Source organism: Ranitomeya variabilis, chromosome 3 (genome assembly GCF_051348905.1).
Source record: "Ranitomeya variabilis isolate aRanVar5 chromosome 3, aRanVar5.hap1, whole genome shotgun sequence".
Classification (NCBI taxonomy): domain Eukaryota; kingdom Metazoa; phylum Chordata; class Amphibia; order Anura; family Dendrobatidae; genus Ranitomeya; species Ranitomeya variabilis.
The window spans coordinates 24,286,341-24,358,429 of record NC_135234.1 but is presented as its reverse complement, the minus strand read 5'-3'; the positions used below and the strand labels follow the sequence as shown (position 1 = coordinate 24,358,429).

Below are 72,089 nucleotides of genomic sequence, written 5' to 3'. Positions count from 1 at the left end.
TAGTTTGTAAAATGGGGTCACGTATGATGGTTTCTGCTGTTCTGGCACCTCAGGGGCTCTGCCAATGTCACATGGCACCCTCAAACCAGTCCAGCAAAATCTGAACTCCAATATGGCGCCTCTTCCCTTCTGAGCTTTGCACTGTGCCTCAAAAGTAGTTTTCCCCCACATATGGGGTATCAGTATTTCAGGGGAAATTGCACAACAAATTGTATTGAAAATTCAAAATGTGGAACCAAAATAAAACCTTTTGGGGGAAAATGTTATTTTCACGGTTCAACGTTATAAACTTTTGTGAAGCACCTGGGGGTTCAAGGTGTTCACCACACACCTAAATACATTCTTTGAGGGGGTCTAGTTTCCAAAAAGGTGTCACTTGTGGAGGATTTTCACTGTTTAGGCACAGCAGAGGTTCTCCAAACAGGACATGGGGTCGGCCAATTGTTCCAGCAAATTTTGAGCTGTGACATCACCTATTGTGAATAGTGGATCCTGTGTTATCTACAGTATATAGAGGTGTTATCAATCATTGTACAGGAGGAGGAGGAGGTGAGCTGTGACATCACCTATTGTGAATGGTGGATCCTGTGTTATCTACTGTATATAGAGGTGTTATCAGTCATTGTACAGGAGGAGGAGGTGAGCTGTGACATCACCTATAGTGAATGATGGATCATGTGTTATCTACTGTATATAGAGGTGTTATCAGTCATTGTACAGGAGGAGGAGGTGAGCTGTGACATCACCTATTGTGAATGGTGGATCCTGTGTTATCTACTGTATATAGAAGTGTTATCAGTCATTGTACAGGAGGAGGAGGTGAGCTGTGACATCACCTATTGTGAATGGTGGATCCTGTGTTATCTACTGTATATAGAGGTGTTATCAGTCATTGTACAGGAGGAGGTGAGCTGTGACATCACCAATAGTGAATGATGGATCCTGTGTTATCTACTGTATATAGAGGTGTTTGTCATGGTTCCCAATGGCAGGGAAACATCAGAACACAAAAATAACGGACGAGCTCTGGGAGATGGAATCTTGAGCTGACCGTGAGCTAAATCTACCACACAACTAATAATAGCCAGGGAGCATACCTACGACTTCCTAGATGCCACGCGCCAGCCGGAGGACTAACTACGCCTGGTAGAGGAAGGAACAGACCTGGCTTACCTCTAGGGAAATACCCCAAAAGATGATAGCAGCCCCCCACATGTAATAACGGTGAGTTAAGAGGAAAAGACATACACAGTATGAAAGTAGATTTAGCAAAGAGAGGTCCACTTACTAGATAGCAGAAGGATACAAAAGAGGACTTCACGGTCAACTGAAAACCCTTTCAAAAACCATCCTGAAATTACTTTAAGACTCCTGTGTCAACTCATGACACAGGAGTGGCAATTTCAGCCCGCAAGAGCTTCCAGCTACAGAGAATAACAAAAACTGCAAACTGGACAAAAGATACAAAACAAAAGGACAAAGTCCACTTAGCTGATCAGCAGACTAGTAGCAGGAACATGCAACCGAAGGCTCTGGTTACAATGATGACCGGCAAGGAAATGACTGGAGAGCAAGGCTAAATAGGAAACTCCCAAACACTGATGGAAGCAGGTGAACAGAAACCGCAAAGTGCAAACAAGTCACCAGTACCACCAGCAACCACCAGGGGAGCCCAAAAAGCAGATACACAACAGGTGTTATCAGTCATTGTACAGGAGGAGGTGAGCTGTGACATCACCTATTGTGAATGGTGGATCTTGTGTTATCTACTGTATATAGAGGTGCTATCAGTCATTGTACAGGAGGAGGAGGTGAGCTGTGACATCACCTATTGTGAATGGTGGATCCTGTGTTATCTACTGTATATAGAGGTGTTATCAGTCATTGTACAGGAGGAGGAGGTGAGCTGTGACATCACCTATAGTGAATGATGGATCATGTGTTATCTACTGTATATAGAGGTGTTATCAGTCATTGTACAGGAGGAGGAGGTGAGCTGTGACATCGCCTATTGTGAATGGTGGATCCTGTGTTATCTACTGTATATAGAAGTGTTATCAGTCATTGTACAGGAGGAGGAGGTGAGCTGTGACATCACCTATTGTCAATGGTGGATCCTGTGTTATCTACTGTATATAGAGGTGTTATCAGTCATTGTACAGGAGGAGGAGGTAAGCTGTGACATCAACTATTGTGAATGGTGGATCCTGTGTTATCTACTGTATATAGAGGTGTTATCAGTCACTGTACAGGAGGAGGTGAGCTGTGACATCACCTATAGTGAATGATGGATCCTGTGTTATCTACTGTATATAGAGGTGTTATCAGTCATTGTACAGGAGGAGGTGAGCTGTGACATCACCTATTGTGAATGGTGGATCCTGTGTTATCTACTGTATATAGAGGTGCTATCAGTCATTGTACAGGAGGGGGAGGAGGTGAGCTGTGACATCGCCTATTGTGAATGGTGGATCCTGTGTTATCTACTGTATATAGAGGTGTTATCAGTCATTGTACAGGAGGAGGTGAGCTGTGACATCACCTATAGTGAATGGTGGATCCTGTGTTATCTACTGTATATAGAAGTGTTATCAGTCATTGTACAGGAGGAGGAGGTGAGCTGTGACATCACCTATTGTCAATGGTGGATCCTGTGTTATCTACTGTATATAGAGGTGTTATCAGTCATTGTACAGGAGGAGGAGGTAAGCTGTGACATCAACTATTGTGAATGGTGGATCCTGTGTTATCTACTGTATATAGAGGTGTTATCAGTCACTGTACAGGAGGAGGTGAGCTGTGACATCACCTATAGTGAATGATGGATCCTGTGTTATCTACTGTATATAGAGGTGTTATCAGTCATTGTACAGGAGGAGGTGAGCTGTGACATCACCTATTGTGAATGGTGGATCCTGTGTTATCTACTGTATATAGAGGTGCTATCAGTCATTGTACAGGAGGGGGAGGAGGTGAGCTGTGACATCGCCTATTGTGAATGGTGGATCCTGTGTTATCTACTGTATATAGAGGTGTTATCAGTCATTGTACAGGAGGAGGTGAGCTGTGACATCACCTATAGTGAATGATGGATCCTGTGGTATCTACTGTATATAGAGGTGTTATCAGTCATTGTACAGGAGGAGGTGAGCTGTGACATCACCTACTGTGAATGGTGGATCCTGTGTTATCTACTCTATGTAGAGGTGTTATCACTCAGTCATTGTACAGGAGGAGTAGGTGAGCTGTGACATCACCTATTGTGAATAGTGGATCCTCTGTGTGATCTAATGTATATTGAGCTGTTATCAGTCATTGTATAGGAGGAGGAGGTGAGCTGTGACATCACCTATTGTGAATGGTGGATCCTGTGTTATCTACTGTATATAGAGGTGCTATCAGTCATTGTACAGGAGGAGGAGGTGAGCTGTGATATAATCTATTGTGGATGGTGGATCCTGTGTTATCCACTGTATATAGAGGTGTTATCAGTCATTGTACAGGAGGAGGAGGTGAGCTGTGACATCACCTATTGTGAATGGTGGATCCGGTGTTATCTTCTGTATATAGAGGAGTTATCAGTCATTGTACAGGAGGAGGAGGTGAGCTGTGACATCACCTATTGTGAATGGTGGATCCTGTGTTATCTACTGTATATAGAGGTGTTATCAGTCATTATACAGGAAGGGGAGGTGGTGAGCTGTGACATGATATATTATGATTGGTGAACTTTGTTATCATCTATGTATAAAGTTATGTACAGTATAAATATACAATACATAACACAGGATCCACCATTGTGTTATTGTACTGTATATATGTATTTAATATAAAAACCTGATTTACACAATAGGTCATCTTCTGGTGATACTATCACTTTAAAACTATATTAGAAATATATGTTATTACCCTCATTGACTCATTCCCTCTTATATCTGCTCATGGACTGGTTCTTTACCCCTGCATGCCCCAGTCACGTGCCAACACAGGAAAGCACTTTTGTCAGTATGTGACCTCTACAGCTATTAGTATATATATTTGTATTATGTCAATTGTTATATTTGTTATATGCCACAAAATGGTAAGATAACAAAAAAAAATTATCTCATTCAATAATAATAGGACGCAGTCATAAAAAATTGTGGAAACATCAAATCGTGTGATTGAATTTCCTTATTTTGCTGTTCTTACCAAAAAGTTTACTTTTGTCAGCAATTCCCTTTTCGCTGAATCTTTTTTTAAAACTGTTCATAAAAGCAGAAAAAGTGCCATTAAAACATTTTGTACTTGACAAACACTTTTTCCTCAATTGATCTCTGTGCATGACTCTCTATTTATGTGTAGTAACATGTATTGCATGCACTGCGCAGTATATGGCACAGTCTATATTGTACAGTAATCGTGTAATAGAAGCAGAAATATGTGATACTTTGTGGTTAAAGGTTCAAGTTTTAAGATGTGCATCATTAGTCTTTTCCTAGTCTTATAATTGCTTAGCCTTTTATAATACTGTATAAATATATTTATATATTTATACATTTCATCAAAGTACTGGCACTTACAACATGGCAGTTAGACAGGACAGGAGACAGGTAAGACAATTATATAAATCTACTAGATGGTGGCATCGGGTATTCTACACTGTGTTCCAAATTATTATGCAAATTGGATTTAAGTGTCATAAAGATTTAATTGTTTTGTTTTTCAAATAAACTCGTGGATGGTATTGTGTCTCAGGGCTCAATGGATCACTGAAATCAATCTTAAACACATGTGATAATTGGTTTTCCAGGTGATTCTAATTAAAGGAAAACTACTTAAAAATGATGTTCCACATTATTAAGCAGGTCACAGTTTTCAAGTAACATGGGAAAGAAAAAGGATCTCTCTGCTGCTGAAAAGCATCAAATAGTGCAATGCCTTGGTGAAGGGATGAAAACATTAGAAATTTTCCAAAAACATAAGTGTGATCATCGTACTGTTAAGAGATTTGTGGCTGTATCTGAGCACAAATGTGTTTGTGCTGATAAAGGCATAATGAGGAAGATTTCTGCCAGGCAAGTTCATCGGATTAAGAGAGCAGCTGCTAAAATACCATTACAAAGCAGCAAACAGATATTTGAAGCTGCTGGTGCCTCTGGAGTCCCTCGAACCTCAAGGTGTATGCTCCTTCAAAGGCTTGCTGTGGTGCATAAACCTACTATTCGGCCACCCTTAAATAGTGTTCACAAGCAGAAATGGTTGTATTGGGCCCACACATACATGAAGACTAATTTCCAAACAGTCTTGTTTACTGATAAGTGTTGAGCAACCCTGGATGGTCCAGATGGATGGAGTAGTGGATGGTTGGTGGATGGCCACCATGTTCCAACAAGGCTGCAACGTCAGCGAGGAGGTGAAGGAGTCATGTTTTGGGCCAGAATCATGGGAAACAGCTGGTAAGGCCCTTTAAGGTTCCTGAAGGTGTGAAAATGACCTCTGCAAAGTATATAGAGTTTCTGACTGACAACTTTCTTCTATGGTCTAAGGGTATGTTTCCACGTTCAGGAAACGCTGCGTTTTTGACGCTGCGTTTTTCCGCAGCGTCAAAAACGCAGCGTCCAGATGTTACAGCATAGTGGATGGGATTTCATGAAATCCAGACTCCACTATGCGTTAAAAAACGCATGCGTTTTTGCCGCGAAAACGCATGCGTGGTGCGTTTTTTCGAAATGCAGCATGTTGCTACTATGAGCAAAACACGCAGGTACACCGCAGGTGACCTGCCAGTGACCTCAGGTGCAGTTTTGGTCAGGATTTTACCTGCATAAAATCCTGACCAAAGCCTGAAGCAAAACTGAACGTGGAAACATACCCTAAAAAGCAGAAACGTGCCTTCAGGAGCAAAATCATCTTCATGCTGACAATGCCCCATCTCATGCTGCAAAGAAAATGGAGCGCCCCCGCTGCCGCAGGGCCAAGGGGTACCCGGTACCGGGCCTCTGAGTCTCTGCTCTGGGGTTGTCACGGTGGCTAGACCCGGTCCGTGGTCCTGCCTGCACGGGACGTCCAGGGGTAGGGTTGTTGTATGGTGGTGATGTTGCGGTGCAGTGTAGGTCGCAGTAAATAACGAGGACACCAGGTTGCAGTCTCTTTACCTCTTTACTGATGAATTCAGGGTCCTCAGTCCGGAATACGGTTAACCAGGCTGCGCAAGTCCGGCCGGTCCGATGGCACCTCCAGAGTTCCCTTTGCAGGTGGAAATCTGTGCCTTCCTGCTAGCGCTATGTGTTGTGGTCCTCCCCTGCTGTGCTTACGGGATAGTCCCCACAACTGTTGTGTCTGTTTCTCGTGTTCCCTCACAACTCGATCAGATGATGTTCTTCTCCTCCGTCCCTCCCTGATGTTCTGGTTAGGACGCACCCGTATGACGGGTAGGCTCGGAGCTCTTCCGGGACCCTAGAGTCGCCCCTCTCCTAGTGTGCCCCCTATGTCTGCTTAGGTGATTTAGGTGAGACAGCCCGCCTATAACTGACTGTCCTGCCGTTGGTTTGAAGTATTGCCTGGAGCTCTATACTTCCTCGGCGTTCCGGCCGCCGGCTATGCGCCTCAGTAGGATGTTGCCTCGGTCTAACAGCACGACTCCCACTGGTATTCTCCTTCTTGCTTTGATCTCGTTTCTCACTCAGCACAATAAATCCCGCTTCTTATCCTTTCTTAGGGCACCGCCGCTATGCTGAGCAGGCACGGTCCCGTAACGTTCTCTCTCGTTGCCAGGCCTCTGTCAGGATCCCACCCCTGACAGGGACCCTACCGAATCTTCCCCTGCAACACCCTCTGCCACAAGGTGTTGCTTGGTTCCAACCCAGTCAGCTTTCTCTGATCTAACTTCCTGCCTGACCGCCAGTTTTACCAAAGTGTGAGGAGTGGCCTAATGAATAGCACCCTTAGCTCCCCCTGGAGGCCCGACTGTGAAATGTATTGGTGTATGTGATACCTGGTCAGATGAACTCCTTCAGTGCCATCAGACGTACCATAGCCCCCCTTAGCGGCGGAGCAACAGTACTGCAACGACCAGGACTCTGGGGCGCTGCACTCCCCCCCGGTTAAATCCAGTACTCCTGGACTGGGAAGAAAACAACAATACATGTTAGCAAAAAGACATACAATTTTGAAAAGGCAATAACAATAAGCAAGTTTGAACAGAGCTTCCCTTTATGGGAGGTGAGGACACTTGAACGTTACAAACATGGTTAAATATTATAAACAACATGCTATAAATAACTTTGTTTACCCAACCGGGTTTTCTACTTAGTGCAACTGGTCGAACAATAATTTAACATCGCCTTTAAGGATGTACACACTCAATCCACTAAAGACCTTCTCATAAAACATTATAAAACTAACTTCTCCTTTATGGGCGTATAAGCTGAACCCACTAAAGAATTATCCTTAAAACACTATAACACTGATCTTCATTCTCTTCCTTTATATCTGCAGGACCGCCTGTCCTAACTGCTCCAGGCCTGCTGCCTCTCCTTTCTGTTACAGGACCGCTCCTTTCTGCCCGGGCCTACTGCCTTTCTACTACTATACACAGTATAGAACATATCATTTTTCTTTCAGTTCAATATCACTGAGCCATCTCTGTATGGCTCCTAGGAGGACTCACTGACTAACCCCGTCCGGGTTCACTTTCTGTCCTCATTCTTCTATCAACATTATTAAACACTTCTCACAATTAACTAGTTGGTTACATTTAACTTTTACATATCAGCATTATTACTCTTTCTTGTAAAGCATCATAATTCTTCTAAGTGCTATCGATGAACATCCCCTTTAAGAGGGAACCAAGTCTCTATGAGGTAGTGCAACTCCTCAAGCTGCAAGTCCGTACGCAGCAAGGACTCCGGTGCAGGTTCCAAGAACCGTATCTTCGCAAAGAGTCCTGTTTTTGTGTAAAACCAGTAGAGAGCACCTTTAAGAAGGTGCAAACTATATACAAGGAGTTTGTATCATGCAATGTTCATGATTCAACAGTTCTTGATAACTGGTGCAAAAAGTGGAAAACAAACAAAAGCAATAGGGATCCCGGGTCAACAAAGGGATCCCTTTAAGAATAACCCTAGACGGGTTTTAGCAGCGAAACAGCAGAAACAAAACAGTTAAATGAACTATTTACATGTTCAGAGTATTAGAATTTTACTTGAACCAAGCAGGAGGCAGCACCGGCGGAGGCAATCCCTTTGGATACTGCGCTCCGCCTGGTACGGCGTAAGGGGGAGTGTTGTCCCACCTGGGGGTCTGCGTACCCACTGTCTTCCGTTCTGGGGCGGCAGGGACACCGGTTACCCGAGGAGGCGCCCCCTGGGCCACGATGGTGGTGGAAGTGACGATGCTGCAGGTCGTGGTCTTGACAATCGTGCAGGTTGGAGTGACCACGGTGGTCTTGGTGGTGATCGTGGGCTGCCCACAAGGGGGCACCTTGGCTACGGGGGACAGCTTCACCGGTACCTTAGTCGGGGGTATCACGGGGTTACACTCCTTATAAACATTCAGGGTGAACCACCCCTTTTCCCCAAGATGCCGGGTGTAGGTGACTTCGTCCCCCGGGTAGAGGTCCCGGTCCGGATGGCCTTCTCTGAGGTGAGACTCCACATCCCGTCGGTTAACGAAGACTTCGGCGTACAGGCCCGGCTCTTTTATAAAGCCCCAGCCTCCGCGGAGCTTGAAGGCAACAACGGCGCCCTGCCTGCGCGGGGCCTGGTGAGCGGTGGGGTCCCTGCGGGCCCGGTCCTTGACCGCCAGGTCTTTTTGATGGTGGGCCTCTAGCCCGGCCTGGTACTCCTTTCCTTCTCCTCCCACTGTTGTTCCAGCTGGGTCTGGTATTCCTCCCAGCTCAGGGCCTGTACCATCTCCCCCTCCTGGGTCTTCACCCCGGGGAACCCCATGAGGTTGGATTCTGGGTTCACCCAGCGGCACACCGTGCGCTCCACATGTGCCTCACACAGCAGGGTAGTTGGCGAAATCGGGGCTTTCAGGAAGCGCTCCATACCCGTTGTCTCTTCCCAGGGTAACAGGCGCTGGAGTCTATGGGTCCCAGGGAGAGGGGGTGCTGCAACGGGGCCTACTAACAGGTCCTCTGCCGGCGGGACAGGGTCGACGGACTCACCAGCCGATGCAGGCTCCTCCTCCACGGCAGGTCCCTCTGGCGGTGTCGGTGAGGACCTAAGCAGCAACTCCGGTAGCGGTACAGGATCTGATGCCAGAGGACTTTCTTCCGGCGCCACCTGGTGCGGAGCCTGGGCCTTCACGTTCAGCTGAAGGAGCTGGTGGATCAAGTCCTCCATCTCAGCCTGCGAGAGATCAGCACTGTCCGTGGAGAATTGGCTGCGGTGCTCGTCCGGGTAGTCGGGCGAGACTTCCGCTTCAACCCCACATTCGGGTCCTGAGCTGCTGGCCATGGCGTCCTCCACGTGGGTCGCTTCCTGATCCTTTTCCCGCTCTCTCCTCCGTGGGCGGTTTCGTTTTCTCTGCTTCCGCCCACCATTAAGAATCAGGAGGCGGATCTCGGCTGCTGACGGACACGTCCTCAAGGTACAGAAATATTTAGACTGGGCGGCCATTGTTCTTCGCGCTCTCCAGCTTGTCTACGCCCACTCCACGCCCCTCTTCTTCTCCTGCGCTCTTCCAGGGCGCTGTAATGGCGGACTTTGGCGGTAATCCTTGTAGTAATGGCAATACACAGTCTTTCCAATAAAGTACAGTCCAAGCACAGCAAATTACAGTAGTTCCAAGGCACACATGACCTGATTCTTCAGGCTTAAGTAGATCCTGTTCGTGACGCCAAGTTGGAGCGCCCCCGCTGCTGCAGGGCCAAGGGGTACCCGGTACCGGGCCTCAGAGTCTCTGCTCTGGGGTTGTCACGGTGGCTAGACCCGGTCCGTGGTCCTGCCTGCACGGGACGTCCAGGGGTAGGGTTGTTGTATGGTGGTGATGTTGTGGTGCAGTGTAGGTCGCAGTAAATAACGAGGACACCAGGTTGCAGTCTCTTTACCTCTTTACTGATAAATTCAGGGTCCTCAGTCCGGAATACGGTTAACCAGGCTGCGCAAGTCCAGCCGGTCCGATGGCACCTCCAGAGTTCCCTTTGCAGGTGGAAATCTGTGCCTTCCTGCTAGCGCTATGTGTTGTGGTCCTCCCCTGCTGTGCTTACGGGATAGTCCCCACAACTGTTGTGTCTGTTTCTCGTGTTCCCTCACAACTCGATCGGATGATGTTCTTCTCCTCCGTCCCTCCCTGATGTTCTGGTTAGGACGCACCCGTATGACGGGTAGGCTCGGAGCTCTTCCGGGACCCTAGAGTCGCCCCTCTCCTAGTGTGCCCTCTATGTCTGCTTAGGTGATTTAGGTGAGACAGCCCGCCTATAACTGACTGTCCTGCCGTTGGTTTGAAGTATTGCCTGGAGCTCTATACTTCCTCGGCGTTCCGGCCGCCGGCTATACGCCTCAGTAGGATGTTGCCTCGGTCTAACAGCATGACTCCCACTGGTATTCTCCTTCTTGCTTTGATCTCGTTTCTCACTCAGCACAATAAATCCCGCTTCTGATCCTTTCTTAGGGCACCGCCGCTATGCTGAGCAAGCACGGTCCCGTAACGTTCTCTCTCGTTGCCAGGCCTCTGTCAGGATCCCACCCCTGACAGGGACCCTACCGAATCTTCCCCTGCAACACCCTCTGCCACAAGGTGTTGCTTGGTTCCAACCCAGTCAGCTTTCTCTGATCTAACTTCCTGCCTGACCGCCAGTTTTACCAAAGTGTGAGGAGTGGCCTAATGAATAGCACCCTTAGCTCCCCCTGGAGGCCCGACTGTGAAATGTATTGGTGTATGTGATACCTGGTCAGATGAACTCCTTCAGTGCCATCAGACGTACCATAGCCCCCCTTAGCGGCGGAGCAACAGTACTGCAACGACCAGGACTCTGGGGCGCTGCAAAAACCTCTGAGTCATTGGCTGCTATGGGCATAAAAGGAGAAAAACTCATGGTGTGGCCACCATCTTCCCCTGACCTCAACCCTATAGAGAACCTTTAGAGGATCATCAAGCAAAAGATCTATGAGGGTGGGAGGCAGTTCACATCCAAACAGCAGCTCTGGGAGGCTATTCCAACTTCATGCAAAGAAATACAAGCAGAAACTCTCCAAAAACTCACAAGTTCAATGGATGCAAGAATTGTGAAGGTGACATCAAAGAAGGGTCCTATATTAACATGCAACTTGGCCTGTTGGGATGTTTTGGCGTTAAATATCTTTTCTGTTCAGTGAATGTGACCTCCTAATGCTGCAAATTCCACAAATGAGCATTTTCAGTTCTTTAAAACATATCAAATGTTTAGAAATTCTACTGTGCATAATAATTTGGAACAGTGCATTTTGAGGTTTTTTTCATTTTGGAGATTATAATGTTATCATTGGGAGGTTTCTTCAATAAAATTCGATGTATAATCTAACGGGTGATGACTTTTATTAGACTGACTGTCATTTGCACCGACCATTTAGGAAAATCTGATAAAAATGTAATTTGCATAATAATTTGGAACATAGTGTAGAATATGTATGTAGTTTATTTATGAAGATTTCAGAATAATGCAATGAATACACAGAATTCAGGCGGCCGGGCGTGACCAATTAGCGAAGCGTGGTTCAAATCACGCGCCAATTTGCGGCAGGACTGCGCCTGTCGCTGATTGTTCGCGGCCGACCGTGACCAATCAGTGAAGCCAGGGCCAACTGCAAGTTTTTGAGGGTCCCTGGTGAAAGAGTCTCACAGCCCACGTAGTATATAGCACAGCCACGTAGTATATAGCACAGCCACGTAGTATATAACACAGCCACGTAGTATATAGCACAGGCACGTAGTATATAGCACAGCCACGTAGTATATAACATAGCCACGTAGTATATAGCACAGGAACAAATACAGCTACGTAGTATATAACACAGCCACGTAGTATATAGCACAGCCACGTAGTATATAGCATCCACGTAGTATATAGCCCAGCCATGTAGTATATAGCACAGGCACGTAGTATATAGCACAGCCCACGCAGTATATAACACAGCCACGTAGTATATTGCACAGCCACGTAGTATATAGCACAGGCACATAGTATATAGCACAGCCAGGTAGTATATAGCAGCCACGTAGTATATAGCCCAGCCATGTAGTATATAGCACAGGCACATAGTATATAGCATAGCTTCATAGTATATAACACAGCCACGTAGTATATAGCACAGCCACGTAGTATATTGCAGAGCCACGTAGTATATAGCACAGCCCACGCAGTATATAGCACAGCCCATATAGTATATAGCACAGTCCACGTAGTATATAGCAATGTGGGCACCATATCCCTGTTAAAAAAAGAATGTAAAAAATAGTTATATACTCACCTTCCGGCGACCCCTGGATCCAGCCCAGGCTTTTACCGATGCTCCGTTCCCAGTAATGAGTTGCGGCAATAACCCGTGATGATGTAGCGGTATCGCGAGACCGCTACGACATCATCTCGCGAGACCGCTACGTCATCACGGGTCGTTGCCGCAATGCATTCTTGGGACCGAACCATCGTGAGGAGCGGGAAATGCTGCCGCGGACGCCAGAAGGTGAGAATATAATGTTTTTTGGGTTTTTTTTATTATTTTTAACATTATATGTTTTTACTATTGATGCTGCATAGGCAGCATTAATAGTAAAAAGTTGGTCCGTGGGCGCTGACTGGAGGGGAGTAGGGAGGGGCCAATTCGATGCCAGACTGTGCTTGTCACTGATTGGTCGCGCCCAGCTGGCGATGCAGAATTTCTGTGACAGAGAAACAGACAGACAAACAGACAAACAGATGGAAGTGGACCTTAGACAATTATATATATAGATTCCCTGTACTTTTGGAACACAAAAAATACTCTCTATATGCTATATAAATACTATATTTGTCTCATCTATATACTGGCTGCTGCATTCACTCACATTCACCGCCCTTGCATTAACTCTTTACACTCCATTCATATCGGCCCCTCTGTCCTCTCCTCTCCTATGTATAGCACTCACGCTTTGTTCACATTGGTTAACAGTGCAGATCCATTCAGTCCCACCATCCAACACAAGAGACGCTCTCACAAATCACTTAACCATCTGCTCACTCTTTCTATCCTCCTTCTCCTTGTCACCCGAGACATCTCTCCCAACCCCAGCCCCCCATGTTATAGCCAGTCAAACCTCCCAACCGCTACACTCAGAAACCCCTCTAACCTTATTAATATCCCATGCATGCCTTGTGCCTCTTTCAATTGTGCCATTTGGAATTCTCGCTCAGTTTGTAATAAACTCTCCTTCATCCATGACTTCTTCCTTTCTGATTCTCTTAACCTTCTAGCTCTTACTAAAACCTGGATCCAGTAGTCAGACACCACCGCTGCTGCTGCTCTCTCACATGGTGGACTACACTTCTCTCATACCCCAAGATCGGACAACAGAGCAGGTGGAGGCTTTGGTCTGCTCCTATCTCCCAAATGTACCTTTCAGGTTATTCCCCAAGTACCATCACTAGTGTTGAGCATTCCGATGCTGCAAGTATCGGGTATCGGCCGATACTTGCTGTATCGGAATTTCCGATACCGAGATCCGATATTTTTGTGATATCGGGTATCGGTATCGAAACAACATTAATGTAAAAATGTGTAAAAGAAAGAATTAAAATAAAAAATATCGCTATACTCACCTGTCCGACGCAGCCTGGACCTCAGCGAAGGAACCGGCAGCGTTGTTTGTTTAAAATTCGCGCTTTTACTTGGTTACGTGAATTCCCGGCTTGTGATTGGTCAGGGCGGCCATGTTGCCGGGACGCGGACCAATCACAGCAAGCCGTGACGAAATTACGTCACGGCTTGCTGTGATTGGTCCGCGTCCCGGCAACATGGCCGCCATTAACCAATCACAAGCCGTGACGTCACGGGAGGCTGGACACGCGCGTTTTTTAAAAAGTGCGCAAGTCCAGCCTCCCGTGACGTCACGGCTTGTGATTGGTTAATGGCGGCCATGTTGCCGGGACGCGGACCAATCACAGCAAGCCGTGACGTAATTTCGTCACGGCTTGCTGTGATTGGTCCGCGTCCCGGCAACATGGCCGCCCTGACCAATCACAAGCCGGGAATTCACGTAACCAAGTAAAAGCGCGAATTTTAAACAAACAACGCTGCCGGTTCCCTCGCTGAGGTCCCGGCTGCGTCGGACAGGTGAGTATAGCGATATTTTTTATTTTAATTCTTTCTTTTACACATTTATATGGTTCCCAGGGCCTGAAGGAGAGTTTCCTCTCCTTCAGACCCTGGGAACCATCAGGAATACCGTCCGATACCTGAGTCCCATTGACTTGTATTGGTATCGGGTATCGGTATCGGATTGGATCCGATACTTTGCCGGTATCGGCCGATACTTTCCGATACCGATACTTTCAAGTATCGGACGGTATCGCTCAACACTAACCATCACTTGTCTTCCCTTCTTTTGAGGTCCATGTGGTCAGACTCTACATCCCCTTCTCCATGTGAGTGGTGGTTGTGGTGGTGGTGTATCGTCCTCCCGGCCCCTCCCATCAGTTCCTGGTCACTTTGCCACCTGACTTCCACACTTTCTCTCCTGTGACTTCCCCACCCTCATCATGGGTGATTTCAACATCCCTTTTGCTTCTCCCCTCTCCCCGTCTGCTTCTCACCTTTTACCTCTAACCTACTCTTTTGGCCTCTCGCAGCATACTAACTCTTCTACTCATGAAGATGGAAACTCCCTCGACTTGGTCTTCTCTCGGCTTTGCTCAGTGGACAATTTCACAAACTCCCCTCTCCTGCTCTCTGACCACAACCTTCTTTCATACTCTATCAAGAACTGCCATCCCGCTCAGGTCACCGCCACTTTCCACACTTGTAGAAACATCCAGGTCATTAACACCCAGAAACTTATGTAGAACTTGCCGTCATCATTGGCCCCTATCTCCTCCATCTCATGTCCTGATTCTGCACTGAAGTATTACAATGAAACCCTGCAAAGTGCCCTAGATGAAATTGCACCTCCTATACATAGAACAACTCGGCTCAGACGGCGACAACCTTGGCACATGCTGCAAACATGTTTCCTAGAGCGGTGCTCCCGGTGCACCTGTGGAGAAAATCTAATCTACCGAAAGATTTCATCCATTATAAGTTTATGCTTAAAACATATGACTCTGCCCTTCACCTCTCCAAACAAACCTATTTCAACACCCTCATCACCTCACTGTCCAATAACCCTAAACGTCTCTTTGACACTTTTCATTCCCTACTCAACCCAAGAGTGCAGGCCCCAACCACGGATCTCCATGCTGACAATCTGGCAAATTGTTTCAAAGAAAAAATTGACCATATCTGACAGGAAATTATCTCCCAATCCCCTCATATCATGCACTCTTCTCCCTCCCGCACTGCATCTAGTTCCCTCTCTGACGTTGAACCAGTCACAGAAGAAGTCATCAGGCTCCTTGCATCTTCTTGCCCGACCACTTGCACCAGTGACCCCATTCCATCACATCTCCTCCAGTCCCTTTCCCCTGCTGTCACCTCTTGCCTAACAAAAATATTCAACCTCTCTCTCACTCCTGGTATCTTTCCCTCCTCATTTAAGCATGCCATCATACATCCATTATTTAAAAAACTATCCCTCGACCAAAACTGTGCCGCTAACTATAGACCTGTCTTTAATCATCCCTTCATCTCTAAACTCCTCGAACGCCTGATCCACTCCCGTCTTATCCGCTATCTCTCAGATAACTCTCTTCTCGACCCTCTTCAATCTGGCTTCCGCTCTTTACACTCTACTGAAACTGCCCTCACTAAAGTCTCAAATGATTTACTAACAGCTAAATCTAATGGTCAACACTCCATGCTAAATCTCTTGGATCTCTCCGCAGCATTCGACACTGTGGATCATCATCTCCTCCTCACTATCCTCCGCTCCATTGGCCTTAAGGACACCATTCTCTCCTGGTTCTCCTCCTATCTCTCTTTCACTGTATCTTTTGCTGGTTCCTCCTCCTCTCATCTTCCCCTTACTGTTGGGGTTCCTCAAGGATCAGTCCTAGGCCCCCTCCTCTTCTCTTTGTATACTGCCCCTATTGGACAAACAACCAGTAGATTTGGGTTCCAGTAACATCTCTATGCTGATGACACCCAATTATACACTTCTGCTCCTGATATCATGCCTGCCTTTTTAGAAAGCACCAGTGATTGTCTTACCGCTGTCTAACATCATGTCCTCCTTCTATCCGAAACTGAACCTGTCAATAACTGAACTCCTCGTGTTTTTTCCCTCTACTAATTTACCTTTGTCTGACATTGCCATCCCCGTGTGTAGTTCCACCATTACTCCTAAGCAACATGCCCACTGCCTTGGGGTCATACTTGATTTTGAGCTTTCATTCACCCCCCACATCCGATCACTGGCTCGCTCTTGTTATCTGCACCTCAAAAACATTTTGAGAATTCGACCTTTTTTTACTTTCGACTCTGCAAAAACTCTTACTGTTTCTCTTATTCATTCTCGTCTGGACTCTCTACTAATTGACCTCACTCCTACCAAACTCTGCCCACTCCAACCTGTCCTGAATGCTGCAGCCAGGATCATATTCCTCACCAACCACTATTCCGATGCCTCTGCCTTGTGCCAGTCATTACACTGGTTACCCATCCACTCCAGAATCCAGTACAAAACTATTACCCTCATCCACAAAGCACTCCATGGCTCAGCACCACCCTACATCTCCTCCCTGGTGTCAGCCTACCACCTTACCCGTGCTCTCTGTTCTGCTAATGACCTGAGGTTAGCATCCTCAATAATCAGAACCTCCCACTCCCGTCTATAAGACTTTACATGTGCTGTGGCAATTCTTTGGAATGCACTACCCAGGTTTATATGATTAATCCCCAATCCCCACAGTTTTAAGCGTGCCCTAAAAACGCATTTCTTCAGACTGGCCTACCATCTCAATGCATTAACTTAACTGTGTGGCCCATTCAAAAAATCAGGGTCCTCGCATCATGTTCTCATACACTTCATAGCAGTTAATCTGTGTCTGTACTGTTATATATTTAGGCAGTTAACTGGTTCATGCAGCTTTACATGAACACCCGAGCCTTACACTATGGCTGGTCCAAACAATGAAAGCAATTGTTACCATTCACCTCTCGTGTCTCCCCTTTTTCCTCATAGTTTGTAAGCTTGCGAGCAGGGCCCTCATTCCTCCTGGTATCTGTTTTGATCTGTGTTTATTGTTATGTTGTAATGTCTATTGTCTGTACAAGTCCCCTCTATAAGTTGTAAAGTGCTGCGGAATATGTTACAAATAAAAATTATATATATATACATATACAGGTGCTTCTCACAAAATTAGAATATCATCAAAAAGTTAATTTATTTCAGCTCCTCAAATCAAAAAGTGAAACTCATATATTATATAGAGTCATTACAAGCAGAGTGATCTATTTCAAATGTTTATTTCTGTTGATGTTGATGATTATGGCTTACAGCCAATGAAAACCCAAAAGTCATTATTTCAGTAAATTAGAATACTTTATAACACCAGCTTGAAAAAGGATTTTAAAATCCGAAATGTTGTCCTACTGAAATGTATGTTCAGTAAATGCTCTCAATACTTGGTCGGGGCTCCTTTTGCAACAATTACTGCATCAATAACCCAGGTTGCTTTAATAGCAGCCTTCAGCTCGTCTGCGTTGTTGGGTCTGGTGTCTCTCATCTTCCTCTTGACAATACCCCATAGTATTTGATCACTGACCAACCAGCAATAATTATTCTGGCTCTCACAGACCTTTCTTTAAGAAGCTTCCTACTCTGCACTCATTACCTGTATTAATCACACCTGTTTGAACTCGTTACCTGTACAAAAGACACTTGTCCACACACTTAATCATACTCGAACCTCTCCACCATGGCCAAGACCAAAGAGCTGTCTAACGACACCAAGGACAAAATTGTAGACCTGCGCAAGGCTGGGATGGGCTACAGGACAATAGGAAATCAGCTTAGTGAGAAGACAACAACACAAGATGACTGTCAATCATTCTCAGTCTGGAGCTCCATGCAAGATCTCACCTCATGGGGTAAGGATGATTCTGGGAAAGATCAGGAATCGGCCCAGAACTACACAGGAGGACCTGGTCAATGACATAGAGAGAGCAGGGACTGCAGTCTAAAACATTACCATTAGTAACACACTACGTCGACATGGAGTAAAATCCTTCATGGCACACAAGGTCCCCTTGCTCATGCTAGCCCATGTCCAAGCCCATTTGAAGCTTGCCAATCACCATCTGGATGATCCAAATTAGGCATGGGAGAAGGTCATGTGGTCAGATGAGACCAAAATAGAACTTTTTGCCATCAACTCCACTCACCATGTTTGGAGGAAGAAGAAGAAGGATGAGTACAATCCCCAAAACACTGTCCCAACCGAGAAGCATGATGGGGGAAACATCATACTTTGGGGGTGCTTTTTTGCAAAGTGGACAGGATGACTGCATCATATTGAAGAGAGGATGGATGGGGTCATGTATCCTGAGATTTTGGCCAACAACCTCCTTCCCTCAGTAAGAACTTGAAGATGGGTCGTGGCTGGGTCTTCCAGCATGACAATGATCTGAAAGCATTTCAAGGTCTTGGAGTGGCCTAGCCAATCTCCAGACCTGAACTCAATAGAAAATCTTTGGAGGGAGGTGAAGCTCATTGTTGCCCAGCGACAGCCCCGAAACCTGAAAGATGTGGAGAAGATCTGTATGGAGGAGTGGGCCAAAATCCCTGCTGCAGTGTGTGCAAACCTGGTCAAGAACTACAGGAAACATCTGACCTCTGTAATTGCAAACAAAGGTTTCTGTCCCAAATATTAAGTTCTCATTTCCTATTGTATCAATTACTTATTTCATGCAAAAAAATGTAAATTAATTATGTAAAAATCATACAACGAGATTTTCTGGGTTTTTTTTTTAGATTCTGTCTCTCACAGGTGAAGTGTACCTATGTCTCTCAGAGAGATGTGAGGCGGACTCCGTGTCTGGAGGCAGATGTATCCACCCTCCCTCCCTCTCTCAGCTCTAATATACTATTAAGTGTCTTGCGGTAGCTGCACCCTCCCTTTCTCCCTTTCTCAGTTTACATATACTACTAGGTGCAGTGTCCTTCTAAAGTCCTTTGCACATACAGATTCTTCTCTGGGAACCACGCTATATATTTGCCCAGCACATTACGTTACTGACAAAGGTCCATGTGGACCGAAACGTTTATCTCATGTGCTACAATAAACTTATTCTCACACATTTAAGTTGAGTGCTAGGTTTACTTCAACTATATTGACGGTTTGGGAACCTAACCTTAGCACCACCCCTTAGCTGAGCACATGGTGTTTTTTGTAATGTTGATGATTATGGCTTGAAGCCAATGAAAACACAAAAGTCATTATCTCACTAACTTCCGCTCCACGTCACATTACACTTAGTGTAGTCGGCAAGGTCAAGTCTCGCACCAAGAATTACGAGGGGATGCAGGAAAGACTCGAGCTGCATAGAGGAAGGTGTTCAGTATGTGGTCTAAAATGGCACCGAGTACGAATTGTAAAATGCCAGCTATTGGCATAGTACAAGATGAAGAACCCACCCATCATGGGCATAGAAGACATGAAAGGGTGCGAAGAACCATCCAGTCTTCCAGAGGTTTCATCTACCAAAGGGAGTATCTTATCTGGAAGTGCCAGTGTGCAGTACGAGGTGCCCGCCCCAGTAGGGTGAAGTGGAAGGAGAAAATCTGCCCAGTAAAGCAAGATGAAAGAAAACGGGCAGAAGTGTTAGCAAAATGGGAAGGTGTGTCCAGGAAGACCCCACCCAGTGATAGACACACAGAGCTGTGACGTGGGATGCTGAATGACAAAAAGGCAGGTGCCATTTTCTCGTTATGAGTTGAGGAGTGAACAGTATTGTATGGTGACGGAGTGCAAATTCAAGATGAAGAGGGGAGGCTGCACGTTTAATATGACATCCTGTGAAGGAATAGGACGTGGTCTGTGGGCTGTGGCCACAATGGAAGTGACTGACCCGAAGAGCACTAGTGTCAAACGAGCAGACAGCATCACGAGTGGAGTTGGCTGTAGTGAGGACCAAAGAGTCCAAGGTCTGCGATTGGAGGAAGAGATAATGCCAGATGGCTCAGTGAAGAAGATTGCCGGGTCCCCTATAAGAGGACTAGAGACCAGGCCAGAACTGGAGATCGGACCCCGGCTTGATTTGTGGCCTGCAGAAGAGCCAAGTGGCTGGAAGCCTTTCAAAACCAAATGCCTGAGAGTCCCATATCGTTCTCTAAGTTGGCCCTGACCACCCGTGATGGTAGTCACCACTACCATGGCTCACTGGATCACATGTTCCAAATTAAGAAGAGAGGGTAGGAATGGCTGATGGCCCAGTTGGACTGTCAGGAAGGCGAAGACCTGGCCAAATCAATGACAAGGGAAATGGTGTTGTTCTTTGACAGGGAAAGGAAGTATGATTTTCTGGAGGAGGAACATGCAGGCACGTAGTCTATATGAACTATTGCTCCGTTTAGCAAAAAAATATATATTTTTTTCTGTACAGAATATTTATTGTAACTAGATGGGTATTTCCTGAAGGAACTACAGATAGTGCTTTGGAATGGTGCCCGGGCTGCCCCTGCAAGACTTTCACACTTGGGTGCCCCTCAGGCGGTCCGATTTGGTGGGTTGGGTCAATCTGGGTCTGATTTTGTGGGCGGGGTAAATCTAGGTCCGATTCGGTGGGCGGGGTCACTTTTGGTCCGATTCTGTGGGCGTGGCCACTCTGGGTCCGATTCGGTGGGCGGAGCCACTCTGGGTCCGATTTGGTGGGCGGGGCACCTTAGGGACCAATTTGGTGGGTGGGGTCACTCGGTCCGATTTGGTGGGCTGGGCACCTCAGGGTCTGATTTGGTGGGCTGGGCACCTCAGGGTCCGATTTGGTGGGTGGGGTCACTCTGGGTCCGATTTGGTGGGCGGGGTCACTCTGGGCCCGATTTGGTGGAAGGGGTCACTCTGGGTCCGATTTGGTGGAAGGGGTCACTCTGGGTCTGATTTGGTGGAAGGGGTCACTCTGGGTCCGATTTGGTGGGCGGAGCCACTCTGGGTCCGATTTGGTGGGCGGGGTCACTCTGGGTCTGATTTAGGGGGCGGGGTCACTCTGGGTCCGATTTGGTGGGCCGGGCCCCTCGGGGTCCGATTTGGTGGGCCGGGCCTCTCGGGTTCCGAATTGGTGAGCGGGGTAATCTACTATCTAATTATCTAAGGGCACTTCCGTCTTTCTGTCTCACAACACCGCTACGTCATCATCTCGTGAGACCGCAATGCACTCTTGGGACCGGAGCGCGCAACAACCATCAGATACCGGCCGCTCCAGGAGGTGAGTATGTAACTTTTTTATTTTAATTCTTTTTTTTTTTAACAGGGTTATGCAGTATACTATGTGACTGGACAATATACTACGTGACTGGGCAGTATAACTACGTGGCTCTGCGCTGTATACTGCGTGGCTCTGTGCTGTATACTGCGTGGCTCTGCGCTGTATACTACGCGGCTCTGCGCTGTATACTACGCGGCTCTGCGCTGTATACTGCGTGGCTCTGCGCTGTGTACTGCGCGGCTCTGCACTGTGTACTGCACGGCTCTGCACTGTGTACTGCGCGTTCTGCGCTGTATACTGCGCGGCTCTGCGCTGTATACTGCGCAGCTCTGCGCAGCTCTGCGCTTTGTACTGCGCGGCTCTGCGCTATATACTGCGTGGCTCTTCGCTGTATACTACGCGGCTCTGCGCTGTGTACTGCGCGGCTCTGCGCTGTGTACTGCGCGTGTCCGTGCTGTGTACTGCGCGTGTCTGCGCTGTATACTGCGGGGCTCTGCACTGTATACTGCGGGGCTCTGCGCTGTATACTACGCGGCTCAGCGCTGTATACTGCGCGGCTCTGCGCTGCATACTGCGTGGCTCTACGCTGCGTACTGCGCGGCTCTGCGCTGTATACTGGGTGGCTCTGCGCTGTGTACTGCGCGGCTCTGTGCTGTGTACTGTGCGGCTCTGCACTGTGTACTGCGCGGCTCTGCGCTGTGTACTGCGCGGCTCTGCGCTGTGTACTGCGCGGCTCTGCGCTTTATACTGTGCGGCTCTGCGCTCTGTACTGCGCGGCTCTGCGCTGTGTACTGCGCAGCTCTGCGCTGTATACTGCGCGGCTCTGCGCTGTGTACTGCACGGCTCTGCGCTGTGTACTGCGCGGCTCTGCGCTGTGTACTGCTCGGCTCTGCGCTGTGTACTGCGCGGCTCTGCGCTGTGTACTGCGCGGCTCTGCGCTGTGTACTGCGCGGCTCTGCGCTGTGTACTGCACGGCTCTGCGCGGTATACTGCGCGGCTCTGCGCTTTATACTGTGCGGCTCTGCGCTCTGTACTGCACGGCTCTGCGCTGTCTACTGCGCGGCTCTGCGCTGTGTACTGCTCGGCTCTGCGCTGTGTACTGCGCGGCTCTCCGCTTTATACTGCGCGGCTCTGCGCTTTATACTGCGCGGCTTTGCGCTGTGTACTGCATGGCTCTGCGCTGTGTACTGCGCGGCTCTGCGCTGTGTACTGCACGGCTCTGCGCTGTGTACTGCACGGCTCTGCGCTTTATACTGCGCGGCTCTGCGCTGTGTACTGCACGGCTCTGCGCTGTGTACTGCGCGGCTCTGCGCTGTGTACTGCACGGCTCTGCGCTTTATACTGCGCGGCTCTGCGCTGTGTACTGCACGGCTCTGCGCTGTGTACTGCGCGGCTCTGCGCTGTGTACTGCGCGGCTCTGCGCTTTATACTGCGCGGCTCTGCGCTTTATACTGCGCGGCTCTGCGCTGTGTACTGCGTGGCTCTGCGCTGTGTACTGCGCGGCTCTGCGCTGTGTACTGCACGGCTCTGCGCTTTATACTGCGCGGCTCTGCGCTGTGTACTGCACGGCTCTGCGCTGTGTACTGCGCGGCTCTGCGCTGTGTACTGCACGGCTCTGCGCTTTAAACTGCGCGGCTCTGCGCTGTGTACTGCACGGCTCTGCGCTGTGTACTGCGCGGCTCTGCGCTGTGTACTGCGCGGCTCTGCGCTTTATACTGCGCGGCTCTGCGCTGTGTACTGCGCGGCTCTGCGCTGTGTACTGCACGGCTCTGCGCTTTATACTGCGCGGCTCTGCGCTGTGTACTGCACGGCTCTGCGCTGTGTACTGCGCGGCTCTGCGCTGTGTACTGCACGGCTCTGCGCTTTATACTGCGCGGCTCTGCGCTGTGTACTGCACGGCTCTGCGCTGTGTACTGCGCGGCTCTGCGCTTTATACTGCGCGGCTCTGCGCTGTGTACTGCGCGGCTCTGCGCTTTATACTGCGCGGCTCTGCGCTGTGTACTGCGCGGCTCTGCGCTGTGTACTGCACGGCTCTGCGCTTTATACTGCGCGGCTCTGCGCTGTGTACTGCACGGCTCTGCGCTGTGTACTGCGCGGCTCTGCGCTGTGTACTGCACGGCTCTGCGCTTTATACTGCGCGGCTCTGCGCTGTGTACTGCACGGCTCTGCGCTGTGTACTGCGCGGCTCTGCGCTTTATACTGCGCGGCTCTGCGCTGTGTACTGCGCGGCTCTGCGCTGTGTACTGCGCGGCTCTGCGCTGTGTACTGCGCGGCTCTGCGCTGTGTACTGCACGGCTCTGCACTGTATACTGCGTGGCTGTGCAATATACTACGTGGACATGCATATTCTAGAATACCCGATGAGTTAGAATCGGGCCACAGTCTAATAATTATAAGACTACGGATAGTGGTTTGGAATTGTGCTGTACTGTCACTTTAAGAGCTGATATTATCTGACAAAACTTGTGACCTGGTGAGCTGATGTAGAGTTCATAGGAGTTGGCATAGTAACTGTGTCTGACTGCGCATATCAATGAGCTAATCGGCCAGGTGGCAGTTATTTTTAGAAATTGCCTCAGAAACCAGCCCATTATAAACGTATAGGAAAATTTCTCCATTGAAACGCATTGAAAGACTTTTTTCAAACACAAATTGCGCAAAAACTACAAATCCGATCGACACGAAAAATACTTAGCACACCTCTCAGGAACGCTGGCTTCGAAATGACACCTCACTGGAGTCTGTGAGTTTAGCGGTTCGGGCCGCATTACGTGCGGACTGAATAATAAGAATAAGAAGAAGTTTACCACGGTGGAATAACAGTATAGTGCTTTGTTCCAAAGCACTATAATAAAAGTAAGAATACATGAACAAATCAGTATAAATTTGGTATCACCATAATCGTGCTGACCCACAGAATAAAGAAAACACTTTATTTGGGCAGCAAATTAAAAGTATAAATTGTCATAAACCATAGCAGAATTGGTGTTTTTTTTTCTCTTTCTTCTCCCAACCATCCAGGAGCAATAGATGATAATTAACAATTCTTTTCCCAGCATGATGGAGACTATGTCACAAGGGAAATTGATAATTAAGTGGCTCGGTGAACAAAATCTTGACATTTTAACTCCATGACAGGAAATTCCTCATATCTTAATCCTATTCAGAACCTTTAGTCAAACCTCAAAAAGTGAGAGGACAAAGAAAAACACAGAAATTGCGATGAACTTCAAAAACAGATTTGGAAAAATGGATTTATGCCAGTCAGGATTTGGCCCAGATGCTGACATCCAGCTGTCAGGGCCGATGGTAGAAGTCGTGAAAAATAAGGGTTAACACTGGAACTATTGAGTCTTTACATTTATTTGATGTATTTGTTAATAGAAGTTTAAAAATTTATGAAATTCTGATAATTGTATTTCATCATCCACAGAAACATCTACGGTAAATGATCTAAAAACTATGAGTCGGACGACGTCCTTTGTTCTTAATGTTTTGGAATATTGTAGTAAAGCATTAAGCTTAACATTTTTTTGTTCTGCCTCTGCTTTCTGCCCACACGCTTCTTTTCTCTGTAAGCGCAGAGTTCAGGTTTTGTGGTTTTGCTCTTAACTATGTCATATATAACTGTAAGTATAGAATTAGTTTATATTTACACAAAACCAAGAAAAGTATTTTGGACACAAGTCTTAATCACTAAATTCAAGTTTCAGTTCCTTTGCCTCTTCATGTATAACATCTGCCCTCATTGCACCCAGATGTATAACCTCCAGTCACTCGCCCCCTATGTATAACATAAGGCCACTCAACCCCGGTATATAACATCTGTCCCCGGTTTATAACATCCAGCCCACCAGCCTCGTGGAGTACAACATTCATCCCACCGCTACACCGTCCCGCCTTTACTAACATGACAGAACGGCCGGTGGACCAGAGCTCACTGATACCAGCAAGGTTCTGTAAATGGAGCCACTGGTGAAGCAAGTCCGTTCATGATATTTCCTCCTCTTGAATTTTTCCCCATTACCTGTGAGTGATATTATTGAGAAGTGGACGGAACCGCAGCAACTCAGCCACGAAGTGGAGACCCCGTAACGTTAGAGAGCAGATGGCTGAGTGTTGAGAAGTAGAGGGCAGAAAAATAACCAATGCCCTGCTGACAACATAACTGAAGAGTCCACACCTTTGGCATTAACATCGGCACAAAACTACGCCCCGCCGGCTAAGCAGTTGGATGCAGCCATAAATCACTCAGCACAATGCCGCCAGATAGAGTGGTGTAAAGCCGCCACCACTGGACTCTTGAGGAGACGTATTCTACGCCGTGACGGCAAGTCTTTGGTGATTTTTAGGGGAATGTTACCCACCTGCTATAAGATTTGGCGGAGGAGGGATAATCCTATGGCATTGTTTATTAAATTTTGGCTGAGGCTCCTTAGTTTGAATGGAGTTAAATCTTCATGGGCCTCTAAACTTCTAGCCTGGTGGTTAGACCTCAGCAAACTTTCATTTTGTCAATAAACATTTTACATCTATTCTGTTGATGTACAATGCATTATAAAATTATTACAGTAATTTGTAGGATCATATAGTTTTATTATGCTGCATTTGAACGTAGAAATCCATATCCATATTTTTTACCTAATGTTAAAGTAAATTTTAACAATTAAAATAATTTCAAATTAAAAACATTTTTTAAATAATCATTTGCAATTAAATATTAAAATTCTAAACATTAACCCCCCCCCATAAATATACAATATCCTCACATTCATAATAATCCATAAGTTTTTTAACTAGAGATGATCGAGTCTTCTGAAATTTGATTTCACAAGGTTCAAGCAATTTTTCCTTAAAGTTTTATTTGCAGCAAATTGATTTGCTGCATATTGAAATACTGGAATGACTCCAACCGCCCCTAAAATTCATGTGAATCATGGGCTTCTAGGACTCTATCCAATCTTTTTCAAGCTCTTTAGCACAAACACAGTCTTAGTATTGTCAAATTGACATCACGACAGAAATGGATGCTAACCCAGTATTAATCAAACGCCCACAGTGTACTGACAGACTTTTCATTATTTTTAAATTTAAAAGAAGGTCCAAAAATTATCCCTCATTATTATTATTATTTTATCCATATTATTCAATAACGTCCTCCAATTACTCACAATACGCTTGCCAGGGGCAAAGGAGAACAACTGTGACCTGCATTTTGTAGTACTAATGCCCGTAAGATCAGTGCTGTGCCAGTGGTGGTGCTGTTGCTTCTGCTGCTACTCCCACATTCTTAGCCATGTTTTCTTTTTTCTTTTTGTTTTACACTGCCCTGTCTGTTGACATTACACCTTCATTTTCCTTAAATTTTTTACAACATCTGCAATAGGGTTCTTTGTTGGTGTGGCGTGTAAAATTTGACTAGTAAAACAGATTTCTTGCTACATGCACAAAGTATGATGTAGATAGTCACTGTTAAATGTCAGGATTTGGGGGAATTTTCTTTTGTAACTTTAAAAACAATCATTTACCTGTACAAAAAGTATTGCACAAGAAATTTAAAAACTCAGTACAGTAATTTGTAACGAGCAAGGACATAAGCACACTGTCTCCAACTAACATTAATTTTATTAAAAAAAAATCTGTAAAAAATATTGTGCTGACTTGCTATTGATTTCTAGTGCATTAATAATTCATTTAAAATATATAATTAAAGTTTGTATGCAAAAAGTTTTTATGACAGATGAGATGTAATGAATAGAGATGAGCAAACTCGAACTGTAATGTGCTTGTAAAAACAGTCAACTTTGCAATTTACCTCTTATTAAAAATCCTTTCCATTCTCAAGGAAACTGGGATTTTTAATTTTACAGCTTGTTGCCAAGAGTAGCGCTGAGGTGGCCAATTTCTTGCACAATGCTTGCTATGAATATAGCAATTGTTGTACTTTAAACTGGCCAGATGGCTGAATTCTGACATCTTCAGTGCACAGTTTGGGCCAAAAGCTCATTCTCAAATGCTGTGGCCCCAAACTGTAAATCATCAGAAGTGCACCGCCAGCAGAAAAGTAGGAAGTCAGGAAGCAGGGGAATAGTGAGCTCCTGAATATAGGGTTCTCGGAAAACCACTTTAACTAAAAATTAATATCAGAAACGCTCCCTAAAATAGAATGAAAAGCAATTACGTTGTATGTATGTCAAAACGGGACAAAAATAACTACAAGTCACTAAACAAAAAGCAGTATTTTGCTGCCAGGAGCAGTAAAACACAAGAAACTATATTAATTTGATTCAAAACCGCTCATTAAATGCAGTCCAAAAGAAAGTAATGACAGAATTACTGTTTTTTCACCCTTTCAAAAAAATAAAAATAAAACCTGTACAATACTTATACCCATTGTAAGGCAGCTACCGGACACATAGTTGATGGAAGGTATGTGTCACAGAGGTGGTTGTCATCATTGATGTAATCCTGGAGTATTGCTCTAGTGCACATAGCACTAAGAGGATTGTTTGGTGCATCTGGGTCAGGTATTACAGGTAGCCTGAGAGATTGGTGGGTCTGGCTGCCCACAGACCCCAACTCTGGGTGTGGATAACATGTTAAGATTGCGTCTGTTGTTTGACACATGGTGTGTATGTGGAGGAAGAAGGTCTCCTGTGTGGTATATCCAGACTGAGCTGTATACTGGATGCTATCAAGTCTGTGTGATCAGGACTGGTTCTTACGAGACTTTGTCAAAGAACAGTTTACATTGTTGTGATTGCACGGAGGGCTGATTATTTTTTCCTTTGCTTAAAGCTGGTTTATTAAGCAGCAATAACCCACATTGACAGCTGTCTTGTCTCTGATCCTTTGGATGAATATGTCTTGGCAGAATCTCTGGCTGTCTCTCTCCCCGTCTCTCTGTCTGAGTCTTTTTATACAGAGGCATGTAACCTATTTTTAGGTTTACCCAGTGTCTTTCAGTCCACCCTCACAGATAAGATGAAGAATGGTGATGTCCAAGTTGCCTTGCTTGATTTTGGAATCTATTTGTATAGAATTTCCTCCTCTGTTTTAAAAAGCAGCAAACTATCTTGGCTAGACAATGTATAATTAGTATATGAGTAGACCTCACTATTCATCAAGGATATGAGCACACTATGTTATATCAAATATCAGCTTACAAGTCAATATCCCAGGCTTTCACAAACAAAAGTCTGTTTTCTTGACCAACCAGAAATCAACACTTAAATTCAAAAGCCAACATACAGGTAAAAAGTCAATTCTTCTTGGTTTTCTAAACATAGTTGTCTGGGTAATTAAGATATAATGTGGTTTCTCCACAAGGACCTTTCCCCAGAATTGTCTTTGGGAATGTGTAATTTTACTCCTGCATGATGTTGACGAATTATAAGCAGAAGGTGTCATGCAGGGGAAAAAAGAACATGCCCCAAGAAGGTCAGGAGAATATTATTTCTGCTTTGACATGGAAGGATAAGCAGCCCTTCCCTCAGCCCTGATCTCTACACATATTGTGTAGTATAGAGCACAGCTGTGTGTGATTACAAACACCTCTGCAGCTGCACATCTACTCTTACAAGGCTGTCAGCTCACCTGTTTCCCCTCCCCCCACACTGACTGCCATGAGAGGAAATCTGAAGGTGTAAGCACACTCAGCCCTGCTTAAGATATTTTCTCCCCTGCATGATGCCTCCTGCTTATGATTGGTCGACATCATGCAGGGGAAGAAGTACACGCCCCCAAACGATACCAGGAAATTTTGCAACATGTCTCACAAAAACAGGTTTGTTGTCTTAAAAAATGGAAATCTTATGTCTGACAAAATATCTTTTTTAAGGCAACATCTAAAATATTCTTCCAGTCCTTATAAACCAAACTTTATCAGTTATCAAAAAGGAATGTTACTTGCCATAAAAATGTTTTTGTTTTTAATGTGGCGTAAATGTCACTTTTCTCCTGAATCCGTCATTGTTATTCCTTCAGCACCTCTCTGTTCCTGTTATATGACTCTCTTTTCCCTGTATATAAATCTAGTCTTTTTAGACAAGTGGGAGTGGTCTTATACTCTTATGTGTGGGTGTCTTTTTGCCATTTATATACAGTGAAGAAGGGGGCAATATCTCAGGAGTGAAAAGACACAGAAACCAAAAAACAACAACACCGAGCTGAGGAGAACAGTGGAATTTACACTAAATAAAATATTCATATTTTTGTCAGGTTTTTTTTAAAGCGTTAATGCTGATAGAAAACAATCGTCTGATGTTCCTTGACTTCTATGGGAGAGCGTTGCGGGCATGGTCTGTGACCTGGGCAGAGTCAGCAGCATCAAGGGCAACAAATTTTGTTGCCATGCAATAAATAACATTCTCTCTTTGGGTGTAGGTCACGTAAGGTTCAAAATCTTGTTTTTCCTGTAAAGTAAAAAAATAGAGAGAAAATTAATAAAAACAGCAGCAGGAGATGTGAATTGGATAAAATGCAATGAGAAATGTTGGCTCTTTGTGGGCAAGTTGCATCTTTACGTGTTGCTTAAACATCTCATAATTCTGTACCTGTGCACTCGCCCTACACACACAGCTTTATAGCTGCCTTCACATGCACAGAGGTACTGCAGCTGCATCTCCCTCCTCCCTCTCTGTTCTATTTAAGAACTGATTTTTCAGGAAAGGCTTTTTTTGTTTTCATGTCATTTTAACTTTTTTCTATACATTGTTATCTATGCAGTTTTTTGTAATGGCTTAAGGTTTTAAAGTTTTTACCATTTTGAGCCACGAGTTTTTAAAAAAAATCTAGATCTATTTTTGGGAGGTGGGAAGGGAACATGTCAGTGAGAAAAAAAATTATCACTTTTATGAGGTTCCATTTAAAAAAGGCACATTCAATGATGACCGATGCAGTCACCTGTTGGCTGCAACCTCGGTGATCAGATGGCACAAGAAGAGATCTTCATTGTTTTCCTGTTCCAACAGAGACTATAGGAAGGACCAGCACTGGCGCGATGGGGCGTTAGAGTTGGGAAATATAACTCATTTTGTTGTTTTATTATAATCCCTGCATCTGCAATGTTGCTCCATTGTAACAGAGATAAAAGTTTCCTGTTCTTCTGATCGGTACAATTCTCTGCGGTGAGACCTCTTCCTGTGGATAGGTGTTAACTTGTTTTCTTCCAAGTGCATTGACACACCCCCAGTGCTCTTTCAGACTGATTTGCATATGGCTTCTGTACTAGATTTCTCATGACTGACACATCTGACATCTACAAAGCGGGGATCATTTTTATGGAATGATAAAAGTCTATACAGCCGAACCTCCGACTGCCATATGTGAAAACAGAGCAACCGGTTCTCTTTAATAACTTATTGGGGCTGTGCATGGGGCTTTATGTGATGCTTTGCTTTAATATTCATCCTTGTGGCTTATGACAGGTCACTGATCCCTCACTGACCTGCCCTCTATAATACATACTGAATATAATATGTTTAAAAAAAAATAAAAAGTCAGGCGGGCGTCGGTGGTGGCACCTGCGCTGTAGCATGATGTGGTGGATAATATGCCTGTTTTCATTTTATTTAGTTTTGAAAAAAAAAATTATTTTAATCAAAACTGTGTTGGCGGCCGCGCGTGCGCTGTAGCATCTATCGTGTTCCGATAGATGCTACTAGACAGGCCACGCCACCAGCTCCATTTTGACAGAAAAAAAAAAATTGGGCTCCATCAAGACGGCACGGCGGAGCCTGCGCAGTTGCAGATATCTATCAGAACGATGCTACTGCGCAGGTGCCATCTTCATGGAGCCTTTTTTTTGTTTTTCTCTACCAAAACGGTGAAAGTGAATAGCGTAGATAATATATAATCAGAAACATATATATATATATATATATATATATATTTTATGATAAAGGTGATATAAACATTTTAATATGGTGTTGTAAACGGCTATTTAAAAAAAAATGACAGATTTGCATTTTGTATTCCACTCTGCACAGTGCAGCTCCTGGACACTTGGCTGTGCAAGGAACTGCAGTTGGCTGAACCAAACTTTGAATAGGCTGTCATTCTGCAAAAAAGAAAACAGTAAAACCTTCTCAGGGCTAGAACAGTGCTGTACACCATAGGTTCTTATCATAAAGTGATAGTACCATATATCCTAGTGATTTGCTGTCAGCTTATTAAAGAGGAATAACATGTAGTGGTTCCTTCTCTCTGAAAGCAAACAGCCTTTCTCCAGTGTACAAATCAGGATAAGGAAAAACAAAACCATTTAAATGTCCAGCTCTCTCAACTCCTGCCAAGGATATCAGCAGCACCAAGAGGACTCCCACGTCTCACTCACATACAACTTCTGAGGCAGCTCAGTTGCTTTAATGAAGTCATTAAAACCCAGGAAGTAGAGAACTGGAACGGCCAGTCCCAGCCAGCTCTTCTGGCCATTCCTAAAACCCAGTCTCAAAATCCGAAACCATTAAAAAACCTCTCAGGACTAACAGTGCTGGAGCCGAACCTGCTTTTCCAGGCTTCACATCACCGGGGCTAGCCAACTCGGTGACACTTATCTCCCATCCAGGACCTGTCCAGCTGCCACCTTACAACCCCTTTGCAAAGCAATTTTTTCATTTTTGCCCTTTTTTTTTTTTCAACCCTTTCTTCCAGGAGCCATAACTTTCTATTTCCATGGAGATAGCCATATGAGGGCATGTTTTATTTTTTTCTGAACACTTTGTAGTTTTAAACTACACCATTCATTTTACTAAATAGAATACTGAAAACCAGGTAACAAAATTTAAAATGAGGTGAAAATGGTGAAAGGCACAAAATTCTCCCATTATTTTTTGGGTTTAATGTTTATGTCATTCAAGATTCAGCAAAAATAACCTGGCAATATGATTTTTCAGGTCTGTATAATTATGGCGACACCAAACTTGAGACTTTTTTTGCAGCTTTTAATAGTTTAAATAAACTCTGAACTTCTATAAAAATGGTTTATGTCACCATTTCTTGACCTTTTTTTGCTTCTAAATACATGGAGCTGTGTGGGGGATTTTTTATTTTGCAGAGTGAACTGTAGGTATTACTCTTCTGGTTTCTGATGATACATACAACTTTTTATTAAATATTTCTCTTATTCTTCTCTTTTCTTTGCTCTATGTAGAAACAGGAAGACTCGTTTCCCTGCATAAATCATTCCCTTCTTCACCTCCTGACCCAGCTGCTCACTTTTTCAGTGACTCCTGAATTGTGCAGAGAAAATTGACCTCCTGTTTCTACATAGAGCTTAGAAGGATTTAGCTCATCAGTAATTAATCAGGTGATGTCACAGACCTAATGAAAAAGAGAAGAATTATCTGGGTAGAAAGGCAAAATGAGCAATTGTAAGTACACAGTGCTATATAATATAATGACTGCACTATATTAAGAGGATAAAAATTTTGATTAGTGTGCTTCCTTTAAAAAAAACCTCTGGCTTGTGCCATCATTTTCCAGGACTCAAAACTTTTTTTTTGCTTTCTTTGGAACCGTTTCATTTCACCAGTAAAATAATAAAAACCTTTAACCCCTTTCTGTCATTAGACGTACTATTCCGTCCATGTGGGGTGGGCCCTACTTCCCAAGGATGGAATAGTACGTCCAGCACGATCAGCCGCGCTCACGGGGGGAGCGCGGCCGGGTGTCAGCTGACTATCGCAGCTGACATCCGGCACTATGTGCCAGGAGCGGTCACGGACCGCCCCCGGCACATTAACCCCCAGCACACCGCGATCAAACATGATCGCGGTGTACCGGCGGTATAGGGAAGCATCGCGCAGGGAGGGGGCTCCCTGCGGGCTTCCCTGAGACCCCCGGAGCAACGCGATATGATCGCGCTGCTCTGAGGGTCTCCTATCTCCCTCCTCGCCGCAGGTCCCGGATCCAAGATGGCCGCGGCATCCGGGTCCTGCAGGGAGGGAGGTGGCTTACCGAGTGCCTGCTCAGTGCAGGTGCTGGTAAGCTTGCTGCACTCTAAGTGAGATCGCCGATTTGACAGAGTGCTGTGCACACTGTCAAATCACCGATCTGTGATGTCCCCCCCTGGGACAAAGTAAAAAAGTTTAAAAAAAATGTCCACATGTGTAAAAAAAAAATAAAAAAAAAAAATCCTAAATAAATAAATAAAATAAAAAAATTATTCCCATAAATACATTTCTTTATCTAAATAAAAAAAAAATCAAATAATAAAAGTACACATATTTAGTATCGCCGCATCCGTAACGACCCCACCTATAAAACTATATCACTAGTTAACCCCTTCAGTGAACACCGTAAAAAAAAAAAAAAAAAAAAAACGAGTCAAAAAACAACGCTTTATTCTCATACCGCCAAACAAAAAGTGGAATAACACGCGATCAAAAAGACGGATATAAATAACCATGGTACCGCTGAAAACATCATCTTGTCCCGCAAAAAACGAGCCACCATACACCATCATCAGCAAAAAAATAAAAAAGTTATAGTCCTCAGAATAAAGCGATGCCAAAATAATTATTTTTTCTATAAATTAGCTTTTATCGTATAAAAGCGCCAAAACATAAAAAAAATTATATAAATGAGGTATCGCTGTAATCATACTGACCCAAAGAATAAAACTGCTTTATCAATTTTATCAAACGCGGAACGGTATAAACGCCTCCCCCCAAAAGAAATTCATGAATAGCTGGTTTTTGGTCATTCTGCCTCACAAAAATCGGAATAAAAAGCGATCAAAAAAATCTCCCGTGCCCGAACATGTTACCAATAAAAACGTCAACTCGTCCCACAAAAAACAAGACCTCACATGACTCTGTGGACTCAAATATGGAAAAATTATAGCTCTCAAAATGTGGTAACGCAAAAAATATTTTTTGCAATAAAAAGCGTCTTTCAGTGTGTGACGGCTGCCAATCCTAAAAATCCGCTAAATAACCCGCTATAAAAGTAAATCAAACCCCCCTTCATCACCCCCTTAGTTAGGGAAAAATAAAAAAAATTTAAAAAATTTATTTATTTCCATTTTCCCATTAGGGTTAGGGCTAGGGTTGGGGCTAAAGTTAGGGTTAGGGTTTGGATTACATTTACGGTTGGGAATAGGGTTGGGATTAGGGTTAGGGGTGTGTCTGGGTTACAGGTGTGGTTAGGGTTACCGTTGGGGTTAGGGTTAGGGGTGTGTTTGGATTAGGGTTTCAGTTATAATTGGGGGTTTCCACTGTTTAAGCACATCAGGGGCTCTCCAAATGTGACATGGCGTCCGATTTCAATTCCAGCCAATTCTGCGTTGAAAAAGTAAATCAGTGCTTCTTCCCTTCCAAGCTCTCCCGTGCGCCCAAACAGGGGTTTACCCCAACATATGGGGTATCAGCGTACTCGGAACACTTTGGAGAACAACTTTTGGGGTCCAATTTCTCCTGTTACCCTTGGGAAAATAGAAAACTAGGGGCTAAAAAATAATTTTTGTGGAAAATTTTTTTTTTTTTATTTGCATGGCTCTGCGTTATAAACTGTAGTGAAACACTTGGGGGTTCAAAGCTCTCACAACACATCTAGATGAGTTCCTTAGGGGGTCTACTTTCCAAAATGGTGTCACTTGTGGGGGGTTTCTACTGTTTAGGTATATTAGGGGCTCTGCAAACGCAATGTGACGCCTGCAGACCATTCCATCTAAGTCTGCATTCCAAATGGTGCTCCTTCCCTTCCGAGCCCTCCCATGCGCCCAAACGGTGGTTCCCCCCCACATATGGGGTATCAGCGTACTCAAGACAAATTGGACAACAACTTTTGGGGTCCAATTTCTCCTGTTACCCTCGGGAAAATACAAAACTGGGGGCTAAACAATAATTTTTGTGGGAAAAAATTTTTGTTTTATTTTTACGGCTCTGCATTATAAACTTCTGTGAAGCACTTGGTGGGTCAAAGTGCTCACCACACCTCTAGATAAGTTCCTTAGGGGGTCTACTTTCCAAAATGGTGTCACTTGTGGGGGGGTTTCAATGTTTAGGCACATCAGTGGCTCTCCAAACGCAACATGGCGTCCCATCTCAATTCCTGTCAATTTTGCAGTGAAAAGTCAAACGGCGCTCCTTCCCTTCCGAACTCTCCCATGCGCCCAAACAGTGGTTTACCCCCACATATGGGGTATCAGCGTACTCAGGACAAATTGTACAACAACTTTTGGGGTCCAATTTCTTCTCTTACCCTTGGAAAAATAAAAAATTGGGGGCGAAAAGATCATTTTTGTGAAAAAATATGATTTTTTATTTTTACGGTTCTGCATTATAAACTTCTGTGAAGCACTTGGTGGGTCAAAGTGCTCACTACACATCTAGATAAGTTCCTTAGGGGGTCTACTTTCCAAAATGGTGTCACTTGTGGGGGGTTTCAATGTTTAGGCACATCAGTGGCTCTCCAAACGCAACATGGCGTCCCATCTCAATTCCTGTCAATTTTGCAGTGAAAAGTCAAACGGCGCTCCTTCCCTTCCGAACTCTCCCATGTGCCCAAACAGTGGTTTACCCCCACATATGGGGTATCAGCGTACTCAGGACAAATTGTACAACAACTTTTGGGGTCCAATTTCTTCTCTTACCCTTGGAAAAATAAAAAATTGGGGGCGAAAAGATCATTTTTGTGAAAAAATATGATTTTTTATTTTTACGGTTCTGCATTATAAACTTCTGTGAAGCACTTGGTGGGTCAAAGTGCTCACTACACATCTAGATAAGTTCCTTAGGGGGTCTACTTTCCAAAATGGTGTCACTTGTGGGGGGTTTCAATGTTTAGGCACATCAGGGGCTCTCCAAACGCAACATGGCGTCCCATGTCAATTCCTGTCAATTTTGCAGTGAAAAGTCAAACGGCGCTCCTTCCCTTCCGAGCTCTCCCATGCGCCCAAACAGTGGTTTACCCCCACATATGGGGTATCAGCGTACTCAGGACAAATTGTACAACAACTTTTGGGGTCCAATTTCTTCTCTTACCCTTGGGAAAATAAAAAATTGGGGGCGAAAAGATCATTTTTGTGAAAAAATATGATTTTTTATTTTTACGGTTCTGCATTATAAACTTCTGTGAAGCACTTGGTAAGTCAAAGTGCTCACAACACATCTAGATAAGTTCCTTAGGGGGTCTACTTTCCAAAATCGTGTCACTTGTGGGGGGATTCAATGTTTAGGCACATCAGTGGCTCTCCAAACGCAACACGGCGTCCCATCTCAATTCCAGTCAATTTTGCATTGAAAAGTCAAATGGCGCTCCTTCGCTTTCGAGCTCTGTCATGCGCCCAAACAGTGGTTTACCCCTACATATGGGGTATCAGCGTACTCAGGACAAATTGTTCAACATCTTTTGGGGTCCATTTTCTCCTGTTACCCTTGGTAAAATAAAACAAATTGGAGCTGAAGTAAATTTTGTGTGAAAAAAAGTTAAATGTTCATTTTTATTTAAACATTCCAAAAATTCCTGTGAAACACCTGAAGGGTTAATAAACTTTTTGAATGTGGTTTTGAGCACCTTGAGGGGTGCAGTTTTTAGAATGGTGTCACACTTGGGTATTTTCTATCATATAGACCCCTCAAAATGACTTCAAATGAGATGTGGTCCCTAAAAAAAAAATGGTGTTGTAAAAATGAGAAATTGCTGGTCAACGTTTAACCCTTATAACTCCCTAACAAAAAAAAATTTTGGTTCCAAAATGGTGCTGATGTAAAGTAGACATGTGGGAAATGTTACTTATTAAGTATTTTGTGTGACATATCACTGTGATTTAATTGCATAAAAATTCAAATTTGGAAAATTGCGAAATTTTCAAAATTTTCGCCAAATTTCCATTTTTTTCACAAATAAACGCAGGTAATATCAAAGAAATTTTACCACTATCATGAAGTACAATATGTCACGAGAAAACAATGTCAGAATCACCAGGATCCGTTGAAGCGTTCCAGAGTTATAGCCTCATAAAGGGACAGTGGTCAGAATTGTAAAAATTGGCCCGGTCCATAACGTGCAAACCACCCTTGGGGGTGAAGGGGTTAAAAGTTTGGTATCTCCGTAATCGTATCGACTTGAAGAATCACGTTCCTGGCTCATTATTTTCTGCACAGTAAGGCTATGTGCACACGTTCAGGATTTCTTGCAGAAATTTCCTGAGCAAAACCGGACATTTTCTGCAAGAAATCCGCATACGTTTTTCTCGCGGTTTTGTCGCTTTTTTGACGCGTTTTTGACGGGTATTTTTCCGGAGCTTCCCAATGCATTAAATAGTGGGAAAAACGCTAAAAATCCGCAAAATTAATGAACATGATGCGTTTTTTACCGTGATGCGTTTTTTTGGCGGAAAAAAAGCATCATGTTCCCAAAAATTGCGGAATGCATTCTAAATGATGGGCTGCACAATGTATGCATTTTTTATGCGTTTTTATAGCGAAAAAACGCGAAAAAAACAAAAAATCCGCAATGTGTGCACACAGCCTAAATGTAAAAATGTGTATGTTTAACTTTTCACTGCACATAGAATTTTTTCCCTGTTTTCAAGTACATTATATGCTAAAATGAATGATTCAGAACTGCAAAAAACAGACCAGTATACGTTTCTCTGATCATCTATTGATTACCTCTTCACCATGAATGTGGGTTAGCTGAGGCTCTGTGTGGACCATTGCTTTGAAGCGTGACCTGCGATAAAAAAAATAGTCAAATACAGTTTATCTATGTTACATGTATATATAATACACAACTAAATATACATTACATTTGTATATTTACAAATGTATAGATGGTTTAAAAAAAGGAAAGAGCAGGTATAAAATTAGACACAAAAAACCTGGCCAATTTTGTCTTAGTGAAAGATCATTTTATAACTATCACATACATACAGTACATATGCAAAGACAATACACACATATATACTGTATACACAATACATACAGTACAGACCAAAAGTTTGGACACACCTTCTCATTTAAAGATTTTTCTGTATTTTCATGACTATGAAAATTGTACATTCGCACTGAAGGCATCAAAAACTATGAATTAACAACACATGTGGAATTATAGACTTAACAAAAAAGTGTGAAACAACTGACATTATGTCTTATATTCTAGGTTCTTCAAAGTAGCCACCTTTTGCTTTTACGACTGCTTTGCACACTCTTGGCATTCTCTTGATGAGCTTCAAGAGGTAGTCACCGGGAATGGTCTTCCAACAATCTTGAAGGAGTTCCCAGAGATGCTTAGCACTTGTTGGCCCTTTTGCCTTCACTCTCCGGTCCAGCTCACCCCAAACCATCTCGATTGGGTTCAGGTCTGGTGACTGTGGAGGCCAGGTCATCTGGCGTAGCACCCCATCACTCTCCTTCTTGGTCAAATAGCCCTTACACAGCCTGGAGGAGTGTTTGGGGTCATTGTCCTGTTGAAAAATAAATGATGGTCCAACTAAACGCAAACCGGATGGAATAGCATGCCGCTGCAAGATGCTCTGGTAGCCATGTTGGTTCAGTATGCCTTCAATTTTGAATAAATCCCCAACAGTGTCACCAGCAAAGCTCCCCCACACATCACACCTCCTCCTCCATGCTTCACGGTGGGAACCAGGCATGTAGAGTCCATCCGTTCACCTTTTCTGCGTCGCACAAAGACACGGTGGTTGGAACCAAAGATCTCAAATTTGGACTCATCAGACCAAAGCACAGATTTCCACTGGTCTAATGTCCATTCCTTGTGTTCTTTAGCCCAAACAAGTCTCTTCTGCTTGTTGCCTGTCCTTAGCAGTGGTTTCCTAGCAGCTATTTTACCATGAAGGCCTGCTGCACAAAGTCTCCTATTAACAGTTGTTGTAGAGATGTGTCTGCTGCTAGAACTGTGTGGCATTGACCTGGTCTCTAATCTGAGCTGCTGTTAACCTGCGATTTCTGAGGCTGGTGACTCGGATAAACTTATCCTCAGAAGCAGAGGTGACTCTTGGTCTTCCTTTCCTGGGGCGATCCTCATGTGAGCCAGTTTCTTTGTAGCGCTTGATGGTTTTTGTCACTGTACTTGGGGACACTTTCAAAGTTTTCCCAATTTTTCGGACTGACTGACCTTCATTTCTTAAAGTAATGATGGCCACTCGTTTTTCTTTACTTAGCTGCTTTTTTCTTGCCATAATACAAATTCTAACAGTCTATTCAGTAGGACTATCAGCTGTGTATCCACCAAACATCTGCTCAACACAACTGATGGTCCCAATCCCATTTATAAGGCAAGAAATCCCACTTATTAAACCTGACAGGGCACACCTGTGAAGTGAAAACCATTCCCGGTGACTACCTCTTGAAGCTCATCAAGAGAATGCCAAGAGTGTGCAAAGCAGCCATCAAAGCAAAAGGTGGCTACTTTGAAGAACCTAGAATATAAGACATAATTTCAGTTGTTTCACACTTTTTTGTTAAGTATATAATTCCACATGTGTTAATTCATAGTTTTGATGCCTTCAGTGTGAATGTACAATTTTCATAGTCATGAAAATACAGAAAAATCTTTAAATGAGAAGGTGTGTCCAAACTTTTGGTCTGTACTGTATATACAATACATTCATATAAAATACAGTGCATACAGATAATGCAAAGGTATATACACAATACATACATTGCATATACGATATACAGACATATCCATACATACATAGCACTATACACACATTCACATTAAACGTACATTAATTATTTATTCATTATGCTTTGCTTATAAAGCGTTATCTTATTCCGCAGCGCTCACAATTTAAATCTCTATTGGTATGTCTTTGGAGTGTGGGAGGAAACCAGAGTTCCCAGAGTAAAGCCATGCAAACACTGGGAGAGCATACAAACCCCTTGCAGATGTTGACCTGGGTGGGTTTTGAACCCAGGACCCCAGCGCTGAGCCACCATGCTGCCCTAACATTACACACATTAATACACAATCCATGTATACATATACATATTACATAAACATATAGTATACACATAAGACATACATACATACTCCTACATATACATACTGCATTATTCACACATACATACACACATTAAACACACATTAAACACACATGTATACACAATACACACATATTACATATACAAATACATATAGTACATACATACCCATACATACATACATATAAATATTGCATTATGTACTGTAAGACAATGTAAGACTTTTCTTACTGAGTGTATTGGGGGACACTCGCTTGGCTGCGATATTCAAGCACACGGGCACGGGTTTTTAAAACAAAGCAGTCCATATGGTTTATTAAGCCTCATAAACCGGGTTATGCACAGTTCATTCTGTATATCTCATGAACACAACAGGCACCAACTGGTGATATTAACTTGCGTCTTCAAACACTTTAACTACGGCTTTGACTCACGGACTCTAAACATGCTGGTCCTCACTGACCAGCTGCCGTGGGTTACCACACAGTCCAGGTTACAAGCACCAACAGCTTGTGGAGGTACCTTATGGGAGCTCCTGCTCCGTCTGCTGACTCCTTGTCAGTCCTCTCTCCTGGGGAAACTGCCTTATGGGGTTCACCAACTTGCCTGGCCGGCACACATCAGTCAGTCCAGAGCCACCGAAGGACTGTAGCTTCCTCAGGTTCCACTGTGTGTTGCTCAGGGGTCCTGGTACACCTCCCAGGACCTCTCACGCCAGCATATGCTCTCCAGGAAGCCTCCTACCAGGTCTTCCAGCACAGGGGCATATACAGCCCACACACAGCGCTCAGGAACCCCCTGTAACCTCACCACTCAGGTCCACTCACTGGAACCACACAGGAACCCAGGGACCATGTGACCCACACCCTGGTCACGTTATGTACCTGTAACCACACCCACAGTAATGGATCACATGGCTGGTCACGTGATCCTGACATCACTGCAGGTCTATTCTCACGGCCGCAATACAACTCCGTGCACATACCGGGGAGACCATGCAGCGCCCCCTACCTGTTACAGGGGTCACTGCATCACAGTACCCATATACATATTAAACACACATTACATACGTATATAGACAATACTTGCATGAATACACACCACGTATGCACATAAGACATACATATCGATACATACATATAGATATTGCACTATACATACATACATACACATACATACATACACATTAAACACACATTACACACATACTGTATATACACAGTACATGCTGTGAGAAGGTCACTGGTAAAATACTAGAGGAGAGATATGTGTCACTGAGGATGTTAGCCTCAGTGATATGAACCTGGAAAAATGCTTGAGCGTACTACTATGTGCTGAGAAGGGTTAATCAGCCATATAAAGGGATGGGTTTTTGTGGACAGGTGAAGAGTGGGTGGGAGGCTGTTCACCATATCTCCACCACATGGTGTGGTCCAGAAGGTAAATGTGAAGCCTTGGGACTCATTCAGTGGTCGGTGGGTCTGGAGATTAGATCTGCAAAGCTGTGCTCTTGTTAAAGAGACCTGACCCTTGTTTCCCCCCCAGTGGATGGGTCCCAGCAGCCACACAGACTGTACTGTATGCTATTTTGTTTTCTTGTTATGCCAGAGGGGCCGTGTTTGTTTACCTAATTTTGCACTGGTTTATGCAGTACATTTTTAATAAACCAGTTGAAAACTTAAACGAAAAGTGTTCTTGTGATTACCTCTTTGAGCAGCTGAGTGAGTCGCTCTACCACAATGCATACATACACTGGTTACATATGCATATACACATAAAACATACATACCCATACTACATACATGTACATATTTGCAAAACATACACACACATTAAACACAAACTACACACAGATATATACACAACATATACATACATATGAATCACACATACATTACAAACACACATACATACTTACAAACATGTTGAGCCAAGAATAAAGGTAAGGAAGAAGATGTATATATCTATACAATGAAGATAAGTTCTTCAAACCCCAAATACATAGGCCTTACTTAAGATGTAAAAGAAATGATAAAAAAAAAAACGTATGTATAGTATTTGTGGGTTGTGCTTGGTATTGTTGCTCAACTCTATTGATATGACTGAGGTTTAGATGTGATACAAACTACAACCTGTGGACCGGAGATAAGTTGTTTTTTAAAAGAAAGCAGCAATTTTTCGTTTTTTTTTTTTTAAATCCTGGACAAACCGTTGAACTTATTCATCCATTAGAGAGCTTGAGGCCAAGTGTTTGAACCAATTTGAACACGGATTGTCATTGTAATTCTAAAAGGTTCTTTACCAATACCCCATCCTACACAACCACCATCACTTCTTCCAAAATGAGAAACCCATTTAACAATACAAAATAATATACATCAATGTTACGGTATGACATGAAGGACAAAGGGGTCAAGTTTCTCCTTGTGGAGAGCGCCAAGTTGGTGTAAGGAGACTTACAGGCCATGCAATGTTATGCAAATATCCTCTTTATAGAGAAAGAGGACAGGAGCCACCTGGTTGCAATCCTAAATATCAATACTGATGTATAGGATTGTTACAATCAAGTCCAAACACTTGAGTTCATGTCCTCTACTTCTCTGAAGAGACTTTGTAGTATTACCTGAGATATGACAGTTTCCAGATGAGAAGACACGTTAGGATTAGGACGACGCTGATCACAAATCCCAGAACCACGTAAATATTAGTCCATTCTTTCCCTGTAGGAAAAAACATCAGAAGATTTCCAAATGACTGAAGTTTACAAATATTAAAGGTTTATGATAAAAATTTAAATATATTTACAAGTCCAATCACTTAAAGGCCAAGAAATGCTTAGACATTAAGTTCAAATAAAATGATTTTTCGATTTAAGTTTTATTTACATTTTTAATTTTCAAACTTTCAGTTTCATCTTTCTCTTCTTTTTTTAAGAGATAGTGTCATCCTATTAAGTGATGGCATATTGTTTGAACATCAGTTGAGATCCGATCTTTGGGACCCCCATACAGGCTGAGAATGAAGAAATGGCGGTGCTAATATAGGTATTGAATCCCCAAAAAACCTTTTTAATTGATACCTTGATTTTGTAAATTGACTAACAATTATAGTTAGTGCATTAACCTCTCCACGACCTTTGATGTATTTTCACATCAAAGGTTGTGTCACTGCTTCTTTCCCTGTACATGATGGCTGATTTAATCAGCCATCATGTGCCTCTAACAGCTGAAGGTGGAGCGGTGCTCTTCCCGTGGCTGCTAAGTTAAATCCCGCTGTCAGTGGTCTGGCTGGAAGAGGGTCATTCATCCCTCCTAACGGTACACCTGTCACATGATCCTGGGGCGCCAAAGGTCTTCATGACATTCTGGTGTCTGTTGATGACCCCATGCCTTATATTACGATCCTCCTGTGAAAGCCGGCTCGTAGCCGGCATTCATAGGAGATCGTGATTTCTACTATACATTGCAGTAGTGCTGAAGCCCTTCTATGTATAGCACAAGCGATCAGACGATCACAACTTCAAATCTCCTAAGGGGGCTATGGAATACAAGGCGAACAAAACATTGTATCTGCACCAAAATGGTATCAGCAAAAACATCAGCTCAGGGTACAAAAAATAAGCTCCCACTCCGCCCCACAAATTAAAATTAAAAGTGTTATAGGTCTTGAAAAATTGCTACATAAGCAAAACTGTTTTTTCTTACAAATGTAAAAAAAATTTCACCACTTAAATAAAAAAAAACTACACATGTTTTAGGATCTGCGTACTTGGATTGACCTGAAGAATGATGTTGTCTGAACAATTGTGGAATTGTCCTGCAAAAAACAAGCCCTCATATGGCTACATGGACATAAAGATAAAACAAGTTATGACTCTCGGAAGAAAGGGAGGAACAAACAAACAAAAGCTCGAATACAGAAAATTGCAAGGTCATGAAGGGGTTAATCAGAGAATCCTCCATTTGCAATAATTACGTCTTTGCAGATATTTGGACTTTTAGTGCTCAGCTTTTGGAGACATTTAACACCTTTCTTTACAATTTTTAATGGTTCCCTCTCAGGAGGGCGTTAATTGTGTCATGCTTTACGTGCCACCAAAATTTTTCCCCACAGTCATTCTTATTAATGTCCCTACATTTCTTTGTTATACCTTTTCCAGCCCTTTTTTTGCCCACCTGAATGTCAAGCATCTAGACGTCAAGCATAACTAACCATTTTGAATTGATGCTTGATGACACCCAAAAATTTGCTGACTCTTCGGAGACTTCAGGTCACCCATTTTTAGGAATTTTTTAGTGGAATTTATCAGAGCAGTGGAAAGCATGAAAATATCTACTGCTCCCATTGTGTTCCCTAAATGCTGACTACAAGATACAGTTAGCTCCTCCTTGTGCTGGTTGTTACAGTGCTCAACATAAATGAGTACACCCCTTTAAAAAATAATATTTTAATAAATATGCCACTAATCATAAGAATAATTTCCAACTTATTGACAATATTGAGTTTCATTGAAAAATGTTAAACCCATAACATGAGAGTAGAGTTAATAATATAACTTTCATTAGAAAATCTTTAGTTTTACTCAACTTAATTGATGCCAAAAATGAGTACAGCCCATATCAAAAATTACCACATCTGATATTTTGTAGACCTCCGTGATTTTAAAGGACAGTGCCAAGGCCTTTAGGCCTGGAAGGAACAAGTTGGTGACTTATTGCAACATCTATCTTTTTGCATTCTTCAAGAATGACCTCTTTTAGAACCTGGACACTGGATGGAGAGTGATGACAACTTGTCTCTTCAGAATTCCCCATGGGTGTTCGGTTGGGGTAAGATCAAGACACACTTGACCACTCAGTTTCATTGATGGTATTGTAAATTCACAGATGTACTGATCCATATTGACTGAGAAGATGCCACCAACACTCTGGGCCCTGGGTAGACGAGCACATTTTCAACATGACAATGATCCAAAACTCACATCTGTTGTATCTCTGAAGAACAATGGGGTGAAAGTGATTTAGTGGCCAATTGTCTCCTGATTTGAAACAATTGAGCATCTATGGAGATCCTAAAGAGACAAGTTGTCATCATTCTCCACCAGCCAGGCTCTAAAAGAGCTCGCTCTTGAAGAATGGAAAAAGGTGTTGCAATATGTCACCAACTTGTTCTTTTCACATCCAAATGATCTTAAAAGATCTAAAAAAAAAATACTAGAGGTAGTTGATTTTTCCATTAACTAATTTCAGTAAAACTAAAGGTTTTGTAATGAAAGTTATGTTATTACCTTAGTTTGACGCTATGGATTAAAAAATGTTCTATGAAAAATCAGTCTAGTTAAAATTTTAGAAACTCTTCTTGAGATATTGATTAAAATCTTAATTTTCAAAGGGGGCGTACTAATTTATTCTCAACACTTTAGATATTAGTTTCCTAAAATAAAGAAAAAATATGATGTAAATTCTTACCACCACTCAACGAAATGTCTTTCTGCCATGGATTTACAAATGTTGGATGAGACACAACACAAGTCACCGACGTTCCATTAATTCCACTTCTCCTGAATGTGCTGACCACTGACCATGTCCCGTCCGGATCTTCCAGTTTTGTAGTGTTTATATCATCTGAATGTGGGATCCAGGAGATTTCCGCAGATGGATTTCCTCCGATGACTCTACACTCGGGAGATCCGTCACTGTTTAATTTCAGGAATGTAGTCGGCTGAGCTGAGGAAGCACATGACATTTGGGTATTAGTACAATGAGATTTGTGGACATGAGATGAAGGGGTTGTACTTTTGCCCTGTTATAAAGATTTCCATGAATAAGTAAGCTATCCATTGGATGTGCTACAAAATATAGGTTTAACTGCTGGGGCCACTAGTGATTCTAAGGGTGGTCTCTGCTCTTGGTTAGAACTGCTCTACAGCCCTCCCATCCTGCCCACGAGTGACAACTGTAGTAGTTGGATGTTATTGTTCAAAGGATTTAAACTTCACAGTCTCATTAATGTTGTAGCCAAACCCCCATCAAAGGCGTGATGTAACACCTCTGCCGGTCTAATATAATAACCTGCCAAATGTTTTGTGGAGACAAAGCTGTTAATAGGCTCTTTGATGCAAATTCATGGAAAAGTGAGGATGGACATGTGGCTTTTACTAAGAGTGATGTTCTCAATATCTTAAATGCATGACACAGACAGGTCACCACCAACAACTTGGTCAACGTACTCTTTTTATGCCGCTGTAAATACTAAACCAGAAACACGAACCAGGCAGCATTATGGTTTGGAGAACAGCAACTAGAATACTCAGGCCAGATCCCAAATCAGAGAAGAGACCAAGAAAATAAGGGGAAATGGGAGTATATTGGTTAAACAAGAATACGTTATTAATAAATATACAAAAATAGATAATAGATGAAGATAATAAAGACACAAAATAAGGTGCACAAGGATAATGTTAGGGAACTACCGGTGCTGTGCACCCACCAACAGTAGGCAGGAAGTGCTCCTATCCAATAGAGTAAGTAATAGCAGTATTTATGACAAAATAGTCTCAAAGCAGTAATATAAATCAATATAGATAAATAGCGCTTACCAACGTACAAAGTGGGGGGATAGCAGCACTTGACTGGATCCATGAACACCCCAACGTACGTTTCGCTTTTTTGTTCACATGCTTTCTCAAGGGGATATTAAAATTGAGACAAGGACCTTTATATATAATTGGTGATGAGTGAAGTGGCCGGTCACATGATTGGGCCTGGCCTATAGTATCGGTTCATTGGCGCATGCGCAGTGGGATCGGCAGGTCCTGCGTCAACTACACGCATCAGGCACAACCGCGCACGCGCAAGTGAGAAGTTCCCAAGCCGGGCGCAGGAGGCCGGATAGACACCACGGTGACAGAGGAGAGTGCAGACCGCCAATGGGCATGCACACCACCGAGTAACCAGGTATAGAGTCAAAAATACAGATTTGGAAGCAAATGTAATTCACTTCTCAAATATAATAATCCCATGGATTAAAAATAAAACATGCACAAATATATTACAATAAATTATAGCAGCATCAGATGATCAGCATCAATGGAGTGTATTCAGTGCAGAGTTCAGGTTGTTGCTGAAGAAGACAAAAATAAAAAAAAACTACAAAAATATAATAGAAAAAGAAAATATTAAACCAGATATGACCTCATAATCATGCATGATATACCTCCAACACTTTCCACCTCCAGGAGCTTTTCTGACCTCTCTGTTATGGTTCTCAATGGCAAGAGAACATAGCCCAGCAAACATGAGTGCTAGCTCTTGGAAGGATGGAAACTAAACTGACCATGAACTAAACCTGCCGCACAACTAACAGTAGCCGGGTAGCGTTGCCTACGTTTTTATCCCTAGACGCCCAGCGCCGGCCGGAGGACTAACTAATCCTGGCAGAGGAAAATATAGTCCTGGCTCACCTCTAGAGAAATTTCCCCGATAGGCAGACAGAGGCCCCCACATATATTGGCGGTGATTTTAGATGAAATGACAAACGTAGTATGAAAATAGGTTTAGCAAAATTGAGGTCCGCTTACTAGATAGCAGGAAGACAGAAAGGGCACTTTCATGGTCAGCTGAAAACCCTATCAAAATACCATCCTGAAATTACTTTAAGACTCTAGTATTAACTCATAACATCAGAGTGGCAATTTCAGATCACAAGAGCTTTCCAGACACAGAAACGAAACTACAGCTGTGAACTGGAACAAAATGCAAAAACAAACGAGGACTAAAGTCCAACTTAGCTGGGAGTTGTCTAGTAGCAGGAACATGCACAGAAAGGCTTCTGATTACAATGTTGACCGGCATGGAAGTGACAGAGGAGCAAGGTTAAATAGCGACTCCCACATCCTGATGGAAACAGGTGAACAGAGGGGATGATGCACACCAGTTATATTCCACCAGTGGCCACCGGGGGAGCCCAAAATCCAATTTCACAACAGTACCCCCCCTCAAGGAGGGGGCACCGAACCCTCACCAGAACCACCAGGGCGATCAGGATGAGCCCTATGAAAGGCACGGACCAGATCGGAGGCATGAACATCAGAGGCAGTCACCCAAGAATTATCCTCCTGACCGTATCCCTTCCATTTGACCAGATACTGGAGTTTCCGTCTGGAAACACGGGAGTCCAAGATTTTTTCCACAACGTACTCCAACTCGCCCTCAACCAACACCGGAGCAGGAGGCTCAACGGAAGGCACAACCGGTACCTCATACCTGCGCAACAATGACCGATGAAAAACATTATGAATAGAAAAAGATGCAGGGAGGTCCAAACGGAAGGACACAGGGTTAAGAATCTCCAATATCTTGTACGGGCCGATGAACCGAGGCTTAAACTTAGGAGAAGAAACCCTCATAGGGACAAAACGAGAAGACAACCACACCAAGTCCCCAACACAAAGCCGAGGACCAACCCGACGCCGGCGGTTGGCAAAAAGCTGAGTCTTCTCCTGGGACAACGTCAAATTGTCCACTACCTGCCCCCAAATCTGATGCAACCTCTCCACCACAGCATCCACTCCAGGACAATCCGAAGATTCCACCTGACCAGAAGAAAATCGAGGATGAAACCCCGAATTACAGAAAAAAGGAGACACCAAGGTGGCAGAGCTGGCCCGATTATTGAGGGCAAACTCCGCTAAAGGCAAAAAAGCAACCCAATCATCCTGATCTGCAGACACAAAACACCTCAAATATGTCTCCAAGGTCTGATTCGTCCGCTCGGTCTGGCCATTAGTCTGAGGATGGAAAGCAGACGAGAAAGACAAATCTATGCCCATCCTAGCACAGAATGCTCGCCAAAATCTAGACACGAATTGGGTTCCTCTGTCAGAAACGATATTCTCCGGAATACCATGCAAACGGACCACATTTTGAAAAAACAGAGGAACCAACTCGGAAGAAGAAGGCAACTTAGGCAGGGGAACCAAATGGACCATCTTAGAGAAACGGTCACACACCACCCAGATGACAGACATCTTCTGAGAAACAGGAAGATCCGAAATAAAATCCATCGAGATGTGCGTCCAGGGCCTCTTCGGGATAGGCAAGGGCAACAACAATCCACTAGCCCGAGAACAACAAGGCTTGGCCCGAGCACAAACGTCACAAGACTGCACAAAGCCTCGCACATCTCGAGACAGGGAAGGCCACCAGAAGGACCTTGCCACCAAATCCCTGGTACCAAAGATTCCAGGATGACCTGTCAACGCAGAAGAATGAACCTCAGAAATGACTTTACTGGTCCAATCATCAGGAACAAACAGTCTACCAGGTGGGCAACGATCAGGTCTATCCGCCTGAAACTCCTGCAAGGCCCGCCGCAGGTCTGGAGAAACGGCAGACAATATCACTCCATCCTTAAGGATACCTGTAGGTTCAGAGTTACCAGGGGAGTCAGGCTCAAAACTCCTAGAAAGGGCATCCGCCTTAACATTCTTAGAACCCGGCAGGTAGGACACCACAAAATTAAACCGAGAGAAAAACAACGACCAGCGCGCCTGTCTAGGATTCAGGCGTCTGGCGGACTCAAGATAAATTAGATTTTTGTGGTCAGTCAATACCACCACCTGATGTCTAGCCCCCTCAAGCCAATGACGCCACTCCTCAAAAGCCCACTTCATGGCCAAAAGCTCCCGATTCCCAACATCATAATTCCGCTCGGCGGGCGAAAATTTACGCGAGAAAAAGGCACAAGGTCTCATCACGGAACAATCGGAACTTCTCTGCGACAAAACTGCCCCAGCTCCGATTTCAGAAGCGTCGACCTCAACCTGAAAAGGAAGAGCAACATCAGGCTGACGCAACACAGGGGCGGAAGAAAAGCGGCGCTTAAGCTCCCGAAAGGCCTCCACAGCAGCAGGGGACCAATCAGCAACATCAGCACCCTTCTTAGTCAAATCAGTCAATGGTTTAACAACATCAGAAAAACCAGCAATAAATCGACGATAAAAGTTAGCAAAGCCCAAAAATTTCTGAAGACCCTTAAGAGAAGAGGGTTGCGTCCAATCACAAATAGCCTGAACCTTGACAGGATCCATCTCGATGGAAGAGGGGGAAAAAATATATCCCAAAAAGGAAATCTTTTGAACCCCAAAAACGCACTTAGAACCCTTCACACACAAGGAATTAGACCACAAAACCTGAAAAACCCTCCTGACCTGCTGGACATGAGAGTCCCAGTCATCCGAAAAAATCAAAATATCATCCAGATACACAATCATAAATTTATCCAAATAATCACGGAAAATGTCATGCATAAAGGACTGAAAGACTGAAGGGGCATTTGAAAGACCAAAAGGCATCACCAAATACTCAAAGTGGCCCTCGGGCGTATTAAATGCGGTCTTCCACTCATCCCCCTGCTTAATTCGCACCAAATTATACGCCCCACGGAGATCTATCTTAGAGAACCACTTGGCCCCCTTTATGCGAGCAAACAAATCAGTCAGCAGTGGCAACGGATATTGATATTTAACCGTGATTTTATTCAAAAGCCGATAATCAATACACGGTCTCAAAGAGCCATCTTTCTTAGCCACAAAGAAAAAACCGGCTCCTAAGGGAGATGACGAAGGACGAATATGTCCCTTTTCCAAGGACTCCTTTATATATTCTCGCATAGCAGCATGTTCAGGCACAGACAGATTAAATAAACGACCCTTAGGGTATTTACTACCCGGAATCAAATCTATGGCACAATCGCACTCCCGGTGCGGAGGTAATGAACCAAGCTTAGGTTCTTCAAAAACGTCACGAAATTCAGTCAAGAATTCAGGAATCTCAGAGGGAATAGATGATGAAATGGAAACCACAGGTACGTCCCCATGCGTCCCCTTACATCCCCAGCTTAACACAGACATAGCTTTCCAGTCAAGGACTGGGTTATGAGATTGCAGCCATGGCAATCCAAGCACCAACACATCATGTAGGTTATACAGCACAAGAAAGCGAATAATCTCCTGATGATCCGGATTAATCCGCATAGTTACTTGTGTCCAGTATTGTGGTTTATTACTAGCCAATGGGGTGGAGTCAATCCCCTTCAGGGGTATAGGAGTTTCAAGAGGCTCCAAATCATACCCACAGCGTTTGGCAAAGGACCAATCCATAAGACTCAAAGCGGCGCCAGAGTCGACATAGGCATCCGCTGTAATAGATGATAAAGAACAAATCAGGGTCACAGATAGAATAAACTTAGACTGTAAAGTGCCAATTGAAACAGACTTATCAAGCTTCTTAGTACGCTTAGAGCATGCTGATATAACATGAGTTGAATCACCGCAATAGAAGCACAACCCATTTTTTCGTCTTAAATTCTGCCGTTCACTTCTGGACAGAATTCTATCACATTGCATATTCTCTGGCGTCTTCTCAGTAGACACCGCCAAATGGTGCACAGGTTTGCGCTCCCGCAGACGCCTATCGATCTGGATAGCCATTGTCATGGACTCATTCAGACCCGCAGGCACAGGGAACCCCACCATAACATCCTTAATGGCATCAGAGAGACCCTCTCTGAAATTCGCCGCCAGGGCGCACTCATTCCACTGAGTAAGCACAGCCCATTTACGGAATTTCTGGCAATATATTTCAGCTTCGTCTTGCCCCTGAGATAGGGACATCAAGGCCTTTTCCGCCTGAAGCTCTAACTGAGGTTCCTCATAAAGCAACCCCAAGGCCAGAAAAAACGCCTCCACATTGAGCAACGCAGGATCCCCTGGAGCCAATGCAAAAGCCCAATCCTGAGGGTCGCCCCGGAGCAAGGAAATCACAATCCTGACCTGCTGAGCAGGATCTCCAGCAGAGCGAGATTTCAGGGACAAAAACAACTTGCAATTATTTTTGAAATTTTGAAAGCAAGATCTATTCCCCGAGAAAAATTCAGGCAAAGGAATTCTAGGTTCAGATATAGGAACATGAACAACAAAATCTTGTAAATTTTGAACTTTCGTGGTGAGATTATTCAAACCTGCAGCTAAACTCTGAATATCCATTTTAAACAGGTGAACACAGAGCCATTCCAGGATTAGAAGGAGAGAGAGAGAGAGAAAGGCTGCAATATAGGCAGACTTGCGAGAGATTCAATTACAAGCACACTCAGAACTGAGGAAAAAAAAATAAAAAATCTTCAGCAGACTTCTCTTTTCTCTCCTTTCTCTGTCAATTAATTTAACCCTTTTCCGGCCGGTCAAACTGTTATGGTTCTCAATGGCAAGAGAACATAGCCCAGCAAACATGAGTACTAGCTCTTGGAAGGATGGAAACTAAACTGACCATGAACTAAACCTGCCGCACAACTAACAGTAGCCGGGTAGCGTTGCCTACGTTTTTATCCCTAGACGCCCAGCGCCGGCCGGAGGACTAACTAATCCTGGCAGAGGAAAATATAGTCCTGGCTCACCTCTAGAGAAATTTCCCCGATAGGCAGACAGAGGCCCCCACATATATTGGCGGTGATTTTAGATGAAATGACAAACGTAGTATGAAAATAGGTTTAGCAAAATTGAGGTCCGCTTACTAGATAGCAGGAAGACAGAAAGGGCACTTTCATGGTCAGCTGAAAACCCTATCAAAATACCATCCTGAAATTACTTTAAGACTCTAGTATTAACTCATAACATCAGAGTGGCAATTTCAGATCACAAGAGCTTTCCAGACACAGAAACGAAACTACAGCTGTGAACTGGAACAAAATGCAAAAACAAACGAGGACTAAAGTCCAACTTAGCTGGGAGTTGTCTAGTAGCAGGAACATGCACAGAAAGGCTTCTGATTACAATGTTGACCGGCATGGAAGTGACAGAGGAGCAAGGTTAAATAGCGACTCCCACATCCTGATGGAAACAGGTGAACAGAGGGGATGATGCACACCAGTTATATTCCACCAGTGGCCACCGGGGGAGCCCAAAATCCAATTTCACAACACCTCTCATTCTACATCCGTAGACATTAACGTGGAATTGATCCTGTTGCAGCTATAACACTTCATGCGCTTCTTAAAAGGCTTTTTTTTCAAGATGTTGGAGATGTTTGTGGGAATTTTTGGCAATTCATTCAAAAAAGAATGTGTGAGGTCAGACCCTGATGTTGGGGGGAGGTCGGGGTAACAATCTCCGGTCTAGTTGTTGGATGGGGCTGAGGTCCGGGCTCTGTGCAGCCGCTCATGTTCTTTCCTCCATGTCTGTATGGAGCTTGTGAACTGGGCACAGTCATGGGGAACAGAAAAGGGTGAAACCCAAGCTGTTCCAACAAAGCTGAAGCTACCATTGTCCAAAATGTCTTGTGCTGAACTATTAATGGAACTATGAGGTAAAGGCCAACACCTGATAGCAACAAGCCCATAGCATTATCCTCCTCCACTATCTGTACAGGGGGCACAGTGCAGTCAGGGGGTAACGTTCTCCTGGAATCACCAAACCCAGACTCTTCCATCAGACGCGATAGAGAAGAGGGATCCATCACTGCACAGAACACGTCTCCTCCAGAATCCAGTTATTCTTGGTGATGTAAGGCTACGTGCCACTGCTTGGCCATCAAAACCCATGCCATGAAGTCAGTACAGATTTGGAGCTTTGAAACTTTGAGAGAAGCGGAAGAGAAAGTGGTCAGGATGTAACCGCAAGTATGCAAATCACATATAAGTGGTCAGTGCTGTAGGTGTTAAACACAAAAGAGGTTGCCTCTAAACCTCATGTATCTCACTATATATATATATATATATATATATATATATATATATATATATATATATACACTCACCGGCCACTTTATTAGGTACACCATGCTAGTAACGGGTTGGACCCCCTTTTGCCTTCAGAACTGCCTCAATTCTTCGTGGCATAGATTCAACAAGGTGCTGGAAGCATTCCTCAGAGATTTTGGTCCATATTGACATGATGGCATCACACAGTTGCCGCAGATTTGTTGGCTGCACATCCCAAAGATGCTCCATACAAGGCAGGATGGATCCATGCTTTCATGTTGTTTACGCCAAATTCTGACCCTACCATCCGAATGTCGCAGCAGAAATCGAGACTCATCAGACCAAGCAACGTTTTTCCAATCTTCTACTGTCCAATTTCGATGAGCTTGTGCAAATTGTAGCCTCAGTTTCCTGTTCTTAGCTGAAAGGAGTGGTACCCGGTGTGGTCTTCTGCTGCTGTAGCCCATCTGCCTCAAAGTTCGACGCACTGTGCGTTCAGAGATGCTCTTAGGCCTACCTTGGTTGTAACGGGTGGCGATTTGAGTCACTGTTGCCTTTCTATCAGCTCGAACCAGTCTGCCCATTCTCCTCTGACCTCTGGCATCAACAAGGCATTTCCGCCCACAGAACTGCCGCTCACTGGATTTTTTTTCTTTTTCGGGCCATTCTCTGTAAACCCTAGAGATGGTTGTGCGTGAAAATCCCAGTAGATCAGCAGTTTCTGAAATACTCAGACCAGCCCTTCTGGCACCAACAACCATGCCACGTTCAAAGGCACTCAAATCACCTTTCTTCCCCATACTGATGCTCGGTTTGAACTGCAGGAGATTGTCTTGACCATGTCTACATGCCTAAATGCACTGAGTTGCCGCCATGTGATTGGCTGATTAGAAATTAAGTGTTAACAAGAAGTTGGACAGGTGTACCTAATAAAGTGGCCAGTGAGTGTATATATATATAATTGTCTAAGGGGTACTTCCGTCTTTCTGTCTGTCCTTCTGTCGGCAACTTCCGTCACGGTTATTAATTCGCTGATTTGTCTCACCAGCTGCCTGTCATGGCTGCCGTGACCAATCAGCGACGGGCACAGTCCAATTAGTCCCTCCCTACTCCCCTGCAGTCAGTGCCGGCCGGCCGCTCCATACTCCCCGCAGTCACGGCTCACACAGGGTTAATGCCAGCGGTAACGGACCGCGTAATGCCGCGGGTAACTCACTCCGTTACCGCCGCTATTAACCCTGTGTGACCAAGTTTTTACTATTGATGCTGCCTATGCAGCGTCAATAGTAAAAGGATCTAATGTTAAAAGTAATAAAAAAAAATAAAAATCATTATATACTCACCTTCCGCTGCCTTTCCCGCTCCTCGCCACCCTCCGGTAACCGCTCTGTGCAAGCGGCAGGTTCCGGTACTAATTATCGTATGGCAGAAGGACCTGCCATGACGTCACGGTCATGTGACCGTGACGTCATCACACCCTGGGACCGGAAGCTGCCGCCTGTACCACGCACAGGCGACAGAACTACAAGTATGGTGAGTATGTTACAACTACAAGGGGCCCTCGGATCGGCAGGTGAGTATATTTATTTTTTATTTTTTAACCTGTGACATACGTGGCTGGGCAATCTACTACGTAGCTAGGCAATATACTACATGGCTCTGTGCTGTATACTACGTCACTGGGCAATATAGTACGTGGCTGGGCAATATACTACGTGGCTCTGTGCTGTATACTACGTCACTGGGCAATATAGTACGCGGCTGGGCAATATACTACGTGGCTCTGTGCTGTATACTACGTCACTGGGCAATATACTACGTGGCTGGGCAATATACTACGTGGCTCTGTGCTGTATACTACGTCACTGGGCAATATACTACATCACTGGGCAATATACTATGTGACTGGGCAATATAGTACGTGGCTGGGCAATATACTACGTGGCTCTGTGCTGTACACTACATCACTGGGCAATATACTACATCACTGGGCAATATACTATGTGGCTGGGCAATATAGTACGTGGCTGGGCAATATACTACGTGGCTCTGTGCTGTATACTACATCGCTGTGCAATATACTACGTCACTGGGCAATATACTACGTCACTGGGCAATATACTACGTGGCTCTGTGCTGTATACTACGTCACTGGGCAATATACTACGTGGCTCTGTGCTGTATACTACGTCACTGGGCAATATACTACGTCACTGGGCAATATACTACGTCACTGGGCAATATACTACGTGGCTGGGCAATATACTACGTCACTGGGCAATATACTACGTGGCTGGGCTATATACTACGTGGCTGGGCAATATACTACATCACTGGGCAATATACTACGTCACTGGGCAATATACTACGTCACTGGGCAATATACTACGTGGCTGGGCAATATACTACATCACTGGGCAATATACTACGTCGCTGGGCAATATACTATGTGGCTGGGCAATATACTACGTGGCTCTGTGCTGTATACTACATCGCTGTGCAATATACTACGTCACTGGGCAATATACTACGTGGCTCTGTGCTGTATACTATGTCACTGGGCAATATACTACATCACTGGGCAATATACTATGTGGCTGGGCAATATACTACGTCACTAGGCAACATACTACGTGGTTGGGCTATATACTACATGGCTGGGCAATATACTACCTCACTGGGCAATATACTACGTCACTGGGCAATATACTACGTGGCTGGGCTATATCCTACGTCACTGGGCAATATTCTACGTCACTGGGCAATATACTATGTCACTGGGTGTTAGGGCTAGCTGAACGCACCAAATGAATATATAGATTTTATTATGATAGATGATTTCGCAGCCCGGGGTCCACCGTGCAGGAGAACCTGCTGCTAGCAAATAGCGGAACTAAATGGCAGTGTTAGCTAACTCTGTTACTTCACAGAGCAGCCGTGAACTCAAAGCACTGTGCCCTGTTAGACTCCACAGAGGCACAGGCTAACTGCCTAAACGAGAGCAGTCAGTGGTCATGCATGCACACGAAACTCCTCGCCGGAGGTGCCAGCATTCTAGGGGCTTATTTCAGCCAGGTCCCTGAATACCCAAGCATACAAACTCCTCGCCGGAGGTGCCAGCATTCTAGGGGCTTATTTCAGCCAGGTCCCTGAATACCCAAGCATACAAATTCCTCGCCGGAGGTGCCAGCATTCTAGGGGCTTATTTCAGCCGGGTCCCTGAATACATACAAACACAAACTCCTCGCCGGAGGTGCCAGCATTCTAGGGGCTTATTTCAGCCGGGTCCCTGAACACACTCATACAAGACCACAGTGGCGCAAAGTACATAAATAAAGAGCAATACTAGCGCATGGCCGTGCGGCCATGCGAGCCTTAAATAGCTGCAGCACGTACAGGACCTTCCTGGAAGGACCAATGAGAGGCTGCCACAGAGCATGAACACCTACAGGACCTTAGCTGCAGTGTCTGATCATGTGACCCTCGATCTCCACTGAGAGATCTTACTCTGGGCATGCTCAGAACGAGAAAAGCAGGACTTAGTCCCAGAAGCGTCTGCTCGCCGCTGCCCAGCACTGACTTCAATGGCAGAAGCAGGAAAGGCAGCAGTAACTCTCTGTACAGAGTCAGACTGAGCGAGACACTGGGACTGACATCTCTGCTGAGCAGACTCCACTGTGGCAGGAGGAGAATGGGAGACCGCAGCGGAGATGGCCCGAGATTCACCCTGTGCAGAGACGGGAACTCGACCCCTAACACTGGGCAATTTACTACGTGGCTGGGCTATATACTACTTGGGCTGTGCAATATACTACGTGGACATGCATATTCTAGAATACCCGATGCGTTAGAATCGTGCCACCATCTAGTATATATATATATATATATATAAGGAACATGTAGAGGACTGTGTGCAAAAGTTTTAGGCAGATGTAGAAAAAGTGCCGCAAAGTAAAAATACGTTCTAAAATAGGAGTGTTACTAGTTCATTTTTATCAATTAACAAAATGGAAAGTGAATGAACAAAACAGAAGTCTAAATTACATTAATATTTGGTGAGTGGTGACTGCTTTTTTGCCTTAAAAACAGCATAAATTCTAGTTAAACCTGCACAGAATCAGGGATTTTGTAGGACTATAGTCGGGTGTATGAGTAACCAATTATACCAAACAGGTGATAATGATCAGTGATGAGCGAACATGCTCAGACAAGGTAATATTTGAGCATGCTCGGGTGCTAGCAGAGTGATTTCAGCGTACTCGAATAATGTGTTTGAGTCTTCGCACCTCCATGTTTCGCAGCTGTTCGACAGGAGCGACACCTGCAGGGATGGTCTAACAAACAGGCAATCCCTACGTGTGTTGTGCTTGTTGAACAGCCACGAATCATGTAGCCACATGGACTCGAACATATTTTTCGAGCATGTAGAAGACACTCTGTTAGCACCCAAGCATGCTCGGATAATAAATTTTCTGAGCATATTCGATCATCAATGATCACTTCACTAAATTACAGTTAAGGAGGCTTAAAACTAGGTGAGGAATAGGCAAACTCTATTAGAAAGGCGAAGTTATGGAAGACAGTTTCATGACACAGTTCATAATCCGTGGCAAGGCTAAGCACAAAAATCAGATAGATGGTAGTTATACTGCATCAGTGAGGTCTCTACCAGCCAAAGATTAAAAAAAAAAATGGGGTTTCAAGATGTGCTGTTCAAGTTCTTTTTGAAGAAGAACCAAAAGATGGACAACATTGAAAACCGTAAACATAGTGGCCATCTGGCCATCCAAGGAACCCTAGGGCAATAGACGAAAGACACATCGCACTTAATTCTGTTCATGTCATGATCCGTTCCATGGTTTAATCCTGTCTGCCATTTTTCCGGGCGGATCATGTCAAGGGTTAACTTTGCTCTGCCTCATTCTGGGTTCAGGTTTGCTATTTAGCTCTGATGCATCCTGCAGGCAGTGTCAGCTATAGTTCTGTCTTCGGCGTGTGTACATGACTCTGGTAGCTCTTGATTTGTCCTGCTGTGATGCCTGACTAGCCCTGTGTCTGTTGACTCCCTCTGTCTGCCCTTTTCCCAGTGTTTCCCTGTTTGTTGGTTTGATTCTCTGGTTTTTGACTTGGCTCGTATTCGGACTTGCTTCTGCCTTCTGTCTTTGTCTTATCCGCTTCTGACCATTGCTGAACCCCTTGGCTTGTTCCTGACCACGTGTACTGCTGCTTCTTTTTGTACTTCTGCATCTGACTGTTTTTGACTCGGCTTGTATGACCACTCTCTCGCCACTTGGTGGCATCTTTGCTGCTGCTCTGTGTGTGCAGTCTCACTTCCCTCTCAAGCTCCCCCTGGTGGAGGTTGCGCTATACTGCACTGCAGCAGCATGACAGTTCGAAATCAGTAGATGTCTAGGCAGTGCCATCAATTCAGAACTGGTTGACCATAAATATGGAGAATTTTTGACGCTGTCTGGTTCTTAGAAGTAATCTTCTTACTCCAAATAGTTAAGTTATTTATTTTATTTCCCAAAAGTAGCGGAAAATAGTTTTGAAAGTACATGAAAATAAGAGTCTATAAGAACAAATGTGTTTTCGATCCAAGAAATTCACCAGGTTATACAGTATTCCTATATTTTTCAATTGTTTTCTATTACTTTGGAAAAAGAAAAAAAATTAATTAACTACTTTTAAGAATGAGACAACAGCAAAAATACAAGGTTTTTATTGACTATCAAACACACCATGGATACTGAGAGTGATTACTATGTGAACACCTCTCGTCCGCGACACATGTGCCTTGGATGCTACTCTACAGGGCGCTCTGTTTTCAACACTTACTCGTCCACTCACCTATGGCAATAGACTGACTATGAGCTGAGCGCACCCCACAGCCAGTTCAAACATCCACACCACCCTTTTTTCTGCCACCACTTGCCATTTTGACAGACCAGCTAGACACCTGCATGGGGTCACACACAAGCACACCCAGCTTTATGGAGCACCTGATGGATACTCTTTTTGCAGTCCTACATACACAGGGTGACACAACCAAGGTCAAAGCATCCTCTTCATGATTTGTAGGTACGTTTATATTTAGCAGCAAAGATCAAACTGGTTAAATGTTAGATTTAATATACAAAAAGAAGTACTTAAGAAGGTTAAAAAACATGACATAATAAAACGAGATACAAACAGCCCAAAACAGTATAAAATAAGAAATAAAATACAGATACATCTAATGAATTGGATCCACACGCTTTCGGCGGAGAAGAATGCCGCAGGAAATATAGACAGACCTGCAATGCTCGGTGCTTCACTTTGGAGATTAACAATGATACTCTGTAGATGAGATGTTATAAACGGTTTAAGCAGACCCTTCACTCCTCCATCAGATGATAGAGGAGAAGAATGGCTGAACGAATGTGATTAAACCTTAGATTTGTCCTGACTTCTACTCTGGGTCATATTCAAGAATTCTATCCACACAAGACATAAACATGATATATCCATAATTCAGGAGATATTGCTTTCTTGTAGGTCTCCAGCTATCAACACTTTTGCGATTTTACCCACGGAAGTCAATATGTTCCCCGATCATGGATCCATGAAACGTGTTAAACTCATTTTTATTACAAAGATGGCATTAAAATAATGTTTTTTCTTATGTTATGTGGACCTCCCGTCACTACAGAGCTATGATAACTGGGTTTATTGACCCAGCGCTACAATTATCGGGAGTGCCCTTATTCCTCTACATTTTTTCTACAGTGATATTATCAGCTCAGAACTGACAACAACCAGTGGGACCCAGCTACATCCATCTACTGTTTGATAAAGTCTGACCAGAAGTCATATTCATGGAAGAATTCCTGCTAAAAGCCCTACCTTCTTCAAGGAATCGATGACAAGTGAGTGACTCAACTATGGCTGAAAACATACAGAACTGGAATGCAGAAAATGGCAGCAGGTGCTTTAGACTGAGGAGTCAAAATGCGAAATATTTGGATGTAACAGTAGAAGGTTTTTTCCTGAAAGGCTGGAGAGCAGCATAATAATGAAGGTCTACAGGCAACAGTGAAGCATGGTGGAGGGTCCTTCAAGTTTGTGGCTGCATTTCAGCAAATGGAGATGGGGATTTGGTCAGGAATAATGATGTCCTCCTCAATGCTGAGAAATCCAATTATATACAGTACTTACTCATCATAATGAAATACCATCAGAAGGCATCTTATCGGCTCCACATTTGTTCTTCAGCAGGACATCCCCAAACATACAGCCAATGTCATTAAGAAAACGGAGTCCCAGAAGTGATGATCTGGACTCCATAGAGCCCTGATCTCGCATCATCCAGTCTTTCAGAAGAAACAAAAGGATCTGCACAAGTGACATCCACAAAGGGTCTGTGGTTAGTTTTCTGAGATGTTTGGACCTCCCTGTTGAGTTGACTCAAAAACTGTGTACGAGTGAGAAGTGACTGAGGAGAATTGATGTTGTCTTGAAAGTAAATGGCGGTCAACATATATTCATCAGATTTTGATTTTCTTTTATTAATTATCTTTGGATTTTGTTAATTGATAAATACTAGTATTACTTCTATTTTGTCAGAATTCTTTGGAGCATTTTTTTTCCCACACTTGTCTAAAACTTTTGCATGGTACTGCATAAAACTTTGGTGAATGGCTTCGAGCAATATCATTCCGTCAACCATCTTTCACCCTTAGACACCTATATTAAAAAAAGCTATCAGAAACCCAATCATGAGGGTGTGTAATAATAGATGAACTTTACAACTCACCTAATACTTGTAGTGAAAAGTTTCTGAAGAACGTGTCCTTATCATTCACCACTTCACAAGCGTACGTCCCTTCATCCGATATCTCAGTGTTATTGATCATCACTGATAAATGGTCACTACTCATCCTTGTGCTGCAGGAGCTGTATGACGTCTTTGTATTATTCTCCTCTATTTTATATGATATTACACAGGATGAATTATATAGACGAAGCTTCCATATAACTGATAGTAATGTGTCTCCGGGATCAGCGTCACACTGCAGAACAGCAGGATCGCCTCTTCTCACCGTCTCCGTGCCTGGAAGTAAAAGAAGGTGATTACGGTTGTTGTTATCATTTTTATGAGATTATTAATTATTACAGTATACAGGAACAGCTATAACGAGGCACAGATACATTGTGTTTTATGCCTTTATAAAATACTATTACAGCTGGAGGTCAATGTTTTTTCATCATTTTTACATTGATGTGGGATATGTTGAAGTATACAGTAATTGCAGTCACATGATAAGGGGACACCAGATGGTGCCAAGTTAAAGATGACCTTTCCCAAAATTTTTCATGTTGAACTGGACACATGATGTGATAATGGCTTCTTTTTTTACCATTTATTTTGCCTCTCCATTACAGAGATATTAGCAATAGTGATGAGTGGACGTGCTGGGATAAGGTGTTATCCGCCATGCTCGTGTGCTAATAGAGTACCTTCGGCATTCTCGAATACTATGTTCGCGTCCCCACGGCTGCATGTCTCGCGGCTGTTCGACAGCGGCAATACAGTCAAGGATTGACTAACAAATAGGTAATCCATGTGTTGCAACTGTTGAAAAGCCATGAGACATGCAGCCGCAGGGATTTGAACATAGTATTCGAGCATGCCGAAGATTCTCTATTAGCACATGAGCATGGCGGATAATACCTTATCCCAGCACGTTCGCTAGTTAGCAATCATTTGGTATTTGGCACTTAATGAGTTAACTTTTGTCCAAGTCACTTAGTCACAAGCATGAATGCTATATTTAAGAACAGGGTTTAGATGAGCGTATGAAAAATCCATTACTTTTCATCACGAAAAAATGGATAATTTTTCATCTGTGTGTTATTTTTATGAGCATTTTTCACGTCAGTATGAAATTTGTTTTATACATCAACAATTAAAAAGAAATACAAGATTACAGATAGGTTCCTAACAGGTGAGGATGTTACCTTTAGTACCATTCACACCCATTTTTGCCAACTTCTGTGCATGTTATCAGGCCAAAATCACCAGGGTATGTGAACTTTTGATCAGGGTCATTTGGATGTTTTGAGTTGTCATTATGATTTGAAAAGAGAAAACAGTAGTTTGACAATAAATGGCTTCACCCAACCACTAACCAAGAGTGAAGGAAAAGTTTTGGTGTTATCATATTCTCTGAAAAAAGGCCAAGAAAGCAAAAATTCTGCCGGGGTATGTAAACCTTTGAGCACAACTGTATTTACAGATTGCCTGTATGTGCTATCCAACTTTACTTCTTGGCCCCTTCCTGTAATAATATCCCCCTTCATCCAGGACCCCATCCTATAACAATGTCCCCCATCCTTGGCTCCTTCCTGGTACAATGTCCCCCATCCTTGGCTCCTTCCTGGTACAATGTCCCCCATCCTTGGCCCCTTCCTGGTACAATGTCCCCCATCCTTCGCTCCTTCCTGGTACAATGTCCACCATTCCTTGGCCCATTCCAGCAATAATGCTCCTTGTGCTTTTACAACACATTTTAAATGAAATAAATGACTCTTCTTACCTTCCTCTGCTCCAGTAGCGTAGCTACTGGGGGGGCAGAGGGTGCCATTGCCCCGGGCCCAGTCACCTGAAGGGGCCCACCGGGAGATCCACTGCCGAGTCTGAGGTGTCAGGGACAGAGCAGCACAATGCCGGCTGCAGAGCCTCCCTCCGTGCAGAGTGCATGTGGTCTCACCCGAGGAGTCTCTTCCTGGCTGGCAGTGTCAGCAGCTGCAGTTCCTTTCTGGCTGTGCAGTGTGTGCACGCTGGGTTTGGCTGAGGCACGCTGGGTCCTAGTGCCCTCCGTGCAGCCATCTGGACACTTCCTGGTCCTCCTCACTGTCTGCTTGAAAACTTCATCAGGAACTGGGGAGGGAATTTATTAGAGTAATTCGATTTAGGCACATTATGGTCACTGTGGGGGTGAATGTGAGAGGATTATGGTATTGTGAGGGCTGAAGTGGGAGAGGAGGACAGGGCACTGTGGGGTAAATGTGAAACGATGGGGGTTATTGTGGGTGTGCAGGGGGACAGGGCACTGTGGGGGTGAATGAGAGAGGATGGTGGTATTGTGGGAGGGGGACAGGGTACTGGGGGTGAATGGGAGAGTTTGAGGGTATTATAAGCTTGACAGCGTGATAGATTACTATGCAACTGTCAGCCTCAGGTCAGGAGAGCCGACGGTCAGTCCGAGGATTGCGATGCGATCCTCATATGAGAAATACGTCCGTCTGTCTGCCCCCTAACAAGTATAACAATACAGTAACCACGGGCTGCATTCTATGTTATAAGAATAAATTGCTTATAATTAAATTATTAAAGGGAACCTGTCACCCCCCCCCCCCCCCAGGGCCTATTAAGGTAATAGAGCCACCCTCAGCAGCACTAAGGCTGCATTCTGTGAAGGTGGCTCTTATGTTTTTGATCCCTAATAACGCTGAAATATTCACTTTTATAAATTGCGTGCCATACCTGTATTGAGTCCGGGGGTACGTCTTTTGTCCCCGGACACAACCGCCTCCCAGCCGTCCATCATCCCACCGGGCGCCGATGCCTGGGCTCATTTTTCGGGCATGCGCCGTGTGCGCTGCCCTGGAACTCACACCAGCTGATGTACTGATAGCGCCTGCGTGTAGCGGAGGACCGAGATCCCGCAGTGTGTTATGATTTATTCACACTGCGGGGCTGGGAATCTGGCGCTGTGCGTAGGTGCGATCTACTTACATCACTTGATAAAAGTTCCAGGGCAGCGTGCACTGCACATGCCCGAGAAATAATTGCAGAGCGCCGGTGACGGCACAAGACAGAAAGGTAACGGTGCTCGGAGTGATGATGGACGGCTGCAAGGCGGCTGAGTCAGGGGGAGAAAACGTACCCCCCGGACTCAATACAGGTATGGCGCACAATTTATAAAAGTGAATATTCCAGCGTTATTAGGGATAAAAAACATAAGAGCCACCTTCACAGAATGCAGCCTTAGTGCTGAAGAAGGTGGCTCTGTTACCTTAATAGGCCCTGGGGGGTGACAGGTTCCCTTTAAGTTATTAAAGGCTTGGGATAATTGTCTGCAGTCACTCTACAGACTGCCAAATCATGATGGGGTGCACCTGCCGTCATGAGACCCCAAGACCACTGGTGTGATCAGGCGGTCATGCGACCACGTTTGCTATTTGCACGTGTTGACTAGACAAGTTTGACTTCTCTCAATAGAAGAAAATCGTCACATGACCTCCTGTCCTCATCAGCGATGCTGGGGCCATTATTACTGTACATAGCGGGACTCCTAAATATTAAGTGGGCACTTACGAAGCATTGAAGCCTAACTACTGGGAGGCAGGTAGTGCTGTACCGGCTGTCAGTCTGTCCCGGGGCATCAGTTACAGCCGCCACTCTCTATACACAGAGCCGTGACTGAAAAATGTTGAAGTAATAGTGTACACAGTTTGTCAGTCTGGGCCAGGTGGAAAAGATGGGAAAAGTGAATGGCTCCACCGAAAAGAACGTCCTCTGTAAGTCATCATCTATAACTGTACTGTGATCTCTCTATGTCATGCAGGACTGGCATCTACCACTATATGGTGTTACCGTATGGCGGTAATATCAGTGCTGGTTATTGTATAGAGATTTATTTTCAATAACAGTGCGGTCATCTCCTGAGGTTCCCCTATACCCACCGTAGTTACAATCATGGTTACCTGGTTAAGGGCCACAGGTGGACACAGACAGAAAAGGGCCCATGTGCAAGAACAATATATGTGCCCTTTGCAGCCCAAGAACTTCTAAAAATACAAAATTGCACCTTATTTAGAGGTAGAAATGGGCCCCCTTAACTCTTGGGCCCATGTGCTGCCGCATAGTTTGCACTAATGATATGCCCGCCTGTTAGGGGCCCACTCACATGTTTCGCCCCCCCTGAGCTGAACCCCTAGCTACGCCTCTGCTCTGCTCCTATGATGTGCGATGTAATCTTCTATAGCTTCCGCAGCAGACTTTGGCAGGTGAGAACGAGTAGCACATGACGTCACTGCCATGCGTCAGCCGTGAAGGACAAGCCGAGATCAGCTGCCGGCCTCTGATTGGCTGGTGGCAGGTATTGCGGTGCAGGGAGCCAACGGGTCTCCGCACCGCAATATATTTCAACTGCATGCGCCTCCTAGGTTGCATATCCAGATGAAATAGGTGTTAGGGTCCGAGGACCCCTCTCCCACAAGGGATTGGTCTTACCCTCTGTGACCACGATCAATATGCCTGTGTTTCCTTCATTTTCTCCCTATATCAGGTCAATGGCTAAAAAAGTAAGAGTATGATGTTTTAATAAACTCTTTTCCAGCATAGCTTATCTGGAGCAGAAATGTGTTTTTTTTTAAGTATGACATTATTTGCAGCGTCATAAATGAAATACGTGACTGTAACTGAAACTCCACAAACGATACCTACTGGGTTACATATTGCCCACACATCTCCTTAGATACGATGTGCAGTATTTTTAGTTCTGACGTACAGTCATCTAGAGATTAGAGAAATCCTGTTTGATCCCCGGGCTGTAATCTTCACAACAACCTTCCACCAACTCACCTTCACGCTGCACCTACAGCTTACAAGAATTGCACCTGTCTTATAGCGGAGGATGGCTCGTGGCGCAGATATGTGACATGAACCATGGGATTTTTTATATTTAATTTCCATGTGATTGATATAGCAAAGTGAACATTCAGCTTTCTGTATGACTAACCTGTAATATTTACCACTAACACTCATATTTACTGTAATTATGCAATGAGATAAACCGCAGCTTAAAAGGAAAAATGTGCTCCCTTCAGCTTCAATGCGTGGAGAGCAACTAATGCTTATATTAGGGAGAAGACGCTAGGAGGACGTTATGTGGTGCAATATGTCCTATGTATGATGGGATTTGTATTTATCATACAATTATAGCCAATCCTGTAAATATGCCATTAATGTATAAATTGGAAATACATAATAATAGAGGCAATGGATCTACTTAGAAGCTTTAACTCCCTTCACGACCTATGAAGCCCTGCTATATGCAGCACAAGCAATCAGACGATCACAGCTCTAAGTCTCCTAAGGAGACTATTGAAGCAAGTAAAAAGTGTAAAAAAAGTTTTTAAAATTTTTTAAAAACATAAAAAGTTGAAATCACCTTCTTTTGACCTACAGTATTCAAACTAAAACAATTAAAAAAAAATACAAAATACACATATTTGGTATCGCCAAGTTCAGACATTCCAAATTTATTAAAATCTAAAAAGAATTAATCAAATTGGTAAATGAGAAAAAAAAATCTAAACACCAAAATTACGGTTCTTTGGTCGCCGTAACAATGCATTCAAATGCAATAACGGGAGATCAAAACATCTTATCTACCCCAATACGGTATAAAAAAGTCAGCTCATCGCACAAAAAATAAGCCCTCAACCAGCTCCAGTTCATGAAAAATGGAGATGCAACTGGTATCGTAAAATGGTGCATTTTTATTTTTTTATTTTTACAAACTTTGAGTTTTTTCTTCACAACTTAAATACAAAAGAATATATACAAGTTTGGAATCTACAAATTCATAATGACCTGGAGAATCATAATGGCAGGTCAGTTTTAGCATTTAGTGAACATGGTAACAAGCAAAATTAAAAAAAACTGTGGAATTGCACTTTTTTTGCAATTTCTCTGCACTTCGAACTTTTTTCCTGCTTTCCAGTGCACTTTATAGTAAAATCAATAGTGTCTTTCAAAAATACAACTCATCCTGCAAAAAACAAGCCATCACACTGCAATATTGAAAGAAAAATAAAAAAGTTATGGCTCTGGGAAAAAGAAAACACAAAGCCAGGTACCTAGAATTAGGAGCATCCTGTTCTATCCCAGTCCCTGAGATTACACCTGAAGGTGGAGATAGCGGGTTCTCATAACTTGCTATGCTCCTATATCTACCCTGATCTATCCCTTTGAAGCTGATGAGTATAGGAACACACTAACCACACAAACAAGCGAAGACGAACAGTGATAAACACAGCCTGTCTCCTCCGTGTATCTGTGACCTCGACTCCCCGAACTTACCTGCACGCAACCTCCCATCCTCACAAGATCTCCTTCTCTACTCCCCTCTTATCTCCTCTTCCCACAATCGTATACAAGATTTCTCCCGCGTATCACCCCTACTCTGGAACCCTCTACCACAACATATCAGACTCTCGCCTACCATCGAAACCTTCAAAAAGATCCTGAAGACCCACCTCTTCCGACAAGCCTACAACCTGCAGTAAACACCGATCCACCAAACCGCTGCATGACCAGCTCTACCCTCACCTACTGTATCCTCACCCATCCCTTGTAGATTATGAGCCCTCGCGGGCAGGGTCCTCTCTCCTCCTGTACCAGTTGTGACCTGTATTGTTTAAGGTTATTGTACTTGTTTTAATTATGTATACTCCTCCTCAAATGTAAAGCACCATGGAATAAATGGCGCTATAATAATAAATAATAATAATAATAAATCAAAATACCAACCATACAAAATACTGACATCAAACAACAGAGTGGTACACAGGGAAGTTAAAGGAAGCAGAAACCAAACAGGAGAGGATGTGCATAGAATTAAAACTCCAAGCAACAATCTCCTGAACAATCTTGAAATACTAAAACAACCAGGGTCTAAGGGGTAACGTTTCTCCTTATGGAGAGTGACACACCATCTCTGGCTTGTCAAGGTAAGGAGGCTTATTCGCCGTGCAATGCTCCTCTGGGAAATATAATATGCAAATTTCCTCTTCTGAGAAAAAGAGGACTTAAACTCTATAGCGCCACCTGTTGGAAGTAGCGATTCTACAAGTTACAATCAACCCTCGTTAAAGGGTTGATTGTCACTTGTAGGATCGCTACTTCCAACAGGTGGCGCTATAGAGTTTAAGTCCTCTTTTTCTCAGAAGAGGCAATTTTCATATTATAAATCCAACCACAAACTACACCTCCAGCTCCAGATCCAGGCAGTAAGAACTAACACTGGCAATTCCTAAGTGCCAGTGCATATATAGCAGAAGGGAGTGGACAACACTGAACAGCTGAGAAAATTCAAATAGGAAAGCTCCAGGAGCTTCAAATGAACAGGTTAACCCTTCCACTGCTGGTAAGGATAAAATCTGCACTGTTTAATGGATGGTGTAGTATAGCTAACCAGTGCAGGAGTGCATGAAACCTGACACCGCGGTCTTCTGGCCCCTCTCTGTCATGGTATCACCATAACACCGACTCTCTGTGAAGACAGGAAGATGCTTTCTCAATTTAAGTCTATGACAGCCTTGATGTGAGTCTTATAGTCTATAGACTTGCCTAAAATATATAAATTGTCTCTTCAGAGAGGAAGAGGACTTAAACTCTAGTGCCACCTATTGGAAATAGCAATCCTAAAAGTCAATATCCAGCCTTTAATGAGCATTGCCATATGACTTAGAATAAAAGCCAAAGCAGAATCTCAATTTGCAGACAAATTCGAGAAATTGCAAACTACCCAGTACTAAAAATTCTTTGGAATGGTTAAAAGTAGTGATGAGTGAATTTTGGGAAAATTGATCTAGAGGATCCAAAGAGTGAAGACAGAAGAGAAGATTGGTGTGGTAGAGAGGACGCAAGCCAGAAGAGGACCAAGTGGGAAGCTGCTGTGCCAGGAAAAGTGAGAGATGAGTAAAATATATATAAAAAAGTTTAACCCCTAATAAGAAACGAGTGGGCCACTCTTTTGGATTCTGAATAATCTGAATATTTCATGAAATTCAAATAAAATTTACCGCAGTCATCTCTAAATAGGCGATATATCTAGTGACCCATTTACACTGCTTGATTGAGGCTGGCGGACATTTAATAGCTTCTATAGACCGAGAATGATGATTTATAAGTAACCTCGTTTTTAGGTGGTTTCGGTAGTTAGTTGGGTGATTGCTAGGCTGTTTAGAAAGGACAATAATTGAATAATGAACATTTCCAGGCTCACTCGTTTCACAATTATCTTCCTCTGTAAATGGGATCTAATAAAGAGGCTGTCCAGTTTTTTGTGAATCTTCATTTTGCATCGGTTCTTCCGACTCAAATCAGGGCCTCTTATGTCACGACACATGTACTGAAGTCTCTAAATGCAGACCAGAGACACTTTCTGGGCATCACATTGAAATATCCGAGGCCTAATTGAATCTGGAAGCCCCTATGTAGATTTCTTCAAGATGCTTGATGAAGACATCATGCGCCGGACAAGTGAGCAGCTAGTTGAGTACCTATTTTTTAACCCTGTTCCCAGGCCCCTACAAATCAGCAAAATAGCAGTCATTTTCTGATGACACATTCCCCTTAAGCAGAGAAAACACAAAATGTTATAATATTTAAATTTTCCTAATTATAGTCCACAGTTGCCAGTCAGGTGTTACCCATTTGCACCAGTAGTCATCAAATATTAATGTCTACTTTTGATTGATATAGCAATGTCACCAACATAGACATTTTTGCTTTCTTGGCCTTTTTTCAGAGAATATGAATGATAGCACCAAAACTTTTTCTCCACTCATGGTCAGTGGTTGGGTGAAGCCATTTATTGTCAGACTTCTGTGTTTTCTCTTTTTAAATCATAATGGCAACCCAAAACATCCAAATGACCTTGATGAAACGTTCACACACCCTGGTGATTTTGGCCTGATAACATGCACAGAAGTTGACACAAAGGGGTTTGAATGACTACTAAAGGTAACATCCTCAACTGTGACCAGTTTGCTAGTAATCAGCGTGCATAAAAGCTGAGTGAGTTTCTGGGATCCAGACAGACTCTTGAATCTTTCATCCAGCCACTGACGTTTCTGGATTGTGAGTCATGGGGAAAGCAAAATAATTGTCAACGAATCTACGGGAAAAGGTAGTTGAACTGTATAAACCAGGAAAGGGATGCAAAAAGATATCCAAAGAATTGAAAATGCCAGTCAGCAGCGTTCAAACTGTGATTAACAAATTGAAAATCAGGGGCTCTGTAAAAACAAAACCACGGTCAGGTAGACCAACAAAAATGTCATCCACAACTGCCAGGAAAATTGTTCGGGATGCAAAGAAAATCCCACAAATAACATCAGCTGAAATATAGGACTCTCTGAAAACTAGAGGTGTGGCTATTACAAGATACACAATAAGGAGGCACTTGAAGAAAAATGGGCTGCATGGTCGAGTCGCCAGAAGAAAGCCATTACTGCGCTAATGCCACAAAGTATCTTGCCTTCAATATGCAAAACAGCACAGAGACAAGCCTCAAACTTTTGGAACAAGGTCATTTGGAGTGATGAGACCAAAATGGAACTTTTTGGCCACAACCATAAACGTTACATTTGGAGAGAGGTCAACAAGGCCTATGATGAAAGGAACACCATTCCTACTGTAAAGCACAGAGGTGAATCGCTGATGTTTTGGGGATGTGTGAGCTACAAAGGCACAGGGAACTTGGTCAAAGTTGAAGGAAAGATTAATGCAGCACGTTATCAGCAAATACTGGAGGCAAATTTGCAATCATCAGCCCGGATGCCGTGCATGGGACGTTCCAACATGACAATGATCCAAAACACAAGGCCAAGTCAACCTGTCATTGTCTACAGCAGAACTAAGTGAAGGTTCTGGAGTGGCCATCTCAGTCTCCTGACCTCAATATCATTGAGCCACTGTGGAGAAATCTCAAGCGCGCTGTTCATGCTGGACAGCCCAGGAATTTACAGGAACTGGAGGCTTTTTGCTCAGAAAAGTGGCCACCTTTACCATCTGAGAAAATAA

General features: G+C 44.0%; 1 protein-coding gene across 1 annotated transcript; it reads right to left on the bottom strand.

The window, feature by feature from the left end:
- Positions 1-26,123: 26,123 nt before the first annotated feature.
- Positions 26,124-62,277, bottom strand: LOC143815006 (cell surface glycoprotein CD200 receptor 1-A-like). Its single transcript, XM_077293779.1, has 5 exons — positions 62,022-62,277; positions 45,940-46,197; positions 43,095-43,191; positions 38,135-38,195; positions 26,124-29,929 (listed from the first exon to the last, which is right to left on the bottom strand). The coding sequence occupies exons 1-5, from the start codon at positions 62,143-62,145 to the stop codon at positions 29,792-29,794; spliced, it is 678 nt and encodes a 225-aa protein (XP_077149894.1). The 5' UTR covers positions 62,146-62,277; the 3' UTR covers positions 26,124-29,791.
- Positions 62,278-72,089: the final 9,812 nt, after the last annotated feature.

Coding starts and splice junctions, on each gene's coding strand:
- LOC143815006 (XM_077293779.1), bottom strand. CDS start 62,145: ATGAGTAGTGACCATTTATCAGTGATGATCAATAACACTGAGATATCG. Junction 46,198..62,021: donor CTTTTCACTACAAGTATTAG/GTGAGTTGTAAA, acceptor GTGCTTCCTCAG/CTCAGCCGACTACATTCCTG. Junction 43,192..45,939: donor AGACATTTCGTTGAGTGGTG/GTAAGAATTTAC, acceptor TTTTTCCTACAG/GGAAAGAATGGACTAATATT.